This window comes from Electrona antarctica (assembly GCF_951216825.1).
Source record: "Electrona antarctica genome assembly, chromosome: 10".
Taxonomy (NCBI): domain Eukaryota; kingdom Metazoa; phylum Chordata; class Actinopteri; order Myctophiformes; family Myctophidae; genus Electrona; species Electrona antarctica.
The window spans coordinates 48,917,754-48,989,842 of record NC_136791.1 but is presented as its reverse complement, the minus strand read 5'-3'; the positions used below and the strand labels follow the sequence as shown (position 1 = coordinate 48,989,842).

At 43.5% G+C, this 72,089-nt stretch overlaps 1 protein-coding gene across 2 annotated transcripts; it reads right to left on the bottom strand.

Annotated features, from left to right (window-relative positions):
* Positions 1 to 13,082: 13,082 nt before the first annotated feature.
* On the bottom strand, positions 13,083 to 43,613 carry LOC306930643 (carbohydrate sulfotransferase 15-like). 2 transcript variants are annotated; one of them, XM_079511709.1, is made up of 9 exons: positions 43,442 to 43,613; positions 39,597 to 39,709; positions 29,513 to 30,094; positions 29,008 to 29,347; positions 26,738 to 26,881; positions 24,734 to 24,890; positions 19,206 to 19,362; positions 14,173 to 14,320; positions 13,083 to 13,642 (listed from the first exon to the last, which is right to left on the bottom strand). In XM_079511709.1, the coding sequence occupies exons 3-9, from the start codon at positions 29,885 to 29,887 to the stop codon at positions 13,464 to 13,466; spliced, it is 1,500 nt and encodes a 499-aa protein (XP_079367835.1). In that variant the 5' UTR covers positions 29,888 to 30,094; positions 39,597 to 39,709; positions 43,442 to 43,613; the 3' UTR covers positions 13,083 to 13,463. The 2 variants fall into 2 exon arrangements, with proteins under 2 accessions (XP_079367835.1, XP_079367836.1); XM_079511710.1 differs by lacking the exon at positions 39,597 to 39,709.
* Positions 43,614 to 72,089: the final 28,476 nt, after the last annotated feature.

The following is a 72,089-nucleotide window of genomic DNA, read 5'->3' as shown; positions in this document are numbered from 1 at the left end:
GGTAGTAGTAGGGGGGAGTGTCTTCTTCATAGTCAGGGGTAGTAGTAGGGGGGAGTGTCTTCTTCATAGTCAGGGGTAGTAGTAGGGGGGAGTGTCTTCTTCATAGTCAGGGGTAGTAGTAGGGGGAGTGTCTTCTTCATAGTCAGGGGTAGTAGTAGGGGGGAGTGTCTTCTTCATAGTCAGGGGTAGTAGTAGGGGGGAGTGTCTTCTTCATAGTCAGGGGTAGTAGTAGGGGGGAGTGTCTTCTTCATAGTCAGGGGTAGTAGTAGGGGGGAGTGTCTTCTTCATAGTCAGGGTAGTAGTAGGGGGGAGTGTCTTCTTCATAGTCAGGGGTAGTAGTAGGGGGGAGTGTCTTCTTCATAGTCAGGGGTAGTAGTAGGGGGGAGTGTCTTCTTCATAGTCAGGGGTAGTAGTAGGGGGGAGTGTCTTCTTCATAGTCAGGGGTAGTAGTAGGGGGGAGTGTCTTCTTCATAGTCAGGGGTAGTAGTAGGGGGAGTGTCTTCTTCATAGTCAGGGGTAGTAGTAGGGGGGAGTGTCTTCTTCATAGTCAGGGGTAGTAGTAGGGGGGAGTGTCTTCTTCATAGTCAGGGGTAGTAGTAGGGGGGGAGTGTCTTCTTCATAGTCAGGGGTAGTAGTAGGGGGGAGTGTCTTCTTCATAGTCAGGGGTAGTAGTAAGGGGGGAGTGTCTTCTTCATAGTCAGGGGTAGTAGTAGGGGGGAGTGTCTTCTTCATAGTCAGGGGTAGTAGTTAGGGGGGAGTGTCTTCTTCATAGTCAGGGGTAGTAGTAGGGGGGAGTGTCTTCTTCATAGTCAGGGGTAGTAGTAGGGGGGAGTGTCTTCTTCATAGTCAGGGGTAGTAGTAGGGGGGAGTGTCTTCTTCATAGTCAGGGGTAGTAGTAGGGGGGAGTGTCTTCTTCATAGTCAGGGGTAGTAGTAGGGGGGAGTGTCTTTAGTGCATAGTCAGGGGTAGTAGTAGGGGGGAGTGTCTTCTTCATAGTCAGGGGTAGTAGTAGGGGGGAGTGTCTTCTTCATAGTCAGGGGTAGTAGTAGGGGGGAGTGTCTTGAGTAGTAGGGGGGAGTGTCTTCTTCATAGTCAGGGGTAGTAGTAGGGGGGAGTGTCTTCTTCATAGTCAGGGGTAGTAGTAGGGGGGAGTGTCTTCTTCATAGTCAGGGGTAGTAGTAGGGGGAGTGTCTTCTTCATAGTCAGGGGTAGTAGTAGGGGGGAGTGTCTTCTTCATAGTCAGGGGTAGTAGTAGGGGGGAGTGTCTTCTTCATAGTCAGGGGTAGTAGTAGGGGGGGTGTCTTTAGTGCATAGTCAGGGGTAGTAGTAGGGGGGAGTGTCTTCTTCATAGTCAGGGGTAGTAGTAGGGGGGAGTGTCTTCTTCATAGTCAGGGGTAGTAGTAGGGGGGAGTGTCTTCTTCATAGTCAGGTGTAGTAGTAGGGGGGAGTGTCTTCTTCATAGTCAGGGGTAGTAGTAGGGGGGAGTGTCTTCTTCATAGTCAGGGGTAGTAGTAGGGGGGAGTGTCTTCTTCATAGTCAGGGGTAGTAGTAGGGGGGAGTGTCTTCTTCATAGTCAGGGGTAGTAGTAGGGGGGAGTGTCTTCTTCATAGTCAGGGGTAGTAGTAGGGGGGAGTGTCTTCTTCATAGTCAGGGGTAGTAGTAGGGGGGAGTGTCTTCTTCATAGTCAGGGGTAGTAGTAGGGGGGAGTGTCTTTAGTGCATAGTCAGGGGTAGTAGTAGGGGGGAGTGTCTTCTTCATAGTCAGGGTTGGTAGTAGGGGGGAGTGTCTTCTTCATAGTCAGGGGTAGTAGTAGGGGGGAGTGTCTTTGAGTAGTAGGGGGGAGTGTCTTCTTCATAGTCAGGGGTAGTAGTAGGGGGGAGTGTCTTCTTCATAGTCAGGGGTAGTAGTAGGGGGGAGTGTCTTCTTCATAGTCAGGGGTAGTAGTAGGGGGGAGTGTCTTCTTCATAGTCAGGTGTAGTAGTAGGGGGGAGTGTCTTCTTCATAGTCAGGGGTAGTAGTAGGGGGGAGTGTCTTCTTCATAGTCAGGGGTAGTAGTAGGGGGGAGTGTCTTCTTCATAGTCAGGGGTAGTAGTAGGGGGGGGGTGTCTTTAGTGCATAGTCAGGGGTAGTAGTAGGGGGGAGTGTCTTCTTCATAGTCAGGGGTAGTAGTAGGGGGGAGTGTCTTCTTCATAGTCAGGTGTAGTAGTAGGGGGGAGTGTCTTCTTCATAGTCAGGGGTAGTAGTAGGGGGGAGTGTCTTCTTCATAGTCAGGGGTAGTAGTAGGGGGGAGTGTCTTCTTCATAGTCAGGGGTAGTAGTAGGGGGGAGTGTCTTCTTCATAGTCAGGAGTAGTAGTAGGGGGGAGTGTCTTCTTCATAGTCAGGGGTAGTAGTAGGGGGGAGTGTCTTTAGTGCATAGTCAGGGGTAGTAGTAGGGGGGAGTGTCTTCTTCATAGTCAGGGGTAGTAGTAGGGGGGAGTGTCTTCTTCATAGTCAGGGGTAGTAGTAGGGGGGAGTGTCTTCTTCATAGTCAGGGGTAGTAGTAGGGGGGAGTGTCTTCTTCATAGTCAGGTGTAGTAGTAGGGGGGAGTGTCTTCTTCATAGTCAGGGGTAGTAGTAGGGGGGAGTGTCTTCTTCATAGTCAGGGGTAGTAGTAGGGGGGAGTGTCTTCTTCATAGTCAGGGGTAGTAGTAGGGGGGAGTGTCTTCTTCATAGTCAGGGGTAGTAGTAGGGGGGAGTGTCTTTAGTGCATAGTCAGGGGTAGTAGTAGGGGGGAGTGTCTTCTTCATAGTCAGGGGTAGTAGTAGGGGGGAGTGTCTTCTTCATAGTCAGGGGTAGTAGTAGGGGGGAGTGTCTTCTTCATAGTCAGGTGTAGTAGTAGGGGGGAGTGTCTTCTTCATAGTCAGGGGTAGTAGTAGGGGGGAGTGTCTTCTTCATAGTCAGGGGTAGTAGTAGGGGGGAGTGTCTTCTTCATAGTCAGGGGTAGTAGTAGGGGGGAGTGTCTTCTTCATAGTCAGGGGTAGTAGTAGGGGGGAGTGTCTTTAGTGCATAGTCAGGGGTAGTAGTAGGGGGGAGTGTCTTCTTCATAGTCAGGGGTAGTAGTAGGGGGGAGTGTCTTCTTCATAGTCAGGTGTAGTAGTAGGGGGGAGTGTCTTCTTCATAGTCAGGGGTAGTAGTAGGGGGGAGTGTCTTCTTCATAGTCAGGGGTAGTAGTAGGGGGGAGTGTCTTCTTCATAGTCAGGTGTAGTAGTAGTAGGGGGGAGTGTCTTCTTCATAGTCAGGGGTAGTAGTAGGGGGGAGTGTCTTCTTCATAGTCAGGGGTAGTAGTAGGGGGGAGTGTCTTTAGTGCATAGTCAGGGGTAGTAGTAGGGGGGAGTGTCTTCTTCATAGTCAGGGGTAGTAGTAGGGGGGAGTGTCTTCTTCATAGTCAGGTGTAGTAGTAGGGGGAGTGTCTTCTTCATAGTCAGGGGTAGTAGTAGGGGGGAGTGTCTTCTTCATAGTCAGGGGTAGTAGTAGGGGGGAGTGTCTTCTTCATAGTCAGGGGTAGTAGTAGGGGGGAGTGTCTTCTTCATAGTCAGGGGTAGTAGTAGGGGGGAGTGTCTTCTTCATAGTCAGGGGTAGTAGTAGGGGGGAGTGTCTTTGAGTCATAGTCAGGGGGAGTGTCTTCTTCATAGTCAGGGGTAGTAGTAGGGGGGAGTGTCTTCTTCATAGTCAGGGGTAGTAGTAGGGGGGAGTGTCTTCTTCATAGTCAGGGGTAGTAGTAGGGGGGAGTGTCTTTGAGTCATAGTCAGGGGTAGTAGTAGGGGGGAGTGTCTTCTTCATAGTCAGGGGTAGTAGTAGGGGGGAGTGTCTTCTTCATAGTCAGGGGTAGTAGTAGGGGGGAGTGTCTTCTTCATAGTCAGGGGTAGTAGTAGGGGGGAGTGTCTTTGAGTCATAGTCAGGGGTAGTAGTAGGGGGGAGTGTCTTCTTCATAGTCAGGGGTAGTAGTAGGGGGGAGTGTCTTTGAGTCATAGTCAGGGGTAGTAGTAGGGGGGAGTGTCTTCTTCATAGTCAGGGGTAGTAGTAGGGGGGAGTGTCTTCTTCATAGTCAGGGGTAGTAGTAGGGGGGAGTGTCTTCTTCATAGTCAGGGGTAGTAGTAGGGGGGAGTGTCTTCTTCATAGTCAGGGGTAGTAGTAGGGGGGAGTGTCTTCTTCATAGTCAGGGGTAGTAGTAGGGGGGAGTGTCTTCTTCATAGTCAGGGGTAGTAGTAGGGGGGAGTGTCTTCTTCATAGTCAGGGGTAGTAGTAGGGGGGAGTGTCTTCTTCATAGTCAGGGGTAGTAGTAGGGGGGAGTGTCTTCTTCATAGTCAGGTGTAGTAGTAGGGGGGAGTGTCTTCTTCATAGTCAGGGGTAGTAGTAGGGGGAGTGTCTTCTTCATAGTCAGGGGTAGTAGTAGGGGGGAGTGTCTTCTTCATAGTCAGGGGTAGTAGTAGGGGGGAGTGTCTTCTTCATAGTCAGGGGTAGTAGTAGGGGGGAGTGTCTTCTTCATAGTCAGGGGTAGTAGTAGGGGGGAGTGTCTTTGAGTCATAGTCAGGGGTAGTAGTAGGGGGGAGTGTCTTCTTCATAGTCAGGGGTAGTAGTAGGGGGGAGTGTCTTTGAGTCATAGTCAGGGGTAGTAGTAGGGGGGAGTGTCTTCTTCATAGTCAGGGGTAGTAGTAGGGGGGAGTGTCTTCTTCATAGTCAGGGGTAGTAGTAGGGGGGAGTGTCTTCTTCATAGTCAGGGGTAGTAGTAGGGGGGAGTGTCTTCTTCATAGTCAGGGGTAGTAGTAGGGGGGAGTGTCTTCTTCATAGTCAGGGGTAGTAGTAGGGGGGAGTGTCTTCTTCATAGTCAGGGGTAGTAGTAGGGGGGAGTGTCTTCTTCATAGTCAGGGGTAGTAGTAGGGGGGAGTGTCTTCTTCATAGTCAGGGGTAGTAGTAGGGGGGAGTGTCTTCTTCATAGTCAGGTGTAGTAGTAGGGGGGAGTGTCTTCTTCATAGTCAGGGGTAGTAGTAGGGGGGAGTGTCTTCTTCATAGTCAGGGGTAGTAGTAGGGGGGAGTGTCTTCTTCATAGTCAGGGGTAGTAGTAGGGGGGAGTGTCTTCTTCATAGTCAGGGGTAGTAGTAGGGGGGAGTGTCTTCTTCATAGTCAGGGGTAGTAGTAGGGGGGAGTGTCTTCTTCATAGTCAGGGGTAGTAGTAGGGGGGAGTGTCTTCTTCATAGTCAGGGGTAGTAGTAGGGGGGAGTGTCTTTGAGTCATAGTCAGGGGTAGTAGTAGGGGGGAGTGTCTTCTTCATAGTCAGGGGTAGTAGTAGGGGGGAGTGTCACTACACCACAACAGCTCGTATTTACAAGCAAGATGACGGTGCTTAAATTAAGGAATGCGCGTGTTGTTGCAGGCCTACTTTAGTGGAGCTCAAATGCCACACGCATATACAGTTGGGTGCCACCGATATTGTCCCTTATTATTTGACCCATTTAGGCCTGACCTCAAAATTTAAAAAAAAATCCTAAATCCTCCAGTTTTCTGAAATAAATATTTTCACGATTTTTCAAAAATAGCAGACCTACAAGCTCATAGCGCGCCACTCGGTGGCGCGCTATGAGCTTGTAGATCTGCTATTTTTCAATAGCTAAATTATAACATAATGTTTAAAACACCAAAAGGGGTTCCCGCCCAAAATGGGTTAACTGTCCTTTTGTGCAGATCACGCAAACCTCAGCAAAAAGAAAAGGACAATATCGATGGCCTCCAACTGTACTCCTTTCACCCTGTTGGATTAAGCGGCTTCATGAAATTCAAATAAGTCTGACTTTGCTAGAATAAGTCCAGAAGTTAATTTAGACCTGTGTTTCTCATCACCATGTTGACAACATTGCATAATGGCACGTTGTTCACAGTAGCATCCCCAAGCACTAAGGTTTCTGTGCTCTGCCTCTGACCCCTTCTGACCTGACTTTCATCATATGTAACAGACGTGATCTTGCGTTGTGTTATGAAGCACCATAGACCAGGATCTCAGCAGTGAGTAGATTTATTCTGTACAAAAGACAACGAGGCAATCACTGCTCTGCTCTGACTTGTATACGTTTCCACAATAGTATTTGCGCTTTCAAAGCCCATGTGAAATAGCAAGTGCATGACAATAAATACAATATGTACCTATACAAAAGACAACGAGGCAATCACTGCTCTGCTCTGACTTGTATACGTTTCCACAATAGTATTTGCTGGAAATAAAGCAGATGCAGTACCATGAGAACACAGTATGTGTCTTAACAACTTTGGGTACATATATGTATCAATATATTACACAATTGTAAAGGAAAATAATAAAATAATCTGCAGAGCAAAATAAACACAACCTACCGCTTTCAAAGCCCATGTGAAATAGGAAGTGCGGTAGGTTACGTCATTCCCTTAAAGGCAACCTCCTGAACTCTTAAAGTCACAGAACACTGTATCACAATACAATATAATGCCTGGGCAAGTGGAAGCACTATTAATCATGTTACACATATACAGTATGGGTGTTGAATATTGTTTGTGAAATAGCTTAATTGAATTGCACTGTTTATAGCACTTTAAAGAAGACAATAGGACAATGACCATTCACTCCTAGTGTCATCCCTAATCAGTGGGATTGGGCCCATGCTGTGAGTGCTAATAGGCAGGAAGTGACACTCTGCCTTCAGATTCGATTCAGATTCAGAATTGTTTGACCTTGAACTTGATGCCAGCATTGTTCCACCTCCCTTTTCCCCTGTTTTTAGTATTGTTAAAACGTATAGGAAATAAAATGAATTTTAATTGCAAGCAAGAAGTTGTTCATGTCTGATGGTATTCGCACCGCTTGACCGCTACAATGAGCAAAAGCATCTCGTGCTAGGGTGATTTTTACTCGCACGAAAACAGGCAGATTAATCAGACTCATCGTGTCCGGAACTGGGAGCGAGTGTTCTTAACCATTTTGGGGCGACTTATCCCCCTGATTTCTGAATCCATGTAGCCTGAGCCTACCCCCTTTACCAGTTTACCACATAACCCGACTACAATATTCTGCTTACAAAACTGCAATTGAAAACCATACTGTAGCTCACATAAGTTGCTATGAATGAATTATGAGTCTGACACCCCTTTTGAAGAATATTAACACTACAAATAAGAAATGGGGAGAGTTTCCCAGATTCTCCGGCAGCGGCCATTGACAATGAATGGCCAGTTTTGAGTGTCGTGTAAACGCAAACATTGAAGACAAAAGTGAGGACGCAAATTGTGATTGGCCAGAATGAGATGATGTATGATGATAGTAGAGGTATAGGGCCCGCACTCCATTCTTATAGGCAAAGAAATTACTTTATTATAGTTAATTAAAGACAATGTTTCGATCAACAGATCTTCATCAGGTCAGTGATACTGACCTGATGCATTCACACTACCACAACATCTGCCAAGTGGTCCCATGTGCGCACCCGGTACCATAGTGTGAATATGCCCTCAGTGGCTCAAGTCGAGACTGACTGAGTGAGCTGCAGTGTTGTGCACATGAGATTACTGAGTGGGCCGGGTCTGAACACAGAAGAGTTTGGTGGCAGTATGTGTTGGCATTTGTCTGTCCAAAGTTTGGTACGGTCATCAGAAAATAAATACACTTGAAGTGAGGGGCGCTCCTATCATCATGCATCATCATACATCATACAGTATCATATTGCGTGCTCAGCCAATCAAATCATCACAAATGTGGTACACACAAACACACAAAGCTGGGCATACGCCCCTCAAACTAGTTCTTGTTCAGTTGGACTCTGTATGTAGTGGCCTTTAGAGTAACTCACCAGCTACTGTATTGGCTACTAGTACATGTGACTATGTTTGTGTTGGTGCTTTTAGCACACTGGTGGAAAGAAATGAATGATCCAGGTAAAACCACCACTTCCATCACTGGCTGTAGGCTATGAGCTGCAGCCGCAGTGTTGCTGGGCAGATTCGTTAAGCAGGATACTGAGTGGGAGTGGTCTGGCGTTCGGACCACAGAAAAGTGTGGTGGAAGTATGCATTGGAGCGTGCCAAGGCATCTGCACGACTGAAACTCGTGTCACATTGTTTACAGTGGTGGGGTTTTCCTCCAGTGTGGATACGCAGGTGTGTCTCCAAGTTACGTGAAAGACTGAAACTCTTGTCACAATGTTTACAGTGGTAGGGTTTTTCTCCCTTGTGGATACGCAGGTGTGTCTCCAAAGTTACGTAAAAGACTGAGGGCTCCATTTTCGTCACCACTAAACCCCTTATCCCTAAACTTCTTTGCCTTTTTTAATATTTTGAAAAACATTTTTGAATAGTTCAACTAGCCAAACTACATTGACACGTTGTGAGCTTGTAGACTGGCCATTTTAACTATTCAAAAATGTTTTGAAAAAATAGTAAAAAAAGGCAAAGAAGTTTAGGGATAAGGGGTTTAGCGGTGACGAAAATGGAGCCCTGAAACTCTTGTCACAATATTTACAGTGGTAAGGTTTTTCTCCAGTGTGGATACGCAGGTGTGTCTCCAGCATACTTAAATAACTGAAACACTTGTCACAATGTTTACAGACGTGGGGTTTCCTTTCAGAGTAAGTCATCTCATGAGCCTTCACTTCTCCTGGCTGGGTTACAATAGTCTTGGTAAGCTGTTGATGACAGCTCGATCTTGTTTGGTTCATGTCTTCTTGTTTCTGACTGTTTAGAGTGCTGTTGATCGTCTGCTAGGCTGCTGAGGGGATCTGGCATTTGCTCTGCATTTTGCAGTACGGGTCATTGTGGCCCGTCTTTGCGTATTCATGAAGGTAGACCTGGGACATTAAGCCATATGCACGCTCAGTAAAGCTGACCTGAGACTGGGGAGACCTCATACCTTACAGGAGCAGTGGTTTATTCTCAGAGAGGCTTCTATACCTGGACTGTCTATTATGGGATTCAGTGTAGGAGTTATGCAGCTTATTTTTCACTCACTCACTCCTTGAAAGATCTTCCAGAATCTTTCTAAAATCTTATTAAACTGCTTTTATATGAAGTTTTCACACACAATATCCCAGCTAGCAAAGATTCACCGAGCGGCGCCAGCACCAGCCTGGGGCTGTCGTATCAGGGGCGTTACACGACTGTCGTATGACTATCAGCGCTACGCTGTCCTCACGACGGAGAGGTCTCGCTCAGTGGAATGGGTGGGGGTGAACGCGTTGCTGTCTAGCCTGACACCAGCCTCACGTCAGACAGCCACGCCATCTTCATTTGAGATCATTTACATTTGAATGCATAGCTACTCAATGTAGATGAGACTGCATTAGCATCAGATTGTCTTTACTCTTCTAGAAATTATTCTCTAGCCTACTCTGACAACAACATTTTAGGACATCACTATAAATGATTTGGATTTATTTATTTTTCATAATCTTTGCCACTTTCACCCTGAACCTATAGCCATTTGTATTAAAGCTTAATATTTTGTGTGCAAAACAAAAGGTGACCATCACCATGCATGACTAACAACACCACTTTCTTCGGGCGCCACTGCAGTTTGTGCATGTGTCCTGAATTTGGCACAATCTTATATGCCAAATGGACCTTTACGGTTCTTTAACTCAGAGTGTACAAATGGACTCTTATGGGTCCGTGGTGATATTAGTAACAGTGCATATTCTTGCTCCATGGTGCTGACACTTAGGTTCAATGAATAAGCATGACCATTATACGGTGGTTGTGATCACTAAACATTGGCAACCTTGATAAAACAAGCACTGCCAGATTTAAAGTCTGACAATTCTATTATTATTAGCGTGGCTAATAAAGAGGGTGCTGTCGTAGTACTCAATATATCAGATGTAAATGAGAGAGAGCCACAGAGGATGATAAATTCTATACCAAACTTTCATCAAACCCAAGTGGGCTATTTAAGACTACAATGAATGCGAGCTTACAGGATTTCTTTCATGCTCGTGATATCACAAAAAAAATCACACTCGTGTGAAGTGAGGGGCGCTCTTATTGTCATCGTCATACATCATCATACATCCTCACATTCCATCACTTTTGGCATCCTCACTTTCTCACCTCATTATCTTCAGCCAATCAAATCATCGCTATTACACACGCACACGCAACGCTGGCCATAGGAAGGGGCTAGCACCCCTCAAGAATCACCAGTGAGGGGCGCTCTTATCGTCATACATCATCGATTCATCATACATCACATTCCATGCTCAGCCAATCAAATCATCTCAAATGTGGCACACACAAACACACAAAGCTGGGCATAGGAAGGACTAGCACCCCTCAAAAATAAAATAAATTATTCTACTTCCCACTTTGTTTCACATATCCCCTGTTGTAACTCCACATAGCCTACATCTAGGAACAGGTAACCCTGTTTGAGAAACACTGCTCTAGTGTACAAATGGACCCATAATGGGTCTAACTCTGAGTGTATAGTTGGAACCAAATGGACCCTTGCAGGTCTGTAACTCTGAGTGTACAAATGGACCCATAAGGGTCTAACCATGAGAGTGTACAATTCGAACCAAATGGACCCTTGCAGGTTTAAAACTCTGAGTGTACCAATCAACCCTTATGGGTCTGTAGTGTACTCTGAATGTATTTGACATACTGTACAAGAGTCGTTCATGTTCTTTGGTTAAGCTGCCCTCTTGTGGATGATCCAAGAATGACCACAGAGAATAGAGAATGTGTGGATGGGTAGGGTTTTACAAATTATTTTTATGTGCACACACTGCACAGTGGTGGATGCAGGTGGTGGCTGTACTCCTTTATTGTTTTTGTGTTTGTTTTTCAAGTGAAGCACATTTGAACTTACCTGGTATTAAAATAACTTGACAACATCACATATATACATTATACAATATACTACTGTACATCTTGATTTGTGTCAAATCATTATTTATTTCGTTCATGTATTGACTTCAAACAGTGCATTCATTCTGCAGCAGTGGAAAAGCTGAACAATAGCACATGAGCATCTTTAAAATACAAAAAGCCAAAGCCAATGACTTGTAATATGTAAAGTTGTAATGAACGCTGCCTTGGCTGAAAATCCTTTTATTCCATTTTGACCTGAGCAAAGATTTGAGTTAAAAACGTTCGCTCTCAAAGAATATATATTCAAAGATTTATGCCACATTTTCACGATTTTTCAAAAATAGCAGACCTACAAGCTCGTAGCGCGCCACTCGGTGGCGCGCTATGAGCTTGTAGATCTGCTATTTTTCAATAGCTAAATTATAACATGTTTAAAACACCAAAAGGGGTTCCCGAGGAGAGGTGCTCATTGTGAGGTGGAGTTTGTATCCATGTGAGAAAGAGATGAGTTATTAAACTACCAAAAATGTATAAAAAAACACTCAATCGGGTACTCAATCTCCCAAGTTTAAAATGTAACCACATGAACCCTAAGCATCTCTATTCTGGGCATGTCATAAATAGGCGATAACTTGGCAAAAATGCACGATCTATATGCTCACAACATGAACACGGTGCAACAAAAGGCAGCGCAATTGCGAGCTTGTATGTCGGCTATTTCTCAGCAAAGACATTACGTGTAGAGGGGGAAGTATTAAGTAAGTAAACAGCCTTGGGAACCAACGTTCTTGAGCCATGTGGCCCATAGAGTGTCGCAGTCCCGCCCCCTACCAGGGCCCAGGAAATGATTCTCCGTTCATTTTCCTCATAGACATTTCAAAAAGTATTTATTTAAAGACGTTTACGCCGCGGACAAAGCCAACTCGAGTCGTGACAAATCATAACAAAGCCGAACAAATAGTTAGAATGGCAAAAGAAAAATGGCAGGTTACAATACTTTTGTTGTTGTTTTTCTTCTTTGTAATTATTTGTTTGGTCCAAAATATTGTCTTTGTTGTCATGAGTTGTCACGACTCGAGTTGGCTTTGTCCGCGGCGTAACCGTCTTTAAATAAATACTTTTTAAAATGTCTATGGGAAAAATGCATTGGGAATCATTTCCTGGGCCTGGCGTCGTCATGAAAGAGGGCGGGACTGCGACGCTCGCACAGGAATCTATCTGATGTTTCCTTAGCGTGAGGCAGCTTGATGTACAAGCAAGCACACCCCCTCGACATGATGTACAAGTACACCCCCTGCTGGACACAGGGACTTACCCCCAATCCAATCCTTGATGCCGAGTGCCAAGCAAGGGAGGCTTTTTGATAGTGTTATCATGACTCATCACATCATGAATGACCCAGCTGAGGATTGAACACCCGACCTCCCAATCTCAGGGTGATGCGTGGGCCCACAATATGTGGTGCGGGTCGGACGGTTTCGGGTAAGCTTCGGCTGGGCAGGTCGAGCCACGGATCAATGACCCAAACCTGACCAACCACAAAGCCACTGAGCAGGTATTGGGGAAAGTATAGACGCCTGGGGGACCCCGGTCAGCAAAATATATTGGTTTTAAGTGGTTTAAAAGCCTTTACATTTGGCTGTACCACCAAGCGTACCCAGCGCATGTCGGCAGACACATACTGTAGCTATACTTTTTTCCAGTAGTTGAATTTCCGGTACTTTCTTTCTGACTTGTAGTACGAGTTGGCAGTGAGTGATTCTCTTCTCCTTTCTGTCCTTCCATCAGCTTGTCAGATGTTCGAGTGTGTTTTCTTTATCTCATGCGTGTATGAGGAGATACAGGCAGAGACGTGCTGGCCATTGGGAAATTCGGGACAACTCCCGAACGGCCGGTCCAGTCCAGGCCGGTCTGGACCAGCCGTTAAAAAAATAAATAAAAAAATCATATTTAATTTTAAAAAAATCCCTTTTGTGTAAAACAATGCAGCACTGTCTTCTGTGGCAGGTATAAACATGACATCCATGGACAATGATTTTATGTCACTGTAGGACCTAAAGTGACCAAAAATGCGCTCGCATGCCCTTGATTCGTCGGTGTTTCGTTTCACCGGCACACGGCCTTTGGCCGCGCGCCTAGAGGGCCTCCGCAACTCCGCAACTCCACTTCCCGGGCTGAATTATGGGCCCACCACGTCCCTGGATACAGGCATCCCCCACCAACAGCCACAGTAATTCAGACTAACATTCATTTGAGTCGCTCTTGTTCTTTTAAAGGCAAATAAATATCACAAAACAAAAATCCCCCAGACTCGGTATTCTTTAAACTTCGAGCGAGTGCAAATGGAACCAAATGGACCCGTGCGGTTCCATTCGGTTCCATTTGCACTCTCAGAATTTATTAAACTTTGCAAGACGCCATAGTCTGAACCCTGTTGGTCCCCCGTTGATCTACGAGTTCTCCATCTAGCTTATTCTTTATTCAGACCGGTTCCACTTTTTCCAGCTCCTGCAGCTGCCCCAGCTGTCGATAAGACATTCCGCCCACCGTAATCCATCTCAATACATTGTATAATGCATCCGCTAGACCGCTACACGTCCGTTCAGGTGTCAGTCCAGAGGAAGTCTCCGTTGCCTAGCACGCTGGCCAGTTTGAGGTTGAAGGGCTGGTGGAAGTCCCTGAGCAGGTCTCTGGTGGCGGGGAGCATGGGACCCAGGCTCCGGTCTGCCGCCCGCCGAGTGTTTGAAATGGGTGTCTTGGTCAACGCTGCCTCCGCGTGCCCTGCCAACCAGTGGAGGAGAAAGAAGACACTGACATGAAATGGATACTTCATATTATAAACAGTGGCGTGCACAGATAGACACTAGGGGGTGCTAGAGCAATGTGCCCTTTTGAAAAGAAAAAAAAACTTTTTATTTTTATTTATTTATTTATTTTGTACAGTGTACACTGTACAGTGTACACTGTACAGTATGTGGACCATGGTGACATTGATCAATTCTTAATAAAAAGCTTATAATATATTATGTAGGCCCCAGAATCTATAAATCTCACACTATTTAGGCAACCGGCCGGTTCCACGCGCTGCACAAGGTGCCCTTTTTTATCCTTGAGCACCTGCCCCTCTAAATATCTGTGCACGCCACTGATTATAAATGAAGATATACTATTTCAAGCCGTTATCCACTTGGTTTTACTCAAAGCACTACTTGAGTGTGATTCGGTGTGGTTCACAATATAAAACGCTAATTTGAATGCGCCGTGGATGTTTTGCGCTCACTGATTTTACAGTATATGATGTGTGAACATACCAACTCCCAGGAAGTCAAAGACTGTTTTCATTGTCAGTCTATGGTTGGTTGCATAGTCCTCGAGACGAAGAACTAGAATCTGCTCCCTGTGGAAGACGGCCAGCCAGTCCAGTAGGAAGACAATGTACATACCCAGGCTCAGTCTTACCTGTGGAGGCAATTCAAAACTGGCTTCAACACAGTGGCGTTTCCAGGAATTACATTTTGGGCAGGCAAGAATTATATTTTGGACAGGCAAGATGTGTTAATTGTCGTCTCCCCGCGCACAATCATAGCACTAAAGGTTTTCAAAGAGATATACCTGCCAGACGAGTAGTATACAAAGGCTGAAAGGCTTGCATTTACATTCCAATGGGTGATTGAGGGTCGCGCTCTACCGCGACGGCCAATCAGCTGTCCACTAATAGTTCTCATGTCTTGTTTTTGTCCTCTTTTTTTCTCATTGTATGGATTTTGGCCAGGCCAGAAATAGATTTGGACAGGCGGACGCCTGCCCTCACCTTATTGTAGATGCGCCTCTGCTTCAACATCGTGTCAAATGGTTCATTGGTGTGAAATTGTCCCCCACCCCCCCTGATAAGCACTTTACAATGTAGGAGTTGAGGCATTCAATTTTGTTTGGCCCCACTCCACAGATAAATATTGTGAAAATAGAAGATCTACAAGCTCACAGATTTGTGCCACTTTCTTATATTATCCCATTTTGACCTGAGATCAGATTCTAAAAATGTATTCTACGTCCTGACAGTTTTCTGAAAAAGCTATGTTTCTATGTCAGTCGTTCTTCGATTTTTCAAAAAAAGCAGACCTACAAGCTCGTAGCGCGCCACTCGGTGGCGCGCTATGAGCTTGTAGATCTGCTATTTTTCAATAGCTAAAGCATAACATAATGCTAACACCAAAAGGGGTTCCCGCCCAAAATGGGTTATTTGACAATTTGGCCATTGTTTGACCAGTTAGTTTGTTGATTACTTTTGATGCAGACAATTTAACAGTACTTAAATTGTCAATTCAATGTCACCATAGACTCCTAGAGAGAACAGCATTTTCTGTCTGCACTAATGTCGTGTTACCTATAGAGGGTGCTATAACACAAGGGTACCTTCCTGTTGAATGTGAAAGACTATGGCAGATTGTTTTCAATGTCACAGCCGCTGATTCATCATTTGAACAAACACCCCAGCCCACTTCTCAAAGATTAATGTAGTACACTGTTAATAACTAGGCTTTGTCAATTTCTTGCATAATGCAAGAAACTGAATTATTATGGATAGATATAGTTTGATATATTATTTTGTAGTTCCTTACTTCACAGGTGAACTGAGTAGAACTGGGTGATATAATATTGTCTGTCTCTAAACACTTAATTACACAATTCAATAATGTGCCAACCTGTTATGATCAGGTTATGATTCAGTTAATTATCTGAGACTGTTAGGGATATAGCTGATGGAGGGCGGGAAGTAGATTGGGAGGTCATTTGGAATAAGAGCATCAAAGAATCCAAATCATCAGTATATACATTTTAAGTTTTGTCACAGAGCGTATGTAACGCCGAGAATTAGGCATCGAATGGGATTGGCACCTGACCCACACTGCACATTCTGTGCCCCAGGAACCCTGGTCTCATTTGTTCATATGGTATGGGAATGTCCGGGGATTTTCGAGTTTTGGGGAAGAGTTACAAAGACTTTGACAGATCTACTGGGAGTACAATTTTCGATGGATCCATTTGTACATCTGTTAAACGATGATTCTATGTTACCTCTTACGGCAAAGACACGTAATGTCTTGTTGGCTGGGCTTACGGCAGCCAAAAAGATCATAGCCCAACGCTGGAATCCCCCACATGACGTTTCCAAAACACATTGGCTGCGAAGCTTTCTGGACATTGCCTATCTGGAACTGGAACTGTCATCGGCAAGGATTAATCAGGCCCAAGAGGGCACAATTTCAATGTGGACAGACCTAATATCAGACCTGAAAGACTTACTGACCCGGTGATGTAATGGATGTGTTGTGGGTTGATTATTCTGTGAATAGGATGGGGGGGGGGGGGGGGGGGGGGGTTGTGTGTGTGTGCGCGTGTGCGTGTGTGCGCGCGTGCGTGCGTACGTGTGTGTGTGTGTGTGTGTGAGAGTGTGTTTTAAGTTCAATTTTGTATACTTTAAAATGATTATACTGTATTTTTGCTTGATCAGAAAACAAATAAAAATTGAATGAGAATTTTTTTTATCTGACTGTTGAACTGTCAGAATATTTTTATATATCTCAAAACCAATATTTTTATATATCTCAAAACCAAATCTTTCACATCCTCCATTGAAAGAATTGTACTGCTTTAGACAGCTAATGGAGAAGATCCGACTCCTAGCCAGGGTCCTCCGGGACTGTTGTGTGGAGGTTGTCGAGGTCAGTGGTGGAAAAAGTATTCACATTTTCTACTTGAGTAAAAGTATCAATAGCCTACTGCAATATAGAAATACTCTGTTAGACTGTTACAAGTAAAAGTCGGGAATTCAAAATGTACTTGAGTAAAAGTACAAATGTATTGGTATCAAAATGTACATAAAGTACTAAAAGTAGAAAGTACTCTTTAGACAGAATGTCTCATTTCAAGTTTTCCTTTGAAAATAGCACATCTACAAGTTCACAATGCGTCGCTATGTGACGCATTGCGATCTTGTAGAATAGATGGTCTATTTTCAATTGGCCGAAATGTAGGGCTGAAGTGGGTAATGTATGTTTCATAATAATAATCCAAATAAATGTAGTGGCATAAAAGTACAATATTTGGATCTGTGATGTAGTGGAGTAGAAGTAAAAGTATTGGAAATACTCGAGCAAAGTACAAATACCTCAAAAGTAAATGCACTTAGTTACTTTCCACCACTGGTCGAGGTGCACCACACAGCAGTTCCGAGGGAACCGTGTTTGAGGCCATTCATCAGAGAGGCCTCAAAACGTAACCTCCTGCGGATAAAGACACTGTTCCTCTGTCACACGGTGAGTGGGGGACTGGGGTGGTAAAAGACTGGCCAGTCACCCAGAACATTGGAACAGCTTCCTGGGCCTGGTCAAGGATAGTCTAAGAAGGATAAGACGCGAAGACCGTACGGGCGACGCCATGTTGCTTTGGAAGGAAAGAAACATGCGCAGTTGAGACCAAGGAAGCTGAACGCGGAAGTGTTGGCTGCATATAGCCCATTGCGCATGTTTCTTTCCTTCCAAAGCAACATGGCGTCGCCCGTACGGTCTTCGCGTCTTATCCTTCTTAGACTATCCTTGGGCCTGGTTCATGTCACTGTTCATGTGGGACTTAGGCCTCACTCAGACCTTTACTGCATTGCTGTATGCTTGTTGGATGAATGTTGTGTAGTTTCATGGCTGCCCCAATGCATTTCCAATGGAAGTCACATGGTTTGTAGTCCACATTTTGGACTACAAGCTGTTGTATGGCTTTCGGCTGTGTTTCGACTGCGCCCCTCCCCCTCATACAACACAAATGTTGTGTCAAACCATGTGACTCCCATTGGAAATGCATTGGGGCGGCCATGACACTACACAACATTCATCCAACAAGCATACAGCAATGCAGTAAAGGTCTGAGTGAGGCCTTACACCAACTGACACATACAGTACAGTAAGGGACAGGCGTTCCTTTGGGATGAGACAAGGACACCACAGGGCCTTTCATCATCAGCGGCAGGAGATGCTCACACAGAGTCTGAGCTGGGTTGCTTCGCACAGCGAAGAGAGAGATTGAGATAAGTGCATAAACTGACACAGGAAGCGTTCACTGATGCTGGGATCTGCCAGAAATGGGCCCAGGTGGGCACATGCACACATACTGTAGGACTGCCAACCAGTGCTCTGCCTTCATGGAGAAAGTGCCCTTTTTTATGCCTACATCAATTCTCGCATATATATATATCTCCGCTGCCGTATTTTCGACTCCTGATAAGTCCTGTTTTAAGAAGAAACAAGGGAACTGGTGCATGTGCTCAACTCAGTTTTCAGAGTTTGACGGGCGCCAAGCCAAAAGGCACAAAAATAGCAAATGAAGTCATCAGCACTATAGCAAACGCCCAACACTTTCAATAATGCAAAGCAGCAGAAGGAAACTGTCCTTTCCTCAGCATTTCTGAGACATGGGTGAGAAGTCTGATTTTAGGACATGGCGAGAACATCTATCTCATGCACGTCACGCCCCAAAGGTGTGAACTTGCTAGGTTCGGTATTGACAACTTAATCTGTGAAAGTTCTTACGGCTTATCTATTGATCATTATCATCCATAGTGTGTGTGTGCGTGTGTGCGTGTGTGCGTGCGTGTGTGCGTGCGTGCGTGCGTGCGTGCGTGCCCGCCCGTCCGCCCGCCCGCGTGGTGGGAACACTGTCTCAGGAGGGTGTCTCACCAAAGCTTAGTGCTGCTTAAGGTACTGGACAGCAGTGGACACTAGTGTACACTGTTGGTCATCAGGGCAATATATCTAAACCTGCAATGTTCTAACTGTAGCCATATTGTCTCGCTATAGCATTCATTCAAACTCTTCTTAAAAAAAACTATTTTACTCTTCTCCTTTCTGCCCTTTTTGATATCTTAAAAGGCCATGTGGTTTAATTTCACAAGTATTTTGTTTTTTGCATCCATATTCTTAAGCAAACATACATGTATGTGACATGGATTCTCATAATGCATAATTATTAAAAATGTCGTATATTACATATATAAATGTATATATGTTTCAGATTCTGCATACAGTATGTCCCTAGTTTACTGGGAGATTAATGCCTGGGAGATTAAGGAGGTTAATGCCTCCTGCCATACTCAGCTGTTGTGTTTTTTGTCGTGTCACAAAACAAAAAAAGCATTGATGGAATGACCTTTCAGTGTTTTAGAAAAAGATTTAAAAAAAAATATATATATATATATATATATATATATATATATATAGGCTAAGGCTATATATATAGCCTTAGCCTATTATAAAGGAGAAAAGAAAGAAAAAAATAAACTTGAACTTGAACTGACCGGCATGGAGTTGGAGAGCGTGGTGCTGTAGACACAGAAGTGAAGGGAGCTCTCAGACACACAGGACTGAAATAAGCGTATAGACTCAATTACTTTCAGGTGGAAGTCCTCCACTGACGTGTTGGTCATCTTAAAGTACAGGTAGTCAGAATACAGCCTGTGAGCACAGAGTTATAAAGTGTTATAATGATGGGTGGGAGATCACAGGATCACTAAGGGTTGTTTATAAGTTTATGAGTTAACACATTATAAGAGATACATTAACTAGTAACCACTTTAACCCATTTTTACCTGAGATCAGATTAAAAAAAATGTCTCTTTGAAAATGACAGTTTTCTGAAAAAGCTATGTTTCTATGTCAATCGTAGCGCGCCACTCGGTGGCGCGCTACGAGCTTGTAGATCTGCTATTTTTCAATAGCTAAAGCACAACATAATGCTAACACCAAAAGGGGTTCCGCCCAAAATGGGTTAAAAGAGCAGATCTGATAAAAATGTAAAAACGAAATAATTTAAAAATAGAAGCTCAAAAAGCATCACGTGAGTTTGTAGATTGGCTATTTTTGGTTTGTTTCTGTTTTGAATCAGAAATAGAGCATTTTATTTGGGGGGGGGGGGGGGGGGTGTCTCAAAACAAAATGTAATGTATTCCAATCTAATCTAAGCGAAAAATGCATGCCCACTTAAAGTAAAGGATCTGTGTGTGCTTATGCAAAGTGAGAGTGTGATGCATCCATGATGATTCATCTCAAAGTGAAAGAATAATGTATGGCTACTAGGCATGTAACGATTCACTCAACTCACGATACGATTCGTATCACGATATGAGGTTCACGATACGATTTTTCACGATATTAAAAAAATATATTTTAAAGAAAAATTACAGTTTTTTTAATTTTATATAATTTATCTTCCCCCCTGAGATGTTTTATTTAACTACATTGCAAAAGAAGTAGCATTACTTTTGACAGTGCAGAAAGTAGAAACATAATTGCCTTCCTTGATGATCATCACCTGGGCACAGTCACAGACACACACAGCTCCCCTCTACAGTGCTCTACTACTGAAAGTGACTATCATTTCTCTCCAAAAGCATTTGAATATGATGGAATATGACTAAAGCTCACATCACACACTAGCCCCCCTAAAAAAAAAATTTGAATGAATCGATTCATATCGTCGAGATTAATATCGATATATATCGATATACGATATATCGTTACATGCCTAATGGCTACACAAAGTGAAAGAGTATTCGTATTGTATGGCTACTCAAAGTGAAGCAGTGATACAGACAGTACATGTATGGCTACTCAAAGTGAAGCAGTGATACAGTTAGTACATGTATGACTATTCAAAGCAAAAGAGTGATATATGCCTACTCAAAGAAAAGGAGTGATTCATGCATAGTCTAGTAAGGTCATGCAAAGTGTATTTCTCTACCACAAAGACATTTACTATGCAAACAAGCACAGCCATGCATTACTGGCACTGTAATGACCATTACTCCTGTATTAGCAGGGAGCTGTCATAATTGGGCTGTGTAAGAGGCTCCGTTTGAGGAGGTCTTATGAGGATCTGTATCTTGCCTTAGGCGTTAGGGGGAGGGAGTTGAGAATAGTAGTAACTTGAGCCCAGTATTTTAGCTAGGTACCTCTTTCTTCTTGTACCAGTTCACACGGGTGTGATTTTTACTCAAATGTTTGCTTCTGGGGGGGTCCCTGGAACAGCATATTTTCAGATGGGGGTCGGCAGCCAATAAGTACATTACATTTTTGGGGTCCTTCACATGAAATAGTTTGAGCACCAATGACTCAAAACTGTCATGAATTAGAAGAAATGTTTGAATTTTGAGCTCGGGTCTTAAGGGATTAATATTTAGATAGCAGGTTATTTAGACAGATGCTATGCGCATGATGCTATGTTCCTGGTTTACCTGTATTTGTATTTATTTATTCAGCACAGTATAAAAACAATACAATCTATATATACATAGCTAATGTTGTGCGCACACGCACGCACGCACGCACGCACGCACGCACGCACGCACGCACGCACGCACGCACGCACGCACGCACGCACGCACGCACGCACGCACACACACACACACGCACGCGCACACACGTGTTAAGTGCAGTTTTAGGAATGCTCTCAGGAACGCTGCTATAAGCAAGATTTTAATGCAATTGGTCCATTTGCCTGTCTACTTCCGGATTGGTTAGTCATTTCGACAGGGTTTTTTTTTCAACCAATGGCAAAGCTAGGAACATCTTTGAATGCAGATTGTGGCCCCCGATGACACATGTTTTTGAGTGGTGTAAACCACTCCTACAACTGGCTTTGTTAGTCTGTGCAGAAAAAATGAGCATGGTTGCTATGTTCACCCTGTTCACCCGGGTGTGATTTCATTACGTCAGACAGGCTATATAAGACCTTACACCACTCAGTTCACACGGGTGTGATTTTTTGGGAGCGTTTTACTTCTTGCTGTCTGTCTGAATACACCCCCAAAAAAGCAACAAAAAGCATTAAAATGTTGACATATTATTGCTTATAGCAGCTTTAAGGCTATGGGACTCTTATCTTGGCTTCCTGCCCTTGCATGAAATGCTTGCAGACCAGCTTCTCCACTGTAGCGAAAATATAAAGAACATTTTCGCTACTCACCAATACAAAGACGGGTTGTGTCATTACAAAGCCTAATGTCCTTAGTGGACGCACTCTGAGCCCCCCATGCACCACACGTATAAAAAGTACTTACTGGCCAGAAAGGGATTCTTTTTTTTCACCGGAAGAAAAATACTTTTAGTTTTACTTTTTAGTACCGATATTGCCAAGAGAACCTGATAGACAAGATTTGTCCTTGTTTGTTTTTACCATTGTCATCTGTTGGCTGTTCTGGCTGCCAGTTCCCACCTGATGTTGTGTGGGAGTTCAGACTGTGAAAGACTGTACTGAATAACTACTAGCTTGCACAGTGTCTTAAGACTAGGACTGAGGTCTAAGATGTACAGCTCACTAGTGGGTTGTATCCTGTCGTCTAATGTGTATCTGTATCCTCCAAAGAGGATGATACGAGCTCCCATCATGCAACAGCACATGCTATAAATTGGACGTGGTCCTTTCCCCTTGGGCTTGACGTTCTTCCAGGAGAAGGTCTCTGGACTGAATTTCCACACATCATTGAAGGTCGTTCGTATCGTCTTATTGTTGCAGCCACCAAATATGTACAGTTCTCCATTGTAGTTAAATGCTGAATGACCACAGCGTTCTTCTGGAAGAAGCTTTGGAGAAGGTGTGTCCAGCCAAAGGTTTCTCTCTGTATCGAACACACTGATGCTGTCAGTCCCACCCCCAAATACAAACATCTTTGTCCCGATGATGGTGGCATAAGATGAGACAGGCGGTGGAGTTCCCCCGGTGTTGATCAAAGTCCAGACCATCGTGCTGGTGTCCAACTTGTGCGTGACATCACTCGATCCAGTCTCGTCAGTGTATCCTCTTATGATAAACATGACCGTCTGCAAGGTGCAGGCCGAGTGGCCATGTCGCATGTCCGCGTACTCCGGAACAGTCCCGGAAACCCTGGGTTGGAACCATCTGTGGGCGCCGACGTCAAACGCATAAAGGACATTGTGGTACCACCCTTTCCACACAGTTCCAAAGACGTAGACTGTATCTCCTATCAGCACAGCTGTGTAGCCGAAGTCGTAGCATATCACCATGGACGGACCCCTGAGTGTCAACTTCTCCCAGCCTAAAGACACCGTGTTGAAGACGTGGACATCCATGTTCTTCTTCTTGTGGTACGTAGAAAAGGAGTAGAGCTTCTGCTCGCTCGTTGCGACGGCGACGCAGTAGTCAGTCTGAGGAACTCCGTCCACCTGTTGCGTCCAGTGTAGCATTTCAGACGACAGTAAAACAAACAGTGGGGCAAACGTTTCTTGGACTCACTTCTGTCTGCTCCATAGAAGAACACGGAGCTGACGTTGCTGCGCTGATGCTTATATTGTTACAGCGGCACGAATGTTCCGCGTAGCCCGGCCAATCAATGAAGCTTCCTGGGTTGGGCTGGCTAATCAGGTTAGCCGATGCCGCTCTCCTAATAATCACACTTGTGTGAAGTGAGGGGCGACACGTCGGCCACATCACGTCTTGCGTCGTCATTTAGTGCCCTAAACAAACATTAAAGTCTGTAGACTTGGCTGATAAAATATTTATCCTGATGAGGAGGGAACTGGTCTCTATACTGCCTCCCCCTGGCCAGCCGGGGCGCCTGATGAAGGGGGAGGGAACTGGTCTCTATACTGCCTCCCCCTGGCCAGCCGGGGCGCCTGATGGAGGGGGAGGGAACTGGTCTCTATACTGCCTCCCCCTGGCCAGCCGGGGCGCCTGATGGAGGGGGAGGGAACTGGTCTCTATACTGCCTCCCCCTGGCCAGCCTGGCGCCTGATGAAGGGGGAGGGAACTGGTCTCTATACTGCCTCCCCCTGGCCAGCCGGGACGCCTGATGGAGGGGGAGGGAACTGGTCTCTATACTGCCTCCCCCTGGCCAGCCGGGGCGCCTGATGGAGGGGGAGGGAACTGGTCTCTATACTGCCTCCCCCTGGCCAGCCGGGGCGCCTGATGGAGGGGGAGGGAACTGGTCTCTATACTGCCTCCCCCTGGCCAGCCGGGACGCCTGATGGAGGGGGAGGGAACTGGTCTCTATACTGCCTCCCCCTGGCCAGCCTGGCGCCTGATGAAGGGGGAGGGAACTGGTCTCTATACTGCTAAATAAACATTAAAAATCACACCTGTGTTAAGTGAGGGGCTTACATCATCATACATCATCTCATTTCGACCAATTACAATCTGCGTCCTCACTTTCATCTTCAATGTTTGTGTTTACACAAACACTCAAAGCTGGACATAGGAGGGGCTAGATCCCGTCAAAATATATATATCCCCCCCCCCCCTAAATTTGCAGATACATTGTTTTTTATGATCTTTCTTTCTCTCTCTTTTTGAGTGGTGCAAACCACTCCAACAACCAGCTTTGTATCTATGTGTGTACCTGTACGTGGGACCCAATAAAATGAGCATGGTTACTATGGTCACTGACATTACGTCAGGCCACCGCTGATCAGGCTATATAAGACCTTGCACCACTCAGTTCACATGGGTGTGATTTTTCAATAGCTAAAGCATAACATAATGCTAACACCAAAAGGGGTTCCCGCCCAAAATGGGTTAACTGATTTAACCCTATTGAAAAATAGCAGATCTACAAGCTCACGCGCTACGAGCTTGTAGGTCTGCTATTTTTGAAAAATCGAAGAACGACTGACATAGCTTTTTCAGAAAACTGTCAAGATTTAGAATAAATTTATAGAATCGTTCCCAGGTCAAAATGGGTTTTAACTGAGCTTGTCTTTACACTACAGATTCAGGTTAAAGCAGAACTTCCATTTAGTACACTTTCCATTTAGCCTAAGAGCAATACAGAGTACAGACAGAACTAGTTTGATTCAGAGTTGATTTCTGTACCTCTCCACTGGATCTCTGAGGATGACGATGATTTTGGCATCGGGCTGGACTGCGTGGATGAAGTCCTGGGCCAAGAGAGATGGCTCTATTTCCTGCTCCTCGACGTGGAGATAACTCCAGGCTTGATTGTCCCACATAGTGGATGCGCTACCTTCACCTGCCAATCAATTGTCAAAATGTGGAGTTACCTTGGGTAGCAGCAACCAGTCAGTTTGGAAATATACCGTTAAAATGGGATAGAGCCACATACGTAGCAATCGGCAGTAATGTTAAAAATCACACCCATGTGAACTGAGTGGTGCAATTCCCCCCCCCCCCCCCCCCCCCTCCCTCCTCTCTCTCTCCCTCTCTCTGTCTCTCATTAGCAGGCAACAGTGCAGCACTATCTCTCTCTCTCTGTTTCTGGCACAACAGTGCCAATTTTGCCCCTACTGGTACTCATAGTCACACACATAGGTTAACACAGAGTCACATAGCTTAACACAGAGTCACATAGGTTAACACGGACATTGCTGTTCCTTGGAGTGGTTGCACCACTCAAAAAGCTCAGATGCAGATCGACGATGACATTGTGTAACAGACATACTGTTGTGTCAGACACAGAATTGCATTTGGCATTGAGAATAATACTTGCTTTATAACTGACTCTGTATGAAACTACACATTTTATTCTATAACTATATACTTTGTGTAGCATCAGATACACTAACATAGTATATAATGTCAATCTGGTGAACATTTTAAACAAAACTACAAGATTATTGCTTGTCTACTTTGTTTACTGTATACCAATTTTTTTTTATTTGAGCTAAATAATGTCATGACTATCTTCAATGCCGTTCTTAAGATGAATAATATTTAATGACATTATTTGTATGCGTTTTACTTCTAGGACAGGACAAGCACATCTTTACGATCTTTAATATGTCTTCAAGCAGAGGGGAGAAATATCAGTTTGTTTAAAATATCTGATCTACTGAGGTGCTGCTGCCCATAACAATGAAGAGATAGTGACTGTGATGGTAGACATGGACGTTATTTCTGGATATTATGGGTTATTATGGTTTTCTGGTTACAAACGTAAAGCTCTGAAGGCCTATTCTAATGCAGAGGTTGTGACAGCTGTTGTTTCAGCCCAAAGTCTGCCGGTAAAGTAGGTGTGACAGGCTTTTGATTTTAGGAGACACACACTAATTGGACTGTCTTCCAAGGCCAAATAATGAGACTAACAAACTTTTAAACCGAATAAAACCCTCCTTTAGTCATCTAAGTTGACTATCCTGCATTGCTGTGCAGCTTAGCTTGGTGCCAATTAGCTGGAAATCCACTAAGGAACTGTGCGTGGAATGACAATACAGTTTGTTGGTGACAGGTAGCCTATAGACAGCTCGACGAGTTGCTATGGTTTTAATGATCATGTCATTCACTATCAGGTCACGTGGTGTTGGGGTTCAGGTAGTAAAGTCAGCTGTTCACCGGAGGGTTTCATGAATGGAAGGAGAGGGGGTGAACGGGGAGAAGTCCAACTTTGTTGACCGCATCGCTTTATGAACGCAAATACAACGCTATGCTACCAATAGGTCATTTGCACGTCGCACTATGCACTTTATGCTGATGCTGCTAAATGAATTGTTTTCAAACTCTAATAAATGAACAAAACGCTGAAACACATGGATCTTGGAGAAGTGATTTCATTACAAGCAGCGAGTCTGACAGGTAAACATTTCCCCCGCTTTAGCCTCTCGGCGATAAGTTTGTCCCGATGGTCGCCATACACAGTTAAAGGAAAAACATACAATCCGGTTCAGGCTCCTCTCTCTGGCTGCACAAAAGTCCTGTCAGCACATACCAAATAAAATCAACAGAGATTTTATTTGACACACACACACACACACACACACACACACACACACACACACACACACACACACACACACACACACACACACACACACACACACACACACGGCTGTGTCAGTAAGGTTGTCCTTCACGTGTGTTTACCTGTGATGAGCTGGAGCTTGCTATGGTCTCCAGATGAATTTCCTACCAGGCCTTCCTCAATGCGATAGGCTGCCAAGTCAAATAAGTCCAGGTAATCTTCCACAGGAAAACGCCCCTGGAAGCCATCTTTAAAACGGATATACCCTAAATCACAAAGACAAGGAAAGCAAAATCACCCTCTCGATTACTTACCGCTTCAATCATTCACAATTTCACCTCGTTAAAAAAAAGAGAAACTCAAAGTTCCAAATTGTACATTGATGAGCCTCCGTCTAACAGTTTTAGTTTGTTTAAAGGACAACTTTAGTTTTTTTCAACCAAGGTTCATGTTTTAGGTTGTTATTAGAGAAACTAAAAGGTGAGTGTTAATTTTCTTTCATTTGCTGCTTTCTTTCGTTTTAGGGATTTTAGCAGTTTTTGACAGGGGGGCGGGGGCATGTGAGCATGGGGCTAAATATATAAGTATTTATTTTACAACATTTTATGGCGATTTATTTTTTTATTATTTACTATAGTCCTACTAGACCCCAAGAAATTACATCTGGCCACAAAGGATCTATTGAATGTGTCAAACTGACATATTGAGCCTATACACACAGTATAAGCCTTCCCCCAGTAGGCTACCTTCACATTCAGTAGATCTTGTGATCTTCTGTGGCCAGATGTAATTTCCTGGCGTTTATTAGGACTATAGTAAACCATAAAAAAATAAATCACCATAAAATTGTGTAAAAAAATACATATTTAGCCCCATGCTCGAATGCCCCCGCCCCCCTGTCAAAAACAGCTAAAATCCCTAAAACGAAAGAAAGCAGCAAATGAAAGAAAATGTACACTCATCTTTTACTTTATCTAATAACAACCTAAAACATGAACCTTGGTTGAAAAAAACTAAAGTTGTCCTTTAACCTGAATCAAAATGTTTGGCCAAGAGGGTGTGGGTAGCTGCCTGGCAATAACATGAACAATAATTCTATCCGGTACTTTGATCATGTCTACATGTCTACCGCCTACTGTAGATGGTAGAAATTGCAATCAGTGCCATGTGTGTCGGTAGGCAAAGGAACTGGCAACAGCGCTGGCTCTGAAAACCACTACATTTGTAGATTCACATTTCACAGCAGCACTAGAAGTACAAGAGGTCTTGGTCCTCTCCACCACCCACGCAGCATACCAAAATTCTTAACCGCTTGCAGGCTTAAGAATATATCCACAGAGATAAAGACTTGATTTTCACGATACAGGAGTGCTCATTATATAATATTTCTGCTTGGATTGTATTACTATACCAAGATATTGGGCCCTATTTTCGTCAGTGCTAAACCCCTTAATCCTTAAACTTCTTTGACTTTTTTTTTTTACTATTTTGAAAAACACTAAATTGTTCAACTAGCCGATCTACATCAACACGTTGTGAGCTTGTAGATCAGCTATTTGAACTATTCAAAAATGTTTTTTAAAAGAAAATAGTAAGAAAAAGAGAAAAAATAGGTCCTGCACTTATAGAGCAGCAGTTTACTTCAATGTGACAACGTCAGGTATCTGTCACTCAACTGAAATAAACTGCTGTGAAGACAGTGTGCGCGACCTCTTTTTTCTCATGATTCGCATTCGTTTGCTGGCTCCGATGCACCTGTCCTTGTAGGGCTTTTCTCTACAAAAGAAAATAGTAAAAAGGCAAAAACGTTTAGGTATAAGATAAGTGGTTTAGCACTGATGAAAATGGAGCCCATTATGTCCATAAACTTTATTTTATAAAACTATTCTGCGATGATGTGTTTGTAAACAGCTGTCCTGTGTACTCTAGCAATGTTATTTGGAGCCTACAGCATATGAACAACAAATAACGAGTCAGGTATTTATTAGTATGTGCAAATGCACATGATGAATAAACGTAATTGGTTCAGAATTTTTGATTGGTTGGATCAGATTGCACATTTCTCTGGATTCCTGTCACCTTCTCTTCCGCTCTTAAGGTGGCCTTACACTAGCCGATAATCGGGCATTTTTGACGCTCGGGGGGTGCCCGACCGCTCAAAGCGCGATCCGGATCGGCCCGATCAACAAGAATGTTTGATATTTGCTCTGCCCCGCTCCGATTATCCTGTAGTGTAGTGTGTGGTGCTATCAGATCGGCTAGTGTAAGGCCACCTTTATTTGACTTTTTTTTATGGTAAACCAAAAAGCAATGACAGAATATTATGACAGAATAGTTCCTCAGATAATATTTTTGCCATAAACTGAGTCAACAAAGATGAAAAATGGCTAACCAAACCGTTTCCGGGTCCACCAGTGTGGCTCTTTCATCGTGTTGAACTTGACCTCCGGATGCAGCTGCAGTCTGTGAAAGACGTCAGTCGTGCCACATTTGGGCTGGCCGATAATATAGAAGTAGGGCAAGCAACGCAGACGATACTGTTTACCCTCTCTGTGGTACAAGTGTCCCTGGAAGTTAGTTTTGAGAGAGTCACAGACGGTCTTGAAGCTCTTGGAGCGAAGTGTGAAGCGGTTCCGCCTGTATGGATCCACGTTAACTTCCCCAGAGAATTCCTCGAGCCAACAAGGGCTCTTGACATTGGGCAGAAACCGGCGAGGTATCGCCGAGAACAGCTGTAAAGTGGGGAGATAGGAAACAGACCACTTGTCATGGAACCTTTGCACATATGTAAACACTTTAAAATAATTATCTCTTTAAAAATGAATATATTTCATGTATGAGTATTTATTAAGAGGACAAACAGGAGTCATACTGTCTATTTCCCTGCACAGACTTACTTGGGAGTCTGATGCAATTACCTCCCTCTCATCAGGCACCTTCCTGGGCATATATTCAAGTTTTGACTCAATGATCTCCGCCAGCAGTCTAATGTCTATCTCATTCTTTTCGGAGGGGAGTTCAGACACCGCAGTACTTGTTGGGACGACCACGGGCCTAAGCTGAAAGGGTGAAGGCGGGAGCGGCAGTCCCTTCCTGTCCCAGGTCAAGATGTAGGAAGCCATGATTAGGAAGGTCAGTGTCAAACCTAACAGAAAGCTGACCACTTTGACCTTTGTTAAGGCTGTAGCACTCGGCCCCTGATGAACAACGGAGGCCATACTTGCTGTGCGTTTGGAGACAGCCCCCATACTTAGAGTCTGACATACTGACATGGGGTCAGGGTAGACATGTAGAAGATGGAATGGGAAACTCAGCGGGGAGTCCGGTCTCAGGAAGCAGATCAATGGCTCCTCTACGGAAGACTTGTGTCACATGTGGGGAAATACTAAAGCCCTTGTAGGTCCAGATGTCATAATATGCACGCTGTCGTTTATCTCCATCGCTGCCATCTTGTGGTTCCGTGTTCTCAGTAGGTCTTCCTGTGAAATCAAATACATATATTAAATGGCATTAAAAACAGTTGTTAAAGCACAAGGCGTGGCCATTTATTTTGTGCTATCTGCGAGATTCGTTTGAGGTGAATCTCACATTGGTTTGTTATTCTTAAACAAGGGTATTTGAGGCCACTTTGTTCCACTTGTGAGGCAATATGGTGAGTGAATAACCAAAAGTGTGCAAGGCTCACAGAGTGTGAGGCCCTGCTTCATGGAAATCCCTTGCTTTGCCATGGGCGCTATAGCAATAGCACACATAAAGGCGAGCTCTACTAAGAGTCTTTCAAGGACAGCATAATAGTTAGTCTGTAATTCAAAACTAAAAACACAGAGTCACTCTTGGTGAGCTAAAGCCCCGTAGAGGGTTGTGGGTTTTTTTTTTTTACCTGAAAATATACATTTCCAGATGAAGGGTTTGGACTTGGTGCCAAGTATGTATTGATACAGGTGGACGAGCAGTATGGCAAGTGGATGTGTTTTCCCCCCTATCCACCATGTGGATATACGAAACCAGAGATGATTATTTCTAGAGCTGTGCTCTGATGAATTCCAGACACTGAACTGTAAAAAAAATCTTTAAGGCACTTTGGGCGGGAACCTCTTTTGGTGTTTTAAACATTATTATGTTATAATTTAGCTATTGAAAAATAGCAGATCTACAAGCTCATAGCGCGCCACGAGTGGCGCACTATGAGCTTGTAGGTCTGCTATTTTTGAAAAATGGTGAAAATGTGGCCCAAATGTTTGAATATATTCTTTCAGAGCGAACGTTTTCAAGTCAAATCTTTGCTTCTGGGGGGCGTCCCTGGAACAACATATTTTCAGATAGTGGTCGGCAGCCAATTACATATGATATTGGGGGTCCTTGAAATGAAATAGTTTGAGCACCACTGACATAGAAACATAGGTTTTTCAAAAAAAAACTGTCATGTTTTAGAAAACATTATTTTGTAGAATCGAACTTAGGTCTAAATGGATTAAGGCACTTTCCACACACCTCCTTAACCGGTATCACATTTCTCTTCCGTACCTTTTTTTTTTTTCCTAAGCTTGTTCAAAGAATTAATAACAATCCCTCTGGACCCTGAAATGAAACTCAATTGCTGTGACAAGTACCAATAGGGCCTGTTAAATTGAAGCCACAAGATAATGTTGTCCATTTGAATTATTTATTATGTATAATTTCTACAATGTATAAGCAGTGTACAGTCATGTGGTAACCTGCTTAGTGTGTAGAGTTAGGGTCCCTTAAAATGTATAAATAAAACTGTATAATAATAATAATTATAATGACTTATCTCTTTTGAAATGAAAAATCACACTAGTGTGAAGTGAGGGGCGCTCTTAATCATCATACATCATCATATATCACATTCTGTGCTGAGCCAAATCAAATCATCACAAAAGCCATTCCGGCCAATCACTTTTAGAGTTTTCACTTTTCTGCCTTCAGTTTTGTCTTCAATATGTACTTTGCTAGTTTGCTCAGCCAATCAAATCATCGCTATGGGGTGATCAGCCAATTACAATGTTTTTTGTGTTCACACAAACCGGGAAAGCTGGGCATAGGAGGGGCTAGCGCCCTTGTGTCAAACTTTTTTGGCTTTTTTGGTTGTTTCTTTTTACTATTTTTAAAAACATTTTAAAATAGTTCAAATAGCTGATCTACGAACTCACAAAGTGTCCATGTGAGCTCAATGAGGGCCCGGGTAGGCCCTTTATACCAGACTTTTGAGTTATTGAATACTTCATTAGCAGTTTGCAGGAAAAAAGCACAGGAAATACAGTTAATACAATACAGGAAATACAAGGTCTGCTAAGAGGATTTAAACCCAAGAAAGCCTATGACTTGATTTCATTGGGGTCCTTTTGTATTCAATTCATCGAAATTGCTGCCCGGGACCAATGCAAGCAAGTCGGGAACAATACATCTCTCTCTCTCTCTCTCTCTCTCTCTCTTTTTAATTCAACTTACTGCATGTCTTGCAACATTTCAATGCAGGTAGACACCATTCTCTGGCTTCTGACACTACTATATCTACCCATAGAAAGAATGGCTGCTCATGACCAAAATCCCAAATTGTTGGAGACATCAGTGAGGGATGGGAGAGGACAAACTGTGTGAGCCAAGGGTAAAGTCATAGAAAAGGAGCAGAAAGACAGAAAAGATGAGAAAATAGGGTGAGAGAAAGTAACTTTAGAGGACCTCCTTGGACTATGATTGATTGGTGGTATGAGTAAACAAAAGATTCAGATTGACTTCATCACATTCCAAATAAAAATGTGGATAAATTAATATACAGTATAATTATTATTGTTGGTACTGCGGTTGTGATCTGATACGCTGCTCAGACGTCATTTCATCCAGGGTTGTTTTTCTAGTGAGTTGGGAAAGAATGGTTTAACCCATTTTGACCTGAGATCAGATTCTAAAAATGTCTTCTACATCCTGACAGTTTTCTGAAAAAGCTATGTTTCTATGTCAGTCGTTCTTCGGTTTTTCAAAATAGAAGATCTACAAGCTCATAGCGCGCCACTCGGTGGCGCGCTATGAGCTTGTAGATCTGCTATTTTTCAATAGCTAAAGCATAACATAATGCTAACACCAAAAGGGGTTCCCGCCCAAAATGGGTTTAAGTAAACGAATGCTGACTTCAGGGGAGCCCCGATGGCCGACTGGTTGGGGTGCGTACCACTTGGGCTCTGATGGCTGACAAGCGAGTCTCCGGTTTGATTCCTGGGTGTGCGGAAGCAGAAACATTGTATCTCCATATTTCAACTTTTTATGTTATTTCGGTAAATGAATGCCCTTCTTCGTCATGCGAGAGTATGGTGTACTGTACAAGCTCACACCGTGTAGCGGTGACACACGTGTGAGCTCCTAGATCTGCTATTTTCACTACTTCTTTTTTAAATAATAATGAAAGAATCACACCTGTGTGAACTGAGTGGTGCAACTCCCCTCTCCCCCTGCCCCCCTCTCTCTTTCTCTCTCTCTCTCTCTCTCTCTCTCTCTCTCATCTCTCTCTCTCTCTCTCTCTCTCTCTCATATTAGCAGGCAACAGTGCAGCACTATCTCTCTCTCTCTGTTTCTGGCACGACAGTGCCACTTTTGCCCCTACTGGTACTCATAGTCAAACACACATAGGTTAACACGAGTCACATATGTTAACACGGACATTGCTGTTCCTTGGAGTGGTTGCACCACTCAAAAAGGAAACGTTTTGGACATGCAAGGTTTCAACCCGACAGGGGAAGCGGTTTAAGTGGTTAAAAGATGTTACAGTAAGACGTATTGGGAGTATGAATCAGTGTGTAGGAGGATGGCGGTGCATGGAGAGGTTATGTAAACTGGTGAAGCACGTGGAATGGAATCCCCCATTTTTCTCTGTAGGCTCAGAGGAATCTCACAGGGGGACATTCGACACGGAGGCAAATGGCAATGCGCTTGCAACATACCGGCGCTTTCGGGCAGAAAACGTGCATGTTCAAAACCATTGCTTTTCAAGAAATGGAAAAAACAGAACCACATGTTCCACTTGATCCATTGTCGTTATCGTTTAGATGAGCAAGCTCTTCTTATTTGGTTTAATATGTATGAAACCCACAGAAAGGTTTAACCACTTTCACTTTCAAAAGCTTTCAAAACATTTTCAAAAGTATTGAAAATTGCTGAGCTTGTTAGATCTGCTATTTAGTTTTCTATGTGACTCTTGTACAACATATTAGGGCGTTCGTTTGCGAAACATTATGAAATATGGACAGACAAGGTTTCTAACCGGTGGCAACGATATTCACATAGTTAGTTCACCACCTACAGTACTTATCCAAGCGTTTATTCACAGATTTATTTTACCATATTACACACATTTTTAGTGGTTTCAAAATGTGAAGGTTGTTGCAATCAGTGTGAAACTCTGCATCTCAAAGAGGATTCCTTGCAGTCGCCTGCATTATTCATTAAAGTTTGTGGTGTTAAATTGGGTGCATGTTACGCAATTACATGCTATGTAAACATACATGCTCATTGACACCAACAGCAATTCGCTCTCTATCTTGGTCTCTCTCTGACACAGACACACGCACACATAGAAGCATGCAAGGAAACACGCATGCGCACACGCACACGCACACACTCACACTCACACACACACACCCTTTCACTGTCATATTCCCTTTGTCTTTACCTCTCTGGCATGCACACAGTACACACACACACACACACACATGCACGCATGCACACAGTACACACACACCCACAGTGAAACAAATTACTATCCATACTGGTACTGTATGTGATGCACACATCAAGCGTCCATATGCAAAACATGCTCTCATTGGGGATTCAGACCTCTGTCTAATGCAGAGACCCGATCAACTGTGAAACCTGAGCGTGAAATTGGTTCCACAAAAATGTGAAGAATGTCTTCAGAGGACGCGTATAAGAGAATGAACACTAATGAATTATGGGGGGAAGAGGAACAGGACTGAATTTTGATTGTCTGTCTGTCTGTCTGTCTGGTAGGACTGACAGCAATAGTAACAGAGGATATGTTGTAATGGAGATTGCAAAATATCGTCTAGTCTAGGGCGGAAGATATTGATTCCGATATTGTGATGGTTGATTAGATATCATCTGGGATTTTGCATATTGTTATATATCGTGATATGACAAACGTGTTGTCTTTTCTTGATTTTAACCATTTTGGGCCCTATCTTGCGCCACCCTTACCCCTTATTCCTAAACGTATTTGCCATTTTTTACTATTTTAAAAAACATTTTAAAATAGTTCAACTAGCCAATCTACATCGACACGTTGTGAGCTTGTAAATCGGCTATTTGAACTATTTTGAAAGGTTTTTAAAAATAGTAAAAAATCACAAATAAGTTTAGGATAAGGGGTGGCCTTTGTGTCTTATTTCATACTTTCAGAAATGGTCAAACTGGCGTTTCTGGGGTGAACATTTGGCGAAAAAGCATAGCGTTTCTGACTGCAATAGTAGCAGAGGATATGTTGTAACGGTCATTACATTATCCTCTCGTGTCCTCAGTTTCAGTCAGTTGCATCCTGCAACACTCAGCCCTTAGATAAGTTTTAATCACAGAGATTAAAATTTTGCATTTTGCATCCAAAAACGCAGTTTATAGTTAAGGGGACGCAATAAAACAACGTCCTCTGCATCCACGGGATGCACTACTGTACTACTGTACTGTTTTTTATTCTAGTTTATTTAGCTTTAGTCATAATAAACATTTCTTCTTCTGTTTTCTACATGAATATAACCACATTATAACGATATCAAATGAAATGGGAGTTAAATGCTGCGATTTGTAAAAATGGCAAAATATGACTCCTATATAACGTCGTTGAAGTGGGACTCATAAAATGTCCCTGGGACTCATCTAAAAGAACATCCCTGCATCCCCGGAACTCATTACATTGAAAACCTATTTACATCACTGAATCACATCTTCATATTAATGTCTTCATAAACATATGCCGGCTCTGTACTGTACACCAGTGTGAACAGCTCTTGGCAGAGTCCCAGAATCCCAAGTGCATGAGCAGAGGGGTCCGTTTGGTAAACCCCCATGGATGGGGGAGATGGGGACGACGTCATGTGAAGAGACACTAAGCAGGAGAACGTTTCTCAACAGGGGAGAAAAAAGATCATAAGTAATCTGAAGGACAACACTCAACAACCAGTTATATGGGAAGGTATTCAGCCTGAGGGCTTCTCCCCCGTTACGGTACTTTACACGGAGACATTTTTGATGAAATCTTGGCAGGATATGCTAATGCTCCCCGAGAACTCAAAGTTCTCAGGAAGCAGGATCCATCCATCTCATATCGCTGCCGGATTTGATTTCCATTCCATTCCATCCGCTATAGCTTGCATTTCATCCCCTTTGCCGAGACGGAGGACAAACCCCGGGATCGTTTGAGCTTTCCCGAGTCTGTCAGAAGGGAATGAATGATGGATGGACTACATCAGAACCTGATTCCAGAGTCCATTCAGCAATCTCCCTACTGGAGCGATCGTGACAGTTGGAACTCGGAAACAAATCAGGAATATGCTTGACGCGTTCACTCTCTTCTGAGAGAGTGTTCCAACGGTGGAGTCTGTCTTCATCAGGTCACCACAGTCCACCTTTGGGGAGCAGATGGGGAGCAGATGTGGTCCTCAACTGAACTGTGTGTGTGTGTGTGTGTGTGTGTGTGTGTGTGTGTGTGTGTGTGTGTGTGTGTGTGTGTGTGTGTGTGTGTGTGTGTGTGTGTGTGTGTGTGTGTGTGTGTGTGTGTGTGTGTGTGTGTGTGTGTGTGTGCGCGCGCTCACATCTGTGTGTCTGAGTCTTACTGTGCGCATTAAGCGTGTGCATACCTACGTATGTGTCTGTGTATGTTTTGCAACTTTGCATGCTGTTCCTGTCAAGGGTCATGTCAGCGCTTTAAAACCACCATAACAAGCAGACTGAAGGTGAAACATTCTGCTTCTGTTTAACAGCTGAATGTTGAGCCAAGACGAAAGGTGGTGGCAGGGTCCGGGTGCAACATGGGTGGGCAGCGGCCGGCCACACAGGGGCACAATGATAAAATAACGCTACGGTGGACATGGTATTTACACATATATTTGTTCAGTATAGAGCGTCGCAGTCCCGCCCCCCTACCATGGACCAGGAAATGATTCTCCATTCATTTTCCTCATCGACATTTCAGAAAGTATTTATTTAAAGACGTTTACGCCGCGGACAAAGCCAACTCGAGTCGTGACAAATCATGACAACAAACACAATTTTTGGGCCGAACAAATAATTAGAAAGAAGAAAAAAATGGCAGGTTACAACACTTTTTTTGTTGTTTTTAAATAAATACTTTTTGAAATGTCTATGGGAAAAAGGCATTGGGATTCATTTCCTGGTCCATGGTAGGGGGCGGGACTGCGATGCTCTATCTATACTGTACCATTCATTACAACCATATATTAGAGAGTAGCAGTCCCGCCCCCTTTCAGAACGACGAAATGATTCCCCATTCATTTTCCCCATAGGCTTTTCAAAAAGTATTTATTCAAAGACGTTTACGCCACGGACAAAACCAACTCGGATCGTGACGACAAAGAAAATGTTTTGGGCATCAAATAATCAGAAAGAAGAAGGCAGGGTACGACACTTTGTTTTGTTTTTCTTCTTACCAATGATTTGATCGGCCCAAAACATTGTGATTATTGTCATTGTCTGATCGTGATTTGTCACAAGCCGAATTGGCTTCGTCCACGGTGTAAACGTCTTTAACCCATTTTGGGCGGGAACCCCTTTTGGTGTTTTAAACATTGTTATAATTTAGCTATTGAAGAATAGCAGATCTACAAGCTCGTAGCGCGCCACCGAGTGGCGCGCTACGAGCTTGTAGATCTGCTATTTTTGAAAAACCCGTGAAAATATTTTTTCAGAAAACTGGAGGATTAAATTTTGAGGTCAGGCCGAAATGGGTTAAATAAATACTTTTTGAAAAGCCTATGGGGAAAATTAATGGGGAATCATTTTCTGGGCCACTCATCGTTCTGAAAGCTGGTGGGACTGCGACGCTCTGTACACTATACAGTATACAGAATAAACATGTCTTCTCTTGTCATGATGGGACGGAGTGGATATTAACAATAGGGATTGTACTGTGTGGAAATGTGCTTGGAGGATAGAGTTGTTTTTTGATTTATTGATATACTGTTAATAATAATAAAATGCCTCGCCCTTGACAGTGCACTACTGTACTGGTTTAAATATAATCAACAGCAAGGGTGAGACCTGACCAACTTTAACCAAAGGATGAAAACTAATGTTTGTTTACTCTGTTTAAAACTATAGTTTCACTGGCCAGTCATCTCAGTTAGCAAAACAATGCAAAAAGAATTACTCAGATTGTGCTGCATACCAGTCCAGCACACAGTGAGATGGGATGTTTATGTTTTTTAAATAGCACCCCTAGTGAATGACCTAAAATGGCAATAATACTGAATGGCTGACTCATTCTTCTGGAAGAGAAAGAAATCATTTTTGGAACAGTCAATTCAATCTGAGCAGGGGAGTCTTTCTGTCTGGTCACTTGCTGCTTATCGATTAAGACAAATCAATGGCTCCAATACACAAACGGCTACAACAAAGCTTTGGTTGGTAACATCAGCTTGGTCCTTACTCTCTTGGTGTGTCTGAAACGTGTAGTTTCTTGAACTGAAACCAGTATGTTTGGCTGTGGATTATGTTAAAGCGCTTGGAGACACAACTTGTCAGTGCAACTTATTTGATATACTATGTGATGAACTGTGAAGCTTGTTTGCACACAAGTCCCTATGCAGTACATGTAGCTACTGGCTTGCTATTTCTGTTTACTCATGAACGCCAGGGGTTCCTCACATGAGTGATATAGGCATTTAAACCATTTAAGCCTGACGTCGAAATAATTTAAAAAAAGTATTCTGAAAGAATATATATTCAAAGATTTGTGCCGCATTTTTACGATTTTTCAAAAATAGCAGACCTACAAACTCGAGCTTGTAGATATGCTATTTTTCAATAGCTAAAGTATTACATAATGCTTAGTTAAAACACCAAAAGGAGTTCCCGCCCAAAATGGGTTAAAAGGAATAAAACCTGCAATGAAGTCACTAACTACTGTAATGTGCGGTGAGATTTATAAAGGCTAAATGTGCATTTGTGGTGAGAGTTTTTAGGGTAAGTCACAGCTTTGTGATTATAACTATAAATATGGTTAATGTCAGGCATACCAATACTAATCCTGTTTTCCCTTTACGTTGAGCAATGCTTAATGCACTTCAATAGGATGTAGCACACCCTGGCTTTTCCTGAGGGCACAGGTTCACATAAACATGCCCACAAAGCAAATCAAAAGTGATCATAGCCAGGTATGTTATGAAAGGGACTTCCCGGTTTAAAGACATTATTTGAGTTGAAATCATGAGAACAGGGTAGCGAGCTTACTGATGTATATTCTATCACATGGATAACATCATCATAGTTTAACCACTTAGGACTATATACTTTGTTGTATTAAATATCTACAAGCTTACAATGCGTCGCATTGGAACATTTTGAAAAGATTTTCAAGATTTTCACCTATAATAGGGACACCAGGTTGAAAGTGGTTAAATGTAACACATGAAAACATGTGTTTTGCACCTGGCTGCAAAGTGTTAGATAAGATGTCATTGTGATGCTTTCTGCGACTCAATGACTCAAGTATGAGTCAGTATGTGTATAAATAAATGTATTGCTGTCTAGGCCCTACACAGTGTAGGGAAAATAAATAGCTTTCACTAATTCACATAATTCAGAGTGCACCTTAAAACTGAACTGTCACCACTTTTTTAATAGCCCAGCAATTAATAAAGTATTAGGCCTATGAGTAATGGTACTATATGACACATGATGAAATATTGGAGCGTTATGATTTATGAATGCACCATGACTCACATTGTACATCGACGGTCTGGTCTTCATGAGTACGGTATAAACTGCGTCCACTTTGAGTGGAAATTCGGTGATTTGTCATCATCCCAGGCAGGCTGACCGTTTTCTCTGCGTATCTGTTGCAACAGAAACAAACCAAAACAAATTAGCATCGTTCCGTCCTCTCCTCCCACGTCCCAAATGTTCTATGTTACAGAATCCCTTTCTTTCCTGCAGTGGTGGACCCCCAGAGTCTAAACAATCTGATACAGCATAACTCTCTCTCTCTCTCAACCCTCTCTCCCCCCACCCGTGCTCCAACTCACTCTCTCCCTCTCTCTCTCTCTCTCTCTCTCGACCCTCTCGCACTCTCCCCCCACCCGTGCTCCAACTCACTCTCTCCCTCTCCATCTCTCTCATACTTTTAACATTACCTAAGCCTACCTAATGTAATGCCAAGAGAAGCACAGCTTTGGCGTCTAAGCAGCTCCAGACATTTCGTTCAGCAAACTCGGGGGCAACCCTCTAAAACCCACTTCCTGTCTGCCAGGAAAATCCCCAGGGCTGGGTGCAGGCCTGCTTGAGGTCGGGTCTGGGTGTGTACAAGGTTCGGGGAGTAGGGATCGGTCCCCACAATTTACATCCTCAAGCAAACACCTACACATTAAAAGAAACACATGCCGTGACCATATTCACACAGCAGCTGGTCACACTCGGGGGGGTAAACTATGATGACGTAAGAATATGTTCAATTAGAGTCTTCAGCTCCTCTGTCATAGTGCTCTCCCTTTTGCCTCCAATACACAATGAACATAAACATCACACAACTCCCCAGCGCCCGGTTATTTCGATTGCTCTAATATGTCAAGAGTACTTCAGAAGCTGGCCAGCGCAAGTCCACAAGGGATGGGGTTGATCTAAAGGTCATCTCTATACCTGTCAAGAAAGACACCAGGCCCACCAGGCCCCCTAAACAAGCCAGCGGGGGGAGGGAGGGAGGGAAGGCGGGCAGGAACAGGAAGGAAATGTCAAACGGAAACACGGGCGCAGTGCCGCGTGATTTCTTTCTACGTCCGAGCATAGACATGGTAACGCCCCGCCTGCCTCTGATTGGCCTACCGACACTGCCCGTCTTGCCTGTCCTCCGAGATGCAAGGCTACTCCGTGGTGGGAAATAATACAAGTACAAGAGAATGGCAACACGCGACAGTAACTTGTAACTTACATTTTTGTAGAAGAGGCAAACTAATATTGTTTGTACCGTTTGCTTTGATTGAATAATTGATTGAACAACTATGAATTGATTTGGCTGTGTTCTAAATTAAAGTGTTAGTGTTGATTATCGTGTATTAAGCTAATTATATTAAACTAATACTAAAAAGATCAAGGGAAAAGAGACCTTTTTACAGTACAATAATGTTTCAAGTTTACACATGTATACAAATAAACAGGCCAACGGCATAAGCCATATTAGTTTGCCTCTTCTACAAAAATAAAAGTTACTGTCGCGCGTGCCAAGCTGTCATTCTCTTGTATTATAGGCAGGCGGGGCGTTACCACCATGTCTATGCTCGGACGTAGAAATAAATCACGCCTGGTATGTCAACATACCAGGTGGTACTGACCACCTGGTATGTCGACATACCAGGTGTACCTGGTATGTCGACATACCAGGTGTACCTGGTATGTTGACATACCAGGTGTACCTGGTATGTTGACATACCAGGTACACGTCAGCCCTGAGTTCAGTCTGAACCACCTGATGCTGAGTTGGGGGGCATCTTAGAGTTGAATTCCTAAATAATCTGAATAAACCCATTTTGGGCGGGAACCCCTTTTGGTGTTAGCATTATGTTATGGTTTAGCTATTGAAAAATAGCAGATCTACAAGCTCATAGCGCGCCACCGAGTGGCGCGCTACGAGCTTGTAGGTCTGCTATTTTTGAAAAATCGAAGAACGACTGACATAGAAACATAGCTTTTTCAGTTAACTGTCAGGATGTAGAAGACATTTTTAGAATCTGATCTCAGGTCAAAATGGGATAACATAACACCAACTGACAGAATGAATACAGACCGCTTTGTGAGGCTAATAATATCACAATAAACGGAACAATAAACAGCGTTCAGGGCTTGTATACATGTGTTTATGTTTATAGTGGACTTTATCTTCGCTACATAAAACAGATCCTGGTTGTGGTTCCATCTCTGGTGGTGGGCCAAGAAAGTGTCTGTTACCCCCCCACTCCCCAAGGGAATGACACTGAGATATTCTGCAGCTGTTCAGCGAGGGAGAAATGTCTTGCTCCAAGGTTAGTTTACACTACAGAGTCTTGTCAAAGTGACCACAGCATGACCACACATTGACAGGAGGAGGCAGATACATTTTGCCTACAAAATACAATTATTTGAATTCATTGTCTTCAACCAAGCCAAGAGGCAAATAAAGTTTTCACTCCCATGTCTGTGCTCAGCTAAATCTCAGACACAGCTGAGCTGGACCGATCGGTGGAACTATCAACGTTTGCATGTACACCTCCAATAGGCCAGGGGTTCTCAACGTTTTTGGCCGGGGACCCCTGGAAATGCTTTGGCAATGTCTCGGGACCCCCGCCCTGCCCCCTCCCGACCCCCAATATAAATTGACTGCTACAATAACCTTAAACCATTTTGGGCGGGAACCCCTTTTGGTGTTTTAAGCATTGTTATAATTTAGCTATTGAAAAATAGCAGATCTACAAGCTCATAGCGCGCCACCGAGTGGCGCGCTACGAGCTTGTAGGTCTGCTATTTTTGAAAAATCGTGAAAATAAAATTTTAAAAATAATCTTTTTTTTTTTTTTTGAAAATAATTTGGGGACCCCCTAAAATAATTTGGCGACCCCCCGAGGGGTCGCGACCCACGGGTTGAGAACCCTGCAATAGGCCATGGTAGACACTCCACTCCGAATGTTTCAAAATCTGCTTCATGGTGGCACTATACAGTATGAGGCCACTTTACTTTACTTTACTGGCCATTAACTCTTGAACCTTAGGTCAAATGCTTCTTTACAGATGTTTCTCTTCCTTTTTTTCCTTCTTCTCCCTTTCTGAATAACAACAAAAATAAATGATGGAGCTTGCTCTTTTACCTAAAATTTCAGGTATTAAGCTTTAAAGTGCAACTAAAGACTAATTAGTGCAACCTGTCTGTCAGCCTGCTACAAATAGAGCTAGACTGTTGTTAATATGCCATTTTCAAAAGAAGCAAAACAATAATTTTACCACATATTCCCATTGAAACTAATTTGCATTTTGGATCAAACTTATTCCTATTTTTATTTTATTTTTCTTGTTTTAAAAGACTAATTGATACACGTGGGTTTTATTTTGAAGCCCGCGACCAAAAGTCCCACGACCACATGCACACCATTTGTTACGGGAGCTGAGAAAGGAGTCCAGTTAATACAGAGTAATCAGGAACTGATGTGATTATGTCGTTCGATAATGATGATAACTTAACGAGTAGCCTAATCTGTTATATTAGAGTAAATGTTTGGGCTTCTCTTGAAGTCTATAGCCTATACCTGATCCTATATGAAGCTTTATTATAATAAACCACAGAATAAATTATTGGCCCGACCGTAACGCCGTCTGTGAATTCCTTTTTGATACAATAATGGAGAGTGGCAATTGTTTATGCATTGATTATGTAAAATTAGGTTATAACAACATTGTAGGTAATAACTTTAAAACAAAAAACTAACAAACACAAATCTGTCAAAACAAGATCCGCGGAATCACAGTGTTGCTAAATGCATTCTCCCCGTCATTGTTTTTCTAAATTAACTATTTTGCTCATCAGTTCAAGTCAAGATTAGGCTACTCACGTTGAACTTTAGCCGCTTCTTCAGTCCACTCCAGACTCCACTAAATCGAGATGGCCAGTGTTCTTGGGTGAAGATAAATTCGAGTAAGTGACGACCTCATGATGAGAAACGTATATGATTACATAACAGATTCCGCCGATGAATTATGTTATCCAGACCTGCAGTTTCTGGATGTTGCTGCCGGAGAGTGTGGTTTCCCCATCATCGCGGCGCGTGTGAGTGATTCTCATGGTCGGCGCGGCACGATACTTCACTTCATGGGAGAGAAGGGAGTGGGCGTGATGGCTTTTAGTTGAGCGCATGCCATGCACTGATGCAAGCTTCAGAGTTTTTTTAAGTAACGAGTAATAGGTAATATATTATTTTTTATATTATTTTGATTACCTTTTCCAACACTGTGTAGCCTATTGATACTAAACATAATTGATGAATGAATGAATTGATATTGTGATATTGCTAATTGTAGCCTACACAAGTAAAACATAATTATTTCTTCCACACTTTCTGTACATCAAGCTTTGTTTAGCCATACAGTGAAAAGTGAAATGTACAGCTGCATAATTATTGTCTCTCTGGAGACAATCAAGTTTGAAAGCTTCTTTTCCCCCCCCTTTTTTTGTTTTGTTTTCAAAACTCAACTATTTGAATCACAAATATATTATCTAAACCGTTTTTAATGTTTGTTCCATTAAACTGTGATTTTTCAGTATGTGAACCAGGGTAGCTGTACAGTGGGTGTCCGCACTGTCTGGTAAACAGAAGGTCACTGGTTCAAACTTTGAACTTCGAACCTCGGCTATGTGTTGCTGTGTTGAAGTGTCCCCGAGCAAGACACTTAACCCTTAATAGCTCCCCGCTGAGCTCAGCCATCTGTATGGTTCCTTGTTGAGGATCTTTGATAGTAGGCCTGGCCTGAAGTCGGTTTGCCCGCTGAAATTGTACTACCTTAGTTCCTACAACTCCTTGTATTGTCTATTATATTGGTCTCTATAGAGCGTCGCAGTCCCGCCTCCTACCCTGGACCAGGAAATGAAACCCAATGCATTATTCTCATAGACATTTCTTAAAGTATTTATTTAAAGACGGTTACGCCGTGGACAAAGCCAACTCGAGTCGTGACAACTCATGACAACACAAACAATATTTTGGACCAAACAAATAATTACAAAGAAGAAAAACAACAAAAAAAGTGTTGTAACCTGCCGTATTTTTCTTCTTTCTAATTATTTGTTTGGTCCAAAATATTGTTTGTGTTGTCATGAGTTGTCACGACTCGAGTTGGCTTTGTCCGCGGCGTAACCGTCTTTAAATAAATACTTTAAGAAATGTCTATGAGAATAATGCATTGGGTTTCATTTCCTGGTCCAGGGTAGGAGGCGGGACTGCGACGCTCTATTGGTTCATTCTGCATGAATGACTGCTGATCTCGTACCCAGAGCTTTTTTGAGTGGTGCCACTCCAAGGAACAGCAATGTCCGTGTTAACCTATGTGACTGTGTGTGTGAGACTGTGTGTGTGACTATGTGACTGTGAGTACCAGTAGGGGCAAAAGTGGCGCTGTTGTGCCAGAAACAGAGAGAGAGATGCCCCCGTTTTGAAACGACCTCCTCGCCACTCGTCCTACACACTTCCACTTGGTTTGAGCATAGATATAAAAATCACACCCGTGTGAACTGAGTGGTGCAAGGTGTTATATAGCCTGATCAGCTGTGGTCTGACGTAATGTCAGTGACCATAGTAACCATGCTCATTCTTTTGAGGGACAGGTACACAAACACACACACACGGGTACTAACCATAGCAACCATGCATGCTCGTTTTTTTGGTTGCTAACCATAGCAACCGTGCATGTTTTTTTGGTACGAACAAACACGGGTACAAAGCCAGTTGTTGGAGTGGTTTACACCACTCAAAAATAATAGAGACGGCACCGGAATTCCCCTCCCATCCACTTGCATTGCATTGTGTCTCTATTATTTATATATCTATGCTAAAACCGAGTGGAAGTGTGTAGGGCGAGTGGTGAGGAGCTAGTTTAAAAATCACACCCGTATGAACTGAGTGGTGCAAGGTCTTATATAGTCTGATCAGCTATGTCAGTGACGTCACACACTATAACCATAGCAACCATGCTCGTTTTTTTGGTACGAACAAACACGGGTACACGGGTACAAAGCCAGTTGTTGGAGTGGTTTGCACCACTCAAAAATAGAAAATCACACCCGTGTGAACTGAGTGGTGTAAGGTATTATATAGCCTGATCAGCTGTGTTCTGACGTAATGTCGGACGTAATGAAATCAGCATCAACCAATCAGCATCAACCATGCTCATTTTTTTTGCACAGACAGACAGACAGACAGACAGACAGACTAACAAAGCCAGTTGTAGGAGTGGTTTACACCACTCAAAAAAAGACCAGATAGTGTTGCACTGTTGCCTAGTGCTAATTACAGAGAGAGAGGGAGAGAGAGAGAGGCAGGGGGAGAGGGGAGTTGCACCACTCAGTTCACACAGGTGTGATTTTTTAATTGGCCAGTCACTATAGCGACAAAAGTCAGACTTGGAAGACGCAGTGTCACAATAAGAAGGCTTTCATCCATCCAGACGTTACTCCGTACAGTAACACTGCCTCCAAGTCATCCAAGAGTACAATGTCTCTCAATGACTCCAGTGGAGTTGTACTGTACAGTAAATAACAGGCTGAAGTGAAGTGGGCTCCACCTGGTTCGACTTCCTTCCTTTACCTAATTTCTGGTTATAACTTTTTATGTTTTTACATATGGGTCGTGTTGTCAAATGTGCAATATCATACTGTTGTGAGATCTTCTTCTGTATACTGTAAATGAGCGTACTTGATTGATTGACTGAAATATTTATTAACAGTTTGCAGAATTACAGTACATTTCAAGCACAAACTCAATACAAAGACTGTTAACTGTGAGTGGACGACCCAATTAAGCATTACACTTGTTTACAAGAGGGTCCACCATGTTCAATTCATCAAAACATTTAGAGACGTACAAATAGACACTTCTATATAGTCAAAGAACAGAACAGGAATACATAAAAGGGAAAAGAAACATATACTTTCCCAAAACTGTGTGTATGCTCATGTTCATTATCCTATAGCTATAGGCTTTGACAACATCCTTTTGATAGAAGTATAAAAAAAGAAATCCCTCTAGGAAAAAAAAAATCATTTTTAGAACGCTTATATACTGCATGCTTTCCTCCTCCACGCAGGAAGGAAATTGATTCTGTTGTCGAGTGCCAGCTCTCTTCATGCCATTCATCATGACATCTGTTTCTTTAGGAGGAATAAACAGGGGAGGAAATAGAAATAAACGAAAACGAAGCGCAGACTACAGAGGTCTGCCATGGATCAATTCCTGTATTGTTCTTTGTCTATATAGAAGTGTCTATTTGTACGTCTCTAAATGTTTTGATGAATTGAACATGGTGGACCCTGTTGTAAACAAGTGTAATGCTTAATTGGGTCGTCCACTCACAGTTAACAGCCTTTGTATTGAGTTTGTGCTTGAAATGTACTGTAATTCTGCGAACTGTTAATAAAATTTTCAATCAATCAATCAATCAATCAGGTGTTCATATTTTGAACTCCCATCAGTTGTGGCATTAACCCGTTTTGGGCGGGAACCCCTTTTGGTGTTTTAACTATTGAAAAATAGCAGATCTACAAGCTCGTAGCGCGGCACCGAGTGCCGCGCTATGAACTTGTAGGTCTGCTATTTTTGAAAAATCGTGAAAATGTGCCTCAAATCTTTGAATATATATTATTGCAGACTTACAGAGTGAACATTTTAACTCAAATCTTTGAATATATATTATTACAGACTTACAGAGCGAACATTTTAACTCAAATCTTTGAATATATATTATTACAGACTTACAGAGCGAACATTTTAACTCAAATCTTTGAATATATATTATTACAGACTTACAGAGCGAACATTTTAACTCAAATCTTTGAATATATATTATTACAGACTTACAGAGTGAACATTTTAACTCAAATCTTTGCGTCTGGGGGAGTCCCTGGAAGAACATATTTTCAGATGGGGGGGCGGAGGCATATATTACATATCATTTTTGGGGTTCTTGACATGAAATATTGAGAACCACTGATACAGAAACATGAGGTATTTCAGAAAACCGTCAGAATTTAGAAGACATTTTTTAAATTTCGACGTCAGGCCTAAATGGGTTAAAGCAGTGAGATAGTTCATTCTTGACAGTGAAAGAGCCAGCCAGCGGGACGTTGACAATGCTGTGCATAGTGATACAGTCTCCTTTGCATCCCCTCCAGAGAGTCATCCATATGCATGAGTCCCTGTGCCTAATTGCTGATAATTCCCCAGCTTAACCCATTTTGGGCTGAGGTCGATAAAAAACATTTTTCTGAAAAACCCATTTTTCTATGTCAGTGGTTTTTCATGTCAAGTACCCCCAGAATTATCTCTATTGGGCCACGGACCCCCATCTCAAAATATGACCCCCCTGAAGCAAATATTTTAGTTAAAAATGTTCGCTCTGAAATATATATTCAATGATTTGCGCCACATTTTAACGATTTTTCAAAAATAGCAGACCTACAAGCTCGTAGCGCGCCACTCGGTGGCGCGCTATGAGCTTGTAGATCTGCTATTTTTCAATAGCTAAAGCATAAAATAATGCTTAAACACCAAAAGGGGTTCCCGTACAGAGTGGGTTAAGTGATAGCGATTTATATACTTCTTACTGTGAAGCAGAAACTGCATATCAATGGGTTTTTTAACAGATCAGTCTTCATTGCAGTCACCTGAGTCTGATAATTAGTTTTGATATAAAATAGATCTGAGGTAGCCCACTCATATTCTCGCTCTCTCTCTCTCTCGCACGCACGCACGCACGCACGCACGCACGCACGCACGCACGCACGCACGCACGCACGCACGCACGCAAGCAAGCACCTCATTTTCCAAGGAATCAAGTACCAACCATTCTCAACCATTCTTGACAGTGAGCTTATCTTTTGCTCCATTTTCTACCAAAAGGCTGTATAAGAAAGAGGTGGTATGTGTGAAGTCTTAGAAAATGTTGGGATTTCCTATAGATAGCGGCATAGACAGTGATGTGTAGGAGAAGCAGGGCCGGATCTACCATATGGGCACTTTGGGCACGTGCCATGGGGCCCTTTTTTTAGCTCCACAGAAAATTTCCCTGCTAATCCGAATGAAATAAATGGTGTCTAAATAGATTAGTGTTTTATTGTTGGTGAGAAGGCAGCTGAAAAGTGCAATTGTGTGTAAAGCAGCAACAATGCGGTAGATTGGCTGTCACTCTGGGTCCTCTGGGGGGGGTAGGCGACCGGAAATAGGCCAATATAACGGCATAAAACTGCCCCAAAACGGCTCCAAAACAGCAAAAATGGTGCGCCCGCGTGAAGGGGGGCCCTTCGAGCTTCAGTGCCCAGGGGCCCTCAGAGGTGTTAACCCGGCCCTGAGGAGAAGCCTGGCCCATAATGTAAGTGTGTGTGTGTGCGTGTGTGCGTGTGTGCGTGCGTGCGTGCGTGCGGTCTGCAAAGGCCCTCAGCTTGTAGGTCAGTTGGCCATGGAAAGCCCCCGTGCTGCGTCGCTCCGCCATCCCACTGCTCGCCGCCCGCGATCGCTGTCCCCCGCGCCGAGGTGATGATCAAGGGCCTCCGTGTGGCTGCTGTCGCTCGTCGACCGCTCCGCTGTCCAACCGTCCGGCGGCTGGTACCGGCGATGCAGGTCCCCGTTGCGCAACACTCCTCGCGGTGGTTGTCGTCATCATCCCGCTGTGCAGACAAGATCGCGGCCCGCTGGAACTCGTCGCCGTTCACAAAAACTCCCCTTCTCGAATTAGACTGAATCAAAAAAGCCGCCGGTTCTGTTTCATCTGATGTGAAGAACACGCCACCATGACCGAGTTTCAAGGCACCATCTGTGGTCACTACGTTGACAAACACAAAACTAGTTTCGCTTGTAGAACTTCCTGTCTCCTCATGTCCCCAAGTAACACTGTCCTCTGAAAGGCCATCTGCAATGACCTAATATGAAGTATACTGCACACCCATTCACCTTTGCAGCTAAGTGTCCCTTTCTCGGACTGCAACTGTACTTACTGTATAAGACCCATTTATTGAAATCCCAAACATGGAATATACTTGGACCATGCATTATGCCACATATAATGCCTGTCTCAGGACGGCCACCTGCCAGTATGCAGTGGATAACTTCCCAGTCTTGCTGGGTAAGTTGGGTAACTATATAGCTAACTACTTTAACCCTGACATCCCAATTTTGGGCATGTCATTATAGGCTAAGAAGAAAGGACAATTGCTGATCTACAAGGTCACAACATGCCGTAATGTGTTGTGAGCTTGTAGATCGGCTTTTCCCCAAAAATAAGTTTTGATAAGTGACTTATTTTAAAATGTGTAGCGCAGTGGAATAGAGTAGACACTATGACACGTCAAGAGTCAATTAGTACTGTAGGCTATACATTTGTGTTCTGGTAATATCATTGATCACTTGTTTTGCATGTCCGTGGGCAAAAATAAAACATGAATGGAAATGTCCATCACATTCACAAGCTGGCATAGTGATGCCCCCGGGTGCAGATAGCTGCTGTACTATCATGGTTATTGGTGGTGAAGGCAATACTAATAATGTTAGTCTGGATATATCAAATCCTGTGTTGAGGATCACACAAGAATAGCATGCACTTTATGAACAAAATAACACCCAAACCAGACAATTAATTAAAAGGTTTCATAATTACAGTCTGCTTGAGGTGTAATGCAGCTTTAAACAAAATAGCAGACAGTGGCACTGGTACATATCTGAACCAGTGTTGTTTTTGGCAGCAATTTTTGATTTTAGTTTTAGTCAGTCTTTTGAATAGTTTCCCTTTAGTTTTAGTCACATTTTAGTCACCAGGAATGTCTTAGTGTTAGTCTAGTTTTAGTCGACTAAATATCATAAGATTTTAGTCAACCAAATCTACGGCTGTTTTAGTCGACTAAAATGTGTTTTGGCGGGGCTTGATGCCGTCTTAATGACTGATTTTACACTTTCTGAAAATAGCAGATCTACAAGCTCACAACGCGTCGCGCTGCGACGCGCTGTGAGCTTGTAGATCGGCTATTTTCAGCATGAAACCAAGTGTAAAATTACTTATACTGGATCTCTTGTCCACTATAGTCCCTTCCTAACATTTTAGTCTAGTTTTTATCTGTTGACGAAATTGTCAATACATTTAGTCTTAGTTTTAGTCATCGTAGCTTAGTTTTCATTTAGTTTCCTTTTAGTTTTCGTCAGTGAAAAAAGGTAGTCGACGAACATTTTTCGTCTTAGTTTTAGTCTACGAAAACAACACTGATCTGAACTCATCTTCTCCTCCTACAGTGCGTTGTTGTGGCAGAAATTATACTAACACAAGAATACTTAGACTAAAATATAAGGTGAGGACAAGATGTGATGAGGCATTCAGTTCAATTTAATAGAGATCTCTAGAGCACAACCATCTTCCAGCATGTCGGATGACTGAACTCCAGAACAATACATGTGTGTGAATTTTATACAGTCTTACTCAGAGAAGGGGGAGTAACTGTCGGTCACATGACCAGACAGTTAGCCTCTACATCAGACAATGGGACAAATCTAATTAAGTGGTCGAAGTCTAGAATCGTTGGGTGGGTTTGAAGAAACTGTGATGGGTACACATGACCATACAAAGACATAGGCCCTCATTTATCAATTGAGTGTAAATTCTGCCCCAAATTCGAGTGTAGGTTTCGTAGTACACCCACGTCGCGTCGGCATTTATAAAGTGATCGCAAACAGCTGATCCTTCCTAATTTCATTCCTTTTTTTGAAATTATGTTTTTATTTTGGTCCTTGTGTACAAGCATAATGAACAACTACATCATGAGAAGTACATTACATTACAATCATATACATATAAAGATATATTTCCCATGTTCTCAATGGTGACCAAAGTTACAACATTTTTCTTTTTGTTTGGAGCAAAAACAAAAAACGAACAAACAAGAAAAAACAAAAAATACGAACATCTGGGCAGCTCTGAAGGGAAAAGGGGGAAAGGAGACTCCTTCACTAATCTACACTACAACTTATTTGTAAGCAAGTACAGGGTCATACATTCAGCAAGTTACAATAAAGAAAGGAAATGAGAGTAAAACATAAAAATAAAAAAGGGTACAGGATGAGCGATAACAACACAATACTTTGTTTTCCCTTATTCAGCAAAAGTCTGATCGGACAGGTGCGATGTATTCAGTCCATTTAGTCCAGATCCAGAAGAACTTTTCTTCCTGTAATCTAAGTGAGTAAGTCAGTTTTTCCATCTTGTATATATCATGAGTTATCTCGATCCATTCCTCTACCGTGGGTGGTTGTGGTTGCATCCACCTCCTAGTGATGGCCTTCTTGCTAGCCACCAGGAGGGTCAGAATAAATGTTTTATCGTTACTATCAAATAAGTCATATGGGAGGTTTCCTAGGTATAAGGTATCAAATCGGAAGGGGATGTCGATCCCAAACACCGCTTCTAAATGATCATGAATTTCCTTCCAATATGTATCTAGAACTGGGCATTCCCAAAACACGTGAAAATGGTTCGCTGCATTTTGATTGCATGACCTCCAGCAGTCTACTCCTGTACCTCTGTATCTTGTTTGCAGTGGTGTTATAAAATACCGTATATGATTTTTCCAATTAAATTCTCTCCACATATTTGAACATGTTGACTCCCATAGCGATTTGCAAGTTTTCTCCCATTCTTCTTCAGTTATAGTGAAATTCCCTTCTCTTTCCCATTTTTCTTTTACATATATCGTATTTTCAGTCGTGTTCTGCTGGAGACCATTATACAGTCTAGAGATAATCCTACTGCATGTAGGAGAGTCTCCTGCTGACAAAAACACCCTCATGAGGTCTGAAGACTCCAAAAACAAGGCGCCACTCAACGTCTGATTCATGTAGTTTCTGAGCTGTAAATACCTATAAAAATCACTTTTTTCCAGGTTATGTTTATTCTGAACAGATTCAAAGCTCTTGAGTGCCCCCTTGTGTACAAAAGTGTAATAGTTGGTTATGCCTTTTGGGATCCATCTCCTAAATCGACAGTCAGTTCTGTTTGGAATAAATTCTGTGTCATACGCACACCATCTCAGCATTTTGGCCCCATTTTTAAGGTCACGTTTTTTCAATGTTTCTTGCCAAATCTTTAATGCTGTATTAATCCAGGGGTTATTTCTATCTTTCATATTATTTATTAACCTATCATCCCCAATTATGGCGGCTAGTGGTATCCCCTGAGCCCATGCCACCTCAATATCTTTCCATCTTGCCGAATATGAAGGCATGCACCAGTACACAAGGGTCCTCAGCTGAGCGGCACAATAATAGTCAAACAAACAGGGGAGGCCAAGTCCCCCTGCTTCCCTTTTTAATTGTAGAGTTTTATATCTAACTCTTGGTCGCTTGCCCTGCCATATGTACCTGGATATTAATTTATCCCATTCTTTAAATTGGTTGGGTGCCACCTCGACTGGGAGGGATTGGAATAAGTACAGTAACCTTGGTAGGATGTTCATTTTAACAGAGTCTATCCTGGAACTAAGGCTCAAAAAAGGAATGAGGCTCCAACGTGCCAGATCGTCTTTTATTTTTCCATTCAGGGGGCCATAATTAAGATCCGTTATTCTAGACACTCTTTGGGCAGAACAATTCCCAGGTATCGTATTGAGTCTGCGTCCCATTTTAGGTCATATTTCCCTAATATAGTCTCGGGCGGGTTGTAGTTAAAAGTAATAACCTGGGTCTTTTCGATATTGAGCTTATAGCCCGAAAAAGATCCGTATTTCTCTAGTCCCTCCATTAGAGTCGGAATTGATTGTGTGGGCTGTTTTGAATATATTACCTAATTTCATTCCTAGCAGTAATAAATGTGACGGCTGAAATCAATCTGGCACACCCTATGAAATCAAGCCTCGCCCTCGTTTTTGCGACATGAACAACTGCAATACGACCTGGAAACCATGGTTACAGGGGAAAAAAAAGTTTCACTCGCTTGCCTAAGTTGCCTTGCTGCCCCCTCCCATACACACACACACACACACACAGACGCACGCACACGCAACTTGTTGTATCTTAAATAAATAAACCTGCATGAATTAAATAAAGCTGTAGGACTACCCTGTCTGTTTCTCCTCTCGCTTCGCTTCCCTTTCTGCCCGCCTCACCCCCCCCCCCCCCCCCCACACGCACGTGTGACCCACCTAGAATGTAGTCACATTATTGTGTTGTTTTATTTATTTTATTGTGTGATTTGAATTCGTTTTGAGAGCTGTCACTTGTCAATGTACAGTATCTGTGTGAGTATTGAGTTCACCTTGGACAGTAGGGGGCAGTATAGGAGCGTTCTACCTTCTCTTCCCCATGGGTTGGTATTACCTGCAGACCGGAAGCTCACCGTCATTCTATCGAGAGCAACCAGTCTGGAAACAACTATAACGTTCTGTGTGCTTCTTTCTCCTGTTTATCAGGTTGGTTTTGGTGCATCAACTCACTGAATGATAGCTATGTGATTATAATAACATTAAGTACACGTTCTGATGGTGGAGCCTTACTTTAATGTGTTTGCAGGATGTGATTATTGTTTGTGAGTGCATCCAGGGCAGAACACACTAGTTTGGCTGTGGCAATCAATACAAAATGGCGACGTCCATGTGCAATGTTTTACAGGGGAACTAATCCTAGTTTACACTCCCGTTTTTGAGCTCCCGTTTTTGTATATGATTTGGTGAATGATGATGAATGTGTTTTGGTGAATTATGTGTGTTTTGTAAGAAGTGTGACCAGCTTTGGACATGGTTATGAATAAGTTCAGCTCTCAGGATTAATAATAAGAATATGTACAGTAGGTACAGTAACTCAAAGGTGTTATTGAATAACTAAGGAAGTATAAGAAGAGTATATTTACTTGAATGAGCATTATTAAAGTGCACTGAGTTAAAGGTGAATATTCCTGAGACAAACAAGACAATGAATGAGGGTCTATTATGGTACTTTATTGTATGTTTTGAAGTGATGAAGTGTACCAGGTTTGCAATGTAAAAGAATATGGGAAGAACATGCAGTATTGTAACGGTGATAATAACTCCAGTGATACAAAATGGTTTATTGTGTATTTTGATGAAAACAGAGTTGGAGATGAGTTAAAATACATTGAAATAATAATACCAGAAACAAAAGAAATGGGAAACAAAGTGAATTTGTGGATTTGTGATATGTGAAAATAAATTCTATCGAGAGCAACCAGTCTGGAAACAACTATAACGTTCTGTGTGCTTCTTTCTCCTGTTTATCAGGACAATATTATCTGCATGCTTGTCCTAGCTACCTGGGACTTGCAACGGATATTTGGGGGCTCGTCCGGGATTGGCAACGCCATTGATGATTTGACGGTTGCTGATCCAGTGATATTATGAACCCGGAGGCCAGAGTGAAGTCCTGCACGTTACTGAAGTGAGGTGGCGTGTCTGCGGTGCGGCTACAGAGCAGAGGTGGTGTGTCTACAGTGCGGCTACAGTGAAGAGGTGGCGTGACTGCAGTGCAACCACAGTGCAAAGGTGGCGTGATTGCAGTGCGACTACAGTACAGAGCTGACGTGCGACCTACAGGGCCGAAGAGACTGCAGTGTGACTACAGAGACTGCAGTGTGACTACAGAGACTGCAGTGCAACGACAGAGACTGCAGTGCAACGACAGAGACTGCAGTGCAACGACAGAGACTTAGTGCGACTACAGAGACGAAGTGACGTGCCGCAGTGCGACGACAGCAGCAAGGTGTCATCACTGCAGGCCAAGCCATGTCTATCGTACGCAAAGAAGTCTTATTCAGCATCAAAAAGAAACTGTACAATCTCTCAGGCACCGAGGCCTATGAGGTTGCGAAGTCCATTGGAACTGATCATGACCAGCTGGAATCCACGGATGAAGAAGGCTGCATCGACCATATCCTTACCTTTATGCATTCTGATGATCTGCTTAATTCTGAAGATGAGGGTGTTGGTCATTTGATGCATTTGAATGATTTAATATCAAAGGTTATGAAATATCGTGAACGTTTTGAATGTCCTGTTCTCATTTCAGATGATGTAGCTGATTCAAATACACTGCCCACTACACAAACACACACTAACCCCACCACTCACACCCACACAACCAAGCCAACTGGGGACATTGAGAAGTTACAAGCCATGTATGAAGAGATAGGCAAGAAATTACATGAATGTACTGTGACTCCCACCACATCTTCTGGCCTGACAACCACAACTGACAACAGCCCAGATGCAAATGACCCAGTAATGACTCCAACCTCAGCACAAGGTGGCAGCCAGCCACGTCACCATAGTGACATCAACCCAACACCACGGCAAGCCTCAGACAGATTGGTCTCCCTACAAGATCTCGCTTATCTCCAGCGAAAAGAGTTCAGGATACATGGGGGCCAAGTAAGTGACACTACATCTGACCTCAGCTACAACAGCTTATGCAAACAAATAGATGAAGGTCTCAGAGAGAAACACACTGAGGGTGAGGTCATTAGAGGGGTGCTCCGTGCAATCAAACCTGGCAACTTCAGAGATATGTTGACAAACAAAGACGACCTGACTGCCACAGAACTCAAAAGCTTCCTCCAGTCACATCTAGGTGAAAAAGGAGGCACAGAGCTCTTTCAAGACTTGATGTGTGCCAAGCAACATGAAGACGAGACACCACAGCAATTCTTGTATAGGATGATTGGCCTAAAACAAAGAATTATGTTCACTGCTAAACAGACAAACTCAGTAGTCAAGTATGATGCCTCCACAATCCAGTGCATATTCTTGAACACTATATGTCAAGGCATAGGAGAGAAGTTTGAAGATGTCAGGCGTGAGCTCAAGCCTCTCCTTGCTGACCCAACAGTATCTGATGAAGCTCTGCTGCGACAGGTGATAAAGACCACAACAGAGGAAAGTGAGAGGAAGCGCAGATTTGGCCGCAGCAGCACTGCCCGTAAGGTAACCCAGGCCCATAGCACCCAGGCTGAACCTGAGGAGAAAGTAAAGAGTGAGGCAAAGGTTAGCACAGTCACTAAAGATGAGACAATACAGAGACTGAGTGCCCAGGTTGAAGCATTGAGCCAGGCAGTGGAGACCCTGAGACAGCTAGTTACCCAGGCTCAAGCACCAGCACAGCGCAGTGTACCAACCCCTTACAGTAACCCTGACCAGCCCAGATCAGAGAGAAGGACCCAGAGACCTTATGGCTGCCAGCAATGTGTCGCACAGTCCAATCCAAATTGCAACCACTGCTTCGCATGTGGAGAAGAAGGCCATCGTGCAATTGGGTGTTTAAATAAACAGAAGCCGTCGGGAAACGGGACCCGGTCAAGGTAGAGGGACAACCTTTGATCGGTCCTGAGTACATGTCCCAACCCCAAACAAGCCCAAGACCAAAGCCAGCTAAGGTCAGTGATGCTAACACAATACAAACTGACAATACAACACAGCCGTGCAAGTTAATTGCCCCACTCATTGGCCGCAAATCCCTTCTGAAGTGTAGTATGGGTGGCTACGCTGTCACTGTCCTGCTGGACACAGGAGCCAATGTAAGCCTAATTGACCGCACGTGGAAGAACAAGTACCTGCCTGGCCAAGATATTCGACCTCTCTGTGAGCTAATGGACAAGGAGCTGAATGTGACTGCAGTCACAGGTGATAAGGTGCCCTACGACGGATGGGTTGAGGTGGTAGTAAACCTGCAAGGAAATGATGACCCAGATTTATCCATCGGTGTTCCCTTCCTAGTGAGTCAGCTGAAACTAGACAGACCATTAGTTGGTTTTAATGTAATCCAAGAACTCATTAAAAGCAATGAAGGCCGACCCAAGCTCATGTCCATTCTGTCCAATCTCCTCGCTGGTGCCATGGAAATTGATGATGCTCGTGCGGAGGCCATAGTGACTTTTATTCAGACTCAGAGCTCCCCAGAAGAGGAGTATGCTGCCGTAAAAGTTGGTTTCAAAGAGGTCACAATTTATTCAGGTCAGGTAGTTCACATTAAGTGCAGGGTACCAGCCAATGTTAACCCCTCAGAGGCATTTTTGTTGTTTGAACCCAACCTCGACAGTGCACAGCTGGAGACATTGAGCATTGGAGCAGGCTTAATGGAGATTCACCAGACAGACAGATCTTTCATTAAAGTGCCAGTGTCAAACCACTCCAGTCATGATGTGACGTTGCCCAGTTTCACAGTTCTAGGCAGCATTGAGCCCATTGACAAAGTCATAGAGACAGACAGTCCCTGCAGTGACCCTAAGAGTATTCATGTAAACACTGTTGACTCCTCACCTCTCCCCAGCTCTAATCAAGTCCCACCCACTGCAGACCTGTGGCACCCCCCAGTGGATGTCAGTCATCTGACAGATGAGCAACAGGAGGAGGTGAAACAAATGTTGATAGAGGAATCAGGAGCTTTTGCTCGCGACGATGGTGATATTGGTGACATCCCAAGCCTCCACATGACCATCAGTCTGAAAGATGACATTCCAGTCCAAAAAACATATGCATCCATCCCCAAGCCACTCTATCAAGAGGTCAAACAGTACATCCAGGAGCTGCTTGCAAAAGGCTGGATTGTCAAGTCAAAATCACCCTTTTCAGCACCTGTAGTCTGTGTCAGAAAACGTGATGGATCTCTAAGACTGTGTATTGATTACAGGCAGTTGAACCAGAAAACAGTAGCAGATCGCCATCCACTGCCTCGCATCCAGGATCTCTTGGACACCCTGGGTGGTCACAGCTGGTTCACCATACTTGACCAAGGCAAAGCCTATCATCAGGGCTACATAGCTGAAGGATCCCGCCACATGACAGCCTTCATATCGCCTTGGGGTCTACATGAATGGGTGAGGATACCGTTTGGTCTCACCAATGCACCTGCTGCTTTCCAGCGCAGCATGGAGGAGATGCTTGTCACCTTGCGTGACGACTGCTGCATTCCATATCTTGACGACATTTTATGCTACTCCAAGTCCTTCGCTGATCATGTTGATGCAGTACGTCGAGTCCTGAGAGCCCTGCAGTGTCACGGTGTCAAGCTGCGTCCCACAAAATGTGAGCTGTTCAAGCCAGAGGTCAGGTATGTGGGCAGGTTGGTGTCAGCTAATGGTGTGAGAATCGACCCAAAAGACATTGAGGCTGTAAAGTCATTGAGGGAGAAGACACCCACTACGGTGGGAGACGTCCGTAAGCTGTTAGGCTTTCTGAGTTACTACCGGACGTATATCCAAGATTTCTCCCGCATCGCTAAGCCAATATATGGGCTGCTACAAATGAAAGGAAATCCTGATGCAACACAGAGGAAGACAAAGAAAGGTAAAGGAGCTCAGATGCACTCAAAGACCCCCATACAGTGGACCGCCTGTCACCAGACCATCCTCGAGCAGCTCATTGACATCCTATCACACCCGCCTGTGCTTGCATACCCTGACTTTGAACTGCCTTTTGTCCTTCACACCGATGCCTGTCAGCTGGGACTCGGTGCAGTCTTGTACCAACGGCAGAGTGGAAAATTTAAAGTAATCGCCTATGGCTCGAGAACATTGACCCCCGCTGAAAAGAACTACAACCTTCACTCTGGAAAGCTAGAGTTCTTGGCCTTAAAGTGGTCTGTATGTGAAAAATTCAGGGATTACTTGTTTTATGCCCCGTCCTTTACAGTGTATACAGACAATAATCCACTGACATACGTGATGAGTACTGCAAAGCTGAACGCCACAGGCTTCAGATGGGTCGGAGAGCTTGCTGACTTCAGATTCAACCTGAAGTACAGGCCAGGAAAAGCCAACGTGGATGCTGACACACTCTCCCGTCTCCCACTAGACATAAACAGCTATGTTGAAGAGTGTACTGAGGAGCTCAACAGAGATGCCATCCATGCTACTTGGGAAGGAAGTGAGGCTGCAAAAAGGCGTGACATTGCCTATGTTGCTTCTCTTAACCTGGCACAAAGTTCAGAGTCACAAGTTAAATCCCCGTTACCGACCATCAGCCAAAGTGAACTGATCAGAGCTCAGAGGCAGGATGCAGCCATCAGTGAGATAATCAAGCTCAAACAGTCAAGAACAGCACTGACAAATGAGGACAGAAAGAAAGCAGGTGGCCCTGTGAAAAGACTCTTGCATGAGTGGAGTAAGCTGTATATGGAGTGTGACCTGTTGTACAGGAGAGCTGGAGGGCGACAGCAGCTCGTCCTACCTGCTGAATATCGGCCCCTTGTACTGAAGTATCTCCATAATGACATCGCTCACCTAGGATCAGAGAGAGTCATTGGGCTGGCAAGAGATCGTTTCTATTGGCCATTTATGAAAAAGGACATTGAGGCCTATGTCACAAAGCAGTGCCCCTGTATCAAGCAAAAGAAACCTGTGGTCCATGATAGAGCACCGATGGGCAGCATCACAACCACTACACCTCTTGAGCTTGTGTCTATTGATTACATGCACTTGGAGAAGAGCAAGGGTGGATACGAATACATCTTAGTAGTCATAGACCACTTCACCAGATTTGCCCAAGTGTATGCAACACGAAACAAGTCAGGCAGAACAGCTGCAGAGAGAATATTTGGTGACTTCTTCACTCGTTTCGGATTTTGTTCCCGTCTACACCATGACCAGGGTAAGGAATTCGAGAACAACCTGTTTAAAACCCTGCAACAGCTGTCTGGGGTGAGTCACTCCAGAACGACCCCGTATCATCCCCAGGGAAACCCTGCAGAGAGATTCAATCGGACGTTGCTTCAGATGCTGAGAACACTGCAAGAAGAGGAAAAGTGCAACTGGAAGGATCATTTACCACAGGTGGTGCATGCATATAACTGCACTAGACACGAGGCCACAGGTTTCTCACCCCACTACCTTATGTTTGGGCGCCACCCCCGCCTCCCCGTAGATCTGCTATTTGGTCTGTCCACAGAAGAGGAGGGTGAAACACCACAAGGGTACGCCGACAAATGGGCTGTGAGGATGAAAGAGGCCTACCGAATTGCATCTGAGAACAGCCAACAGTCCAGTGCACGAGGCAAGAAGCGATATGATCGTCATGTGAAGGGAGTTGTGCTACAGCCCGGTGACAGAGTCTTAGTCCGCAACATAAGTGAGAGAGGAGGTCCGGGAAAGCTCAGGTCCTACTGGGAACAAAGAGTAAACATTGTGAAGGAACAAATAAATGACAGCCCTGTTTACAAAGTGTCTCCAGAGACAGGTGGTGGAAAAGTCCGTACTCTGCACAGGAATCTCCTTCACCTTGTGAATGACTTGCCTGTGAGTGTTGCTGAACCGTCGAGGAGCCAAGCACTGACTAAGGAAAGACAAGGGAATAGGAGTCGGGTTGAGAGGGATGCACAGAGAGAGGCATTCCAAAGCGGTGCTTCGTCTGACTCGGATGATGATGTCCCCAGGGAACAGTACTGGCTTAGAGTAAGGCCGGATGTTACAACCACACATGTGCCTCAAAGGAACCCTATGACTTCTCCATCCTTACAGGAACAAGCAAGGTTGACTACACCAGCAGGAGAGCACAGACAACATCCCAGGTTCACAGAAGAGGAACATGAACTGATGGAGCAAGAACAGATTGAAGATGATGAACAAAGTGAACATGAATGTGAACGGACAGCAGACTATGATGGACAGAATGCAGAACATGAACATGACCAAGCCAGGTATGACACTAACCATGACAGTCCTGAATCCCCTCAGTGTGATCCAGGCAGGAGGCCAGTGCGAGACAGGAGACCACCCAGGACACTGACATATGAGTCTCTTGGTCAGCCATCCTACCAGCCAATGGGGTCAGTCAACAGTATTGGACTTGGGGGACCACTAACATTGCCAGCATGGGGAATACAGTCAGGCCCAACACCATACTTCCCACCATATCACACACACTACCCAACACTGCCCTACGCTGTCATGATGCCATACACCGTCCCTTCCTTTGCATACTGACTTACACACAGACATGTACATACAAGGTTTGATTTGAAAAGAAAAAGTGTACATTTTGAGAAGAGTATTTTGTATTTTGAATGCCGGGAGTCATTTTCTTTGTCGGGGAGCGTGTGACCCACCTAGAATGTAGTCACATTATTGTGTTGTTTTATTTATTTTATTGTGTGATTTGAATTCGTTTTGAGAGCTGTCACTTGTCAATGTACAGTATCTGTGTGAGTATTGAGTTCACCTTGGACAGTAGGGGGCAGTATAGGAGCGTTCTACCTTCTCTTCCCCATGGGTTGGTATTACCTGCAGACCGGAAGCTCACCGTCATTCTATCGAGAGCAACCAGTCTGGAAACAACTATAACGTTCTGTGTGCTTCTTTCTCCTGTTTATCAGGTTGGTTTTGGTGCATCAACTCACTGAATGATAGCTATGTGATTATAATAACATTAAGTACACGTTCTGATGGTGGAGCCTTACTTTAATGTGTTTGCAGGATGTGATTATTGTTTGTGAGTGCATCCAGGGCAGAACACACTAGTTTGGCTGTGGCAATCAATACAAAATGGCGACGTCCATGTGCAATGTTTTACAGGGGAACTAATCCTAGTTTACACTCCCGTTTTTGAGCTCCCGTTTTTGTATATGATTTGGTGAATGATGATGAATGTGTTTTGGTGAATTATGTGTGTTTTGTAAGAAGTGTGACCAGCTATTTTATTGTATTTGGACATGGTTATGAATAAGTTCAGCTCTCAGGATTAATAATAAGAATATGTACAGTAGGTACAGTAACTCAAAGGTGTTATTGAATAACTAAGGAAGTATAAGAAGAGTATATTTACTTGAATGAGCATTATTAAAGTGCACTGAGTTAAAGGTGAATATTCCTGAGACAAACAAGACAATGAATGAGGGTCTATTATGGTACTTTATTGTATGTTTTGAAGTGATGAAGTGTACCAGGTTTGCAATGTAAAAGAATATGGGAAGAACATGCAGTATTGTAACGGTGATAATAACTCCAGTGATACAAAATGGTTTATTGTGTATTTTGATGAAAACAGAGTTGGAGATGAGTTAAAATACATTGAAATAATAATACCAGAAACAAAAGAAATGGGAAACAAAGTGAATTTGTGGATTTGTGATATGTGAAAATAAATTCTATCGAGAGCAACCAGTCTGGAAACAACTATAACGTTCTGTGTGCTTCTTTCTCCTGTTTATCAGGACAATATTATCTGCATGCTTGTCCTAGCTACCTGGGACTTGCAACACACGCACGCACATATCGCAATTTGCAAGCAACTGTCACTGTGTTGTTAGTTGTATATTAAATTATTAAAGTCTTTATTAATTTAATATACAACAAGATATATTAGTGAACGAAAACCTGAACCTGTGAACCATGAATTATATAACAAATAGGCGCGCGCACACACGCTGCTGTTTTGCAAGGTGCATCTCCTGTCCTGTCTATCTGTCTCTCTCTATCACTGTGGTCCGTCCGTGACACCGTGACCAATTGACCATGCACGTTCGACAGTCTATTTAAATTGCCTCGCTGTCAACTGTCAATTATATGAATATTGCAGCCAAAACCGTAGCCTCATGTGGTACTGGACAGTGGTGGTGGTGGTGGGCGGCAGGCTGGCTTAGCCTATACTATCTCCGATGCGTTCCCACTTGCGCTGGCATTGCACATTTGGCATTCGAGCGACGCGTCGGGTTTATTAAACGAGGAGGAGATTGCACATACTGTACTGTAACTCCAGAAAGACATCGGCCTGCTGTAGATTAGGCTACAGTAGGCTACCCAAATTGGGACTCTCCGCAGCTGCAGCGCTGCACTATACTCTCCAACGTCCCGTCATGGAAATATTTCAGCACAGACAGCCCAAATCCTCGCATGTATGCGCTCATCATGCAAAACACTGTTTAAATGGCTTACGCATCTAACTTGCAACATTGTTTTTAAATGCGCGATTTTAATTGCTTGCTTGTAAATCTCCTACTAATTTCATATGACAAAAACACACATCGTTGATGTATTCCTTTACTTTTTTTTCTTTTTTATATTTAGCCCATATACATACCTATACAGTATTATATAAACATTTTAGGAGTGAATACATATGTTTCGATGCCTGTGACAGCCTCTCAGCTGGTCAAACAATGCTGCTCCGCTGTTCTACGACAGAAAAACAGGTGAGGACAAAGCGTACGACAGCTCCCGACCAGACGTGATTTTTGTCTTGGCACAAGTTCAAATTCAAGCTTTGGCGCAAATCGTAAATGCCATACGCAATGTGCAATACGCTGTGACATGCTGTGAGGTTGTAGATCAGCTATTTTCAGCATGCAACCAAGCTAAAATCAGTCATTAGATGTAGTCTCAAATCCAATTATATTTGGATGTAGACCATGTTGGAACTACATTGGCTTGCCCACTTCCAACCCATGCCAAGTTAGCCCACGTGTAGACCATGTTGGAACTACATAGGCTTGCCCACTTCCAACCCATGCCCAGTTAGCCCACATGTAGACCATGTGGGACGTATACATAGGCTTGCCCACTTCCAACCCATGCCCAGTTAGCCCACGTGTAGACCACGTGGGACCCTCATAATTGGCCCAGTTCAAGCCCATTCCCACTTGGTACCCATGTATCCCGCATTGAAACCACATGGGCCCCAAGTGGGTGTGCTGGCTGGGAGAGCATCCATATGCATGAGACCCTGTGCCTAATTGCTGATAATTCCCCAGCTTACGGTAAGTGATATATATACTTCTTACTGTGAAGCAGAAACTGCATATCAATGGGTTTTTTAACAGATCAGTCTTCATTGCAGTCAACTGAGTCTGATAATTAGTTTTGATATAAAATAGATCTGAGGTAGCCCACTCATATTCTCTCTCTCTCTCTCTCTCTCTCTCTCTCTCTCACACACACACACACATACATACACACACATGCACGCGGATGGGCACACACACACACACACACACACGCAAGCACCTCTCCTTTTCCAAGGAATCAAGTACTATGATCCAATGCAGTGAAACATTTGCAAAATATAGCCTACATGAGAAGCTGCATTTCAGAGCACTATATTCTCAATTTCACAGGTTGTGAAACCACTCCAATTACACCCAATGTGAACCCGTACAAACTTTCTCAACCATTCTTGACAGTGAGCTTATCTTTTGCTCCATTTTCTACCAAAAGGCTGTATAAGAAAGATGTGGTATAATATGTGAAGTCTTAGAAAATGTTGGGATTTCCTATAGATAGCGGCATAGACAGTGATGTGTAGGAGAAGCCTGGCCCATAAATGAAGTGTGTGTGTGTGTGTGTGTGTGTGTGTGTGTGTGTGTGTGTGTGTGTGTGTGTGTGTGTGTGTGTGTGTGTGTGCGCGCGTGCGTGTGTGTGTGTGTGTGTGTGTGTGTGTGTGTGTGTGTGTGTGTGTGTGTGTGTGTGTGTGTGTGTGGTTCTTTGAGCATTCGGCTGTGAAATCAGCCAACATGATGTCAAAAGCACAGATTTGAGTTCTCTTTGTTGTGTCTCTCTCAGCTCACGTCCGAGGCTTCTCGTGCCAGCAGTCCACTGCACACACACTCTTCCAGCACTGCTGTGGTCTTTGACTTCGAGACAGAACGTAATTAAAGAATGTTCAGTCAGATCTCTTCTGCGTTATTAGCACAGCTGATCTTTGCAGTGGAACAAGAAGTGTACGTGGATCATTCCGAACATCTGGCTCACTGTGGGGGTAGATGTTGACATGATGTATACTGGGATAACGTGTGATGTGCTCTCATGATTGTGTGTACAGTATATAGCCTACTGTATGTGTACATGCAGCATCACTCCCGCATCACTCCCAATCTTCCGCCGCAGTCTGAAAACCCACCTTTTCAGACTCCATCATGGCCCATAGCACTTACCCTACCCCCTTAGATAGCATCTTTGTAGACTTGGATAGCATTTGATACAGACTTTTAGCATGTTATGTAGACAGCACTATAATTGCATTGTATGTAGTCATAGCACGTCATAGTACATCTGTATAGCTTAGTATAGCATATATGTATAGTTTATATGTATAGTTTCATTATATAGATATCCCACTGTTACGTTCTTAGCTTACGCATGTTTCATGAATTGATAAATGCTTTTTATATATGTGATGTATTCCCATGCTTTTGGTTTTTGCTTAATGTAAGTCGCTCTGGATTAAGAGCGTCTGCTAAATGCCTAAATTGTAAATTGTAAATTGTACATGGTGAGATGTGTAAAGCAAAATAGCGGTTTTGTGTTAAACGGTTAAAGCACTATATTCTTGACTAGAGTGTTTGTTCAGTAACAAGGGTCTCCCTGTCTCTTCAGGTCTTTAATAAACAGAGATTAATAAATCAGAATGTAGAGCTATTTTACAAATAAAATATATATCGCCCTATATTCTTCTTCGTAAGACAAATAGGGATAAAATAAAACATATCTGCATCCCCCCCAGCAAATCGAACCATGTATATGGACAATAGATAATATGGGGAGGGCAACATATAGTGGTGGGTGAATATGTGAAGAACAATTTTGTAGCGTTGACAGTTGACACTGTCATAAAACCAGCCAGTGACAGGCACGTACAGTTGTGGTCATTTGAGAGATTGTAAAAAGAGTTCCTGCTCGCCTGCGAAGAGAGCAGCCTCCTGTCGTAAATTAGTCCTCTGTAAGTTGTCCCTGGTCAACCAGGTATGCATGTTGGATTCGCTGTGCAACAAACTCGCGTCAATAGGACAGATGAACAGGATTAGTTAGGTTAGTTAGTCTTTGGTAGGCCTACTGTCGTTGCATTGGGTTGATCTTACAAATAGTGTATTATTTAGCACGCAGATACTTGAACTCCCATGCCTCTTTTCTTAGACCCCTTTTCCACCGGTTGGTTCAGTTCTTTTTGGTTCTTAGTCCATGAGCCAGAGCTCCAAAATTGGTGGGAAAACTAGACCTATATTACATTGTTCATAGGTTCAATACAAGTAAATGAATACATGATAACCCTTCCACAGTAGTAGCTTTTTCATATTTTCGATTATTTTACATAATTTCCTCATTTGCATATTCAAAAATGTAAAATTTGTAATACAATAAATCATTGTCTTCGTGTAAGTACTCAATTGGGGAAGTTTCATGGTGATACAAATCTAATATAGGTATGGTTTTGCACATACAATTCATAATTAACGTTTTAAATTTGGAGCTCTGGCTCATGGACTAAAAACCAAAAAGAACTGAACCGGTTCCCATTGGGAACCAACCGGTGGAAAAGGGGCCTTAGTGTATTTGTTTGCCATGCCAATATAATGGCATTGATATGCATTACAGAGGACAGAAATCTGCAGAACTCCTTGTCTATCCACGACCACCGCGCATGCCAGAAGACTTAGGTATATGGTTTACCCAAGTGATGTGACTGAAGCTACTACCAGACAGTAGTAGGCTATGTTTTCATACTAATGTCCCCACTGTTGTATAATACGTTTCTGGCACACACTCTTCTCGGGGGTGATGATGGGAACCAGACGGATTTGCGCTGGTTTAGGCCAGAGTTCGGGTTGATTCAGGGATACATAATCTCCCTGCATCTTCTTCAACCCTCAGATCACATCGCGCACGGTCATTCCCCCATCCAGAGAACGTTCTTCATGGAAAAATGTCTTTCCATGAACTCCTTGACTCTGGGCCAATGGCCTTGCAACCACATCAACGTCCTCCAAATTGGCACGGGTACAAGGATTATGACACATGGAGTTCAAAGGTTAGCGAGAGAGGGGAGTTCCAAACATGGGGGAGGGGGTTAGTATTGCCATTGCCTGCCAGAGATTTATTCGAGACTCCATATACTCCCTCCATCATTCACATGCTGACATGCCATTTTCGTAACTGTCTTGTAAACTGGAGTTGAGCGGGACCCTAGGCTGGAAAGCCATACAAATATTTGCTCTAAAGTCAGATTTAGATTTAAGTCCCATTCTAAATCATATTCACTCCTGCTAAAGTGCTATTGGGTTATTTTACTTGTTTTGGCAATGTTTATATGCCTTTTGCTGGTGCATGGTACTTTTCCATTCAAACAAATTGCTTTAGCAAGAGTAAGACTACATTGCTCAGAATAGGAAGAAGGAACAGATCAATTACAGCTGCATTAAACTTATCCGAAAGAGACAAAATATGGATTGTATCTGAAAATCTGAGCACCTTTTACTCTACTCTGATGTCTATTGCCAATAACCATAGGAAACAGAAGCACTTACTCCAAATGAAGCACTGATTTAATCATGAGCATGGAATACAGCTTACTCATTCATGATAGCAGGAGATTTCAAATTAAATGTCCTTCCTATGGCTGGAAACAGCTGTGCGAGACAACTAAAAGGATGACAGACTGGGCAAACTGAGTGCAGCATTTGGACTCTTGTGCAGTGGCGTGCACAGATAGACACTAGGGGGTGCTAGAGCACCCCCTGCCCTTTTGGCAATGTGCCCTTTTCAAAAATAGCAGACCTACAAGCTCGTAGCGCGCCACTCGGTGGCGCGCTATGAACTTGTAGATCTGCTATTTTTCAATAGCTAAAGCATAACATAATGCTAACACCAAAAGGGGTTCCCGCCCAAAATAGATTAAGGCAACCGGCCGGTTCCACGCGCTGCACAAGGTGCCCTTTTTTAACTTGAGCACCTGCCCCTCTAAATGTCTGTGCACGCCACTGGGACTCTTGTGCATTTGGCATTCTGGCTGTGCTCCTGCATAGTAGCTGTCCAAGGCCTGGCTAATTTGTGGTTTTAGCTCAGTGTGTCGAGGGCTTTATGGAAGGATGCAGCTGCTACTGCAATCATAATGTAAATATTCAGAACAGAGCATATAATAATTCACCGAGTGCAGAAAGATGTTCAGCGCGTGTCTTGTAATTGGCGGTGTTGCCTTACCATTTTTGTGCCTTCTTCCACTGGGCCGGAGTGTACAACACAGCAATCGCCACTGAACTGACAGGGATTAGGTGGAAGGCACAGTGTGGCGCTTCCCTCTGAATTCTCAAACAGTGACATCTGAAACCCCTGAAGAATCCCCCCCCCCCCCCCCAACCTCAAACTGGCTTTCACTTCCCTGAGCTGATGAAAAGGCCATTAAGAGTTGGTTTGAATTCTTTGCACTTTCTGGGACCGAATGCGGCACTATAGTCTGTACAGGAGGAAAACAGTTTGATCTTCCCCTGCTTTGACGAAGGTCCCTGCTGTTCTGGAAAAGCAAATAAAATACAAATGATCTAAGGAAGATGTTATGGCAAAACTCAAACAGTGCAATATGTTAAGGCCAACTATACAACTCTTTTCCTTTTGCATTGTGTTTCTCCTAGTCCTGCAGGTCACAGTTAATTGTAACATTGATATACAGTATGTACCTCTTAATGCCTCCTAGGGAATGTCAGTGTGGAGTACAAATGAGACATTACTAGCATAAAGAGAAGAGACTGGAACAGCACGGACATTTAGAGCCTTTTATTAGGTGCTGAGTATACAAAAACGACTAACGTTTCGACCTTGCGGTCTTCATCAGAGTCATAGGGTGGCAGCATTTGGGCATGTCTTAAATACAGGCTGGGCTGAGACATTACTAGCTCTGACGGGCATTGCCGTATCTGGTTATTGCAACAGAATAGGATTTACAAAAATGTCTGATCCCTGAAGTTAAACATTTATGGTCAAGACTTATGGCCGGGGAGACGTCTGTGGGGAAATTGTGTTGAAATGAGATGATGCAAATTAAAAAAGTAAACTGATCCCTGGGCTTCTGTTATAAAACCTGAATAAAAGGATTTTGAAAAGAAAGAAAGAAAGAAAGAAAGAAAGAAAGAAAGAAAGAAGTAAACTGATTCTTCAGACTGACACACAGTTCAAACTTTGAGAGATTTGAACCAGAAATCATACCGGCATACTCTGTCTGTTTGTCCTATTCAGTGTTTGGATTCTGGAAACCACAGCAGTCGATTGTCTTAAGTAAAAACAACGCTACGGTGTACAAATGAGCTTTGTGCCGTCTGAATATTTTCCAGATATGCCTAATTTTAGCTCTGTTGTAAGACTACCGCTAAAACATCTTCAGAGAAGATGTAGCGAGAGACTTGTTGCTACAGTAGCAGTGTGGTGTATATGGGGGTGTAAATATCAGAGCTGTTGCCGATGTGACAGGCATGTATAAACACTCCTGCGTGATTGATTTGACTCACTGCTGCGTTAAAGGCCATTGCACACAGAGGCCAATAAGTATTGAGGTATAAAAACAAAAACATGTCAAATCTAGAGAACATTCCCTCCAAAATGCATGCTAGTGCTTACAAGTATTTGTCTATGCAGATAATTCAATGTTACAGTTTAGACCGCAAACTTGTTTGGATGTTAGGGTGCGTGCGTAAATACACTCTCAGAGCACCAGGGTGCACCTGGGCTGCTCTCTGGTTGTTCAGAAATTCAGAGCACTAAGAGTGTCGCTGTTCGCTCTGTCAAATATTCTGAGTGCTATGTTCTGGGAGTACTACTGACGCACACTGACCACTCAGAGTGAAAAGCTAGTTGTCCAAGCACTGGTGGTCAGTGAAGCTATTTCATGTGGTCCCTGGATGCATCTTTTGTTCATCATTATATTTTGTTTTAATTTGGAGAAACTTAGTAATTTGGTATTTGTGTGATATGAGGACAGTGGAATTAAAAACATTATCAGTGGTCATTGGAGGAGGCTTGTGTTTCAATTCTAGAAGTATTTCCAAGCTTACATAAGAGCAGGGGTTCTGAACGTTTTTGGCCGGGGACCCCCGAAAATGCTTTGGCAACGTCTCGGGACCCCCGCCCCGCCCCCTCCCGACCCCCAATATAAATTGACTGCTACAATAACCTTAAACCATTTTGGGCGGGAACCCCTTTTGGTGTTTTAAGCATTGTTATAATTTAGCTACGGTAAAAATAGCAGATCTACAAGCTCATAGCGCGCCACCGAGTGGCGCGCTACGAGCTTGTAGGTCTGCTATTTTTGAAAAATTGTGGGGAAAAAATAAAAATAAAAATCTTTTTTTTTTCTTTTTTTTTTTGAAAATAATTTGGGGACCCCCTAAAATAATTTGGCGACCCCCCGAGGGGTCGCGACCCACGGGTTGAGAACCCTTACATAAGAGGATAGGCTCAATGTCCACAGAGGCACAGACTCTTTCGAGAAACATGTATGAAACACAGTCCATTCCTTGTGCCGTTCTGGATGAGATTTCAGACAGTAAACTTTAAATACATTTGTAACGATGTATCTCTGTCAGAGTGGTATTGCCACAATATCAGTATTATTGTCTCCACCAGGCCGAAGGCATGGGGAGAGAGTATGTTTTACACTCCGTCCGTGTGTCCGTCCTTCCTTCCGTCCGTCTGTGTACAGCTAATCTCCGGCACCGTTAACCCGGTCGATGCCAAACTTCTTTTCCTCCTGTCACCTGACCTGTGAACCTCAGTGGAAAGGATTCTTGTCCCTGTGGACCGCATTAGCCGAAGATAGCATGCCATGCACAGTCCTCTCTCTCTCGCACGCACACACGCACGCACGCACGCACACACGCACGCACGCACGCACGCACGCACGCACGCACGCACACACACACACACACCTCAATCATCAGGTCAGTTTTATTTATTCAACCCTCCCCTTTTTTTCACTGCAAAAGATAAGTAAAGCCAGCAGGGGCTGTAGATGGAATTTTCTCCCATACCACCATATAGCCCTAAGCATATCACTACACACGTATAGACTGTAGACACACACACGTACACACAACGTGTAGGCATGTGATGGGATGTGAAGGTGCTCGTGTTATTAACGTCTGACCTTGCCCCGGAGAATGCTCTGGCATGAATTTTAAACACGACCCCTCTTCTCCCAGACCTAAACGACCCCCCCCCCCTCCTCAGATACCTCTACAAAATTATTCAAAGCATTGTCATGCGGTCGTTGCCTCTAGCCGAGAACTATAGCATGGGAACATGATTCATGCTGGATTTCCCAGGATATTGATGACTCTGAGACATGTTAGGCCTTGTTAAAATGAAAAATCACACTTTTTATCTTCATTTTCAGTCTGCACATTAGAACCGTGGGATATACTGTTGTATACAATGCATATATACAGTAATCCCAGAATTAGAGGTGTGTGTGTGTGTGTGTGTGTGTGTGTGTGTGTGTGTGTGTGTGTGTGTGTGTGTGTGTGTGTGTGTGTGTGTGTGTGTGTGTGTGTGTGTGTGTGTGTGTGTGTGTGTGTGTGTGTGCATGCATGCGCATTCTTGCATGTGTGTAGCCTACAGTATGTGTGTATGTGAGACAAAGAGGGAAGGGAGAGAGAGAGAGAGAGAGCGTGGGACAGACAGAGAGGATGGAGCCACAATGAGAGCAGCACCCCAGCTGCAGGTTTTTGACGGTTTGACACATCAAACCTTAACCGATCAAGAGAAAATTGC

What these genes read in the sequence shown, in the direction of transcription:
- LOC306930643 (XM_079511709.1), bottom strand. Translation starts at nt 29,887, where the DNA reads ATGTCAGTATGTCAGACTCTAAGTATGGGGGCTGTCTCCAAACGCACA. An exon ending in TAATTGCATCAGACTCCCAA is followed by an intron (nt 29,348 to 29,512) that starts GTAAGTCTGTGC and finishes CCCACTTTACAG; the next exon opens with CTGTTCTCGGCGATACCTCG. An exon ending in GTGGACCCGGAAACGGTTTG is followed by an intron (nt 26,882 to 29,007) that starts GTTAGCCATTTT and finishes TTTGTGATTTAG; the next exon opens with GGTATATCCGTTTTAAAGAT.